This window comes from Helianthus annuus, chromosome 4 (assembly GCF_002127325.2).
Source record: "Helianthus annuus cultivar XRQ/B chromosome 4, HanXRQr2.0-SUNRISE, whole genome shotgun sequence".
NCBI classification, from domain to species: Eukaryota; Viridiplantae; Streptophyta; class Magnoliopsida; order Asterales; family Asteraceae; genus Helianthus; species Helianthus annuus.
Genome location: NC_035436.2, coordinates 111,649,426 through 111,721,514, shown reverse-complemented (window position 1 = coordinate 111,721,514; position 72,089 = coordinate 111,649,426). Strand labels below are relative to the sequence as shown.

The window sequence follows — 72,089 nt, the reverse complement described above, 5'->3', positions numbered from 1 at the left end:
AATCAAAAATGAAAACAAAGGAGAAAATGTTGTTAATGAGGTCAAAGAGAAAACCAGGGAAGAGATTCTTAGTGCGAAAACTTATCGAGAAAGAAACATTGCTTTGAACAGAATGGATGAGATGCAAGAAGAGTATGAGAGTGCTGTCAGCAACAAGAGATGGGATAAAAAGAGAGAGTGCTACTTCAACAGAGAAGGTGAACCAGTTGTTCCAAAGAAAGACATAATCTTTGAAGATGTTCTTCTCATAATTCCTTCATCAGTCGAATACTATATAAATGTGTTGAAAGATGACACATATGCAAAAAGACATGAAAAGGAAATCAGATATGCCATGACATCGTGTCTGAGAAAAAGGGATGAAGAGAGAATGAAGAAGAATGTAAGAAATGGTGAAAATTTGAAGAAAGTTGCTGAAGAGGTTAAAGGTGAAGCTGTTGAAGTTGAGGTTGTGAAGGAAATCAAAGTTGTGAAAGAGGAAGATTTGAAAGTTGTTGAGACAGAAAAGACTGAAGAAAAAGTTGAGGTGAATGAAGAAGTTGAGAAAGTTGTTACTGAAAAACAGCAAGTTGTAGAAGATGAGAAGAAAAGTGAAAGTTTGACTGAGGTAAAGATTGAGAATTTGAAGTCTGCTAGTGATGAAGGTGCTGGTGATGCTGGTGATGAGAAGAAGGAAGAGCTGAAGTAGACAGAGGCAGCTGAAAACACCGAAGTGCCAATCACTGAGGTAAATTCTGATTCCGAAATCTTAAAACCGATTGAACAGTGCAAGAAATGCATGGAAACATGCAGAGCTTGTACTGAAAAAGATGAGAAGTCCAGAACAAGAGATCGTGAATTCACAAAAATTGAAAACATTTTCAAAGAAAAATGCAAAGAAATGCTAGAAAAAGAAAAAAGTTTTAAAAGAAAATGATGAAAAACTCTCAGAAAAATATAAAAAATTAGAAAAAGAAAATGAGATGTTGAAAGAAAATGTTTTGAAAAAGACAGAAGAATGTGATCAAAAAGAAAATGTTTGTCAAGAAATGAAGAAAAAATATGACTTAATGAAATTGGCATATCACATTACAAAAGAGTCATATGAAAAAGTGAAAGATGAAATGAAATTTGCTCAATCAAGAATGAATTATCTTTCTGAAACAACTAAAGAGCTTAACGAATGTATGAAATAAAACAAGGTGTTGTTAATTCCTATATAGAGGATGTTGCTAAGTTAAAGCGACAGATTGCTGATTTAGAACAGGACAACAACAAGTTAAAAAGTTATCACGTGTCGTCATATGTGCTTGAAAGAATTTTCAATATAAAACCGGGAGATGGTGAGTCTGAGCAAAACAAGAAAGGCATTGGCTCAGAGTTTCATCAAGTTCCACCACCGGAAAAGTTTGCATTTTATGATGAAGAAAAGGTCGAAAAGGCTTTCAACCTGGTAGATCAATTGCTAGATAACATTGACATAACCTATTCCAAATCTGATGATTCTAGTGATTCAGAGGTGGTAGGTAAAGTCGTTGAAAGTGTGTTGAAAGAAGAGTCGGTTGATATAGGTAATTCTGAATCACAGGATGAAAATGAAGGTAATTTTCATGATGGATATCTGAAAAACACAAAATCCGAGAAAAATTTGAATGATGATTCAAAAGGATTGGTTTATACCATGATTGGATCAGACAAATTATTCTTAGATGTTGTATTCCCAATTCAGAATGTAATTTCAGACAAGATTGACAAAGTTTTCAAAATGGTTGAAATTGAAAAATCTGAAATTTCAAAGTTTGCTGGAAAAGGTCACAAAACTTTTTATAACAAACCTGGTTTCAAGAAGAAAAATATGAAGGCTGGGTTGGGTTATAAGAAGAAAGAGAATCGAAACAAAAATGAAACGCCAAATTATCAGGCAAAGATGAATTTTGTTTATGGAACAACTTCAGAAGAAGAGAAAGAACTAAAATTTAGATGACAGTCTAATGACGAGTTCTTAGCTCAAAAGAAAAAGCAACAACCACAGGTCAAAGATGTGTCCAAGAGAACATGTTTCAAATGTGATCAAATTGGACACTTTGCACGCAAGTGTCCAAATCTGAAACCTGTTGATGTTGACAAAAAGAAGTCTGAAAATGTTGAGAAACAGAAATCTGAGGATGTGAAACAAAGGTCAACCAGATTTGATTCGAAACAAACTTGGAGATACAATACAAACAAGTTTGCTTCAAATCAAGATTGGAAATCAAACCAGAACAGGTTCGATACAAGACAGACCTGAAACTCTCACACACCCAGATTCAGAACAACACAAAGTTGGAAAACATCAGTTGATATGACAAAACCCCAACAGTTTTGGAAACCAAATGTTGTTAAAAAAACAAAGTGTTCAAAAAGACTCACATTTTTACAAACGTGGTAATCCAAAAGGACAGACATGGAGTGTTAAGAAACCAATGACTTTGGTAAAAGATGAAAAAGTTGAAGACAAAATTGATAAGATTTTTGTGAATGATGACAAAGATTTTCTGAAGCTAAATGATGCATATTGTGTTGAAATGCCTAAGGTCCAACAGACCTGGGCTAAATTGTTCAAGTAATTGAATGCTTTGAATGTGCATGTGCTCAATAAAACCAAAGATTGTGATAATGGAAGTTGGAGCAGCCTGACACAACGAGAGGAGGAGGCTGCTGGACCCTGTGTTGGTTGAAACAGGGAGTTTGTTTGTTTTTCTGTATATAAATAAAAAATATTTCAAAAACCCTAAAAATTTGAAAAATTAAAAATCAAAAATATGTTTTTAGTGTGTTAAAAAGTTGAAAAACCAAAAAAAAAATATGTTTTGTTTTTAAATTTTGTCAAAAATAGAAAATTAAAAAAAAATATATATGTTGATTGAATATGCCGAAACCCTCACGACGGAACAAACATGATTACTTTCACAAGATTGAAAAACGGTTTTCAAACTGTAAAATATCAATGGGTTGTAAATCATGGGGGTACTTTATGTTATATTTTCTGCAAATCAGAGCACATTAAGTAGAAAATGGATGGCGAGTCAAAGCTATCAGTATTGGTTGTCAAAATTTTCTTTCAATGATTTTGCATTTTAGGGAGAGAAAAATTGTCAGAAAATCCAAAAAATTAGAAAATTTGAAAAAGCCAAAAACATGATAAAATTCAAAAATTTGAGTTTTGTGTAAAAAGAGGAAATGATAGTACATCAGTAGACAGTTAAAGTATGCTAAAGAAATGTAATGATTAAATAGCGTTAAACAGTCTCACTGATGATATGTCGATAGGTTTTTATACATTTAGTAAACTTTTTCGGGATATAAACCTAAATTCAAACTTGCTTATTTCGTGGGGAACACTACTTGGATATATAGGTAACCTCTGAAATCTCGTCTGAAAGGTCCCTCTTTCTGAGATACCAGGTCTTTATACTCGGTGATATCTGGGGTATTATCCCGGGACTTCTGATTTTGCGGAAGCAATAGCCTAGTCCCTGTATAATACTTTCTGCTTGCTTGAAATATAGCATCGCCCTCAGCATAAAAAATGATGAAACATTGAAAAATGTTAATCATGTGCTGTTGAAGAAAAGATTCTCTAAAGGGAACACACCTAAAGTCGAACCGTCATCTCTCTGCTGAACGGAAGTTCTGACCTGAGCTCTCACGGTTTCGCATCTAACCCTTACAGATATGATCTAGGTATACTCACCTGTAAGACTGAATATTGGGATCTGGATACGGGAGTATATTCAAGAGGTGGGACACATGAATGAGTTTAAGTTCTTAAAACACCTAATTTGTATCCTGAATCAGTTGAAGTTTGTGTGAAAATTTAAGTGGATCAGTATATCGACAATCTAAGTGAATTGTTTAATTCTTAATGTGTAACTAAGCTCAACGGTACTTGTGACTTGTCAAAAACTGATATGATCCTCTAACGCAAACTCAAACAAAAATATTGTCTGTAAATATGTTTGTAAATATTTCTTTACTGCTTTATATTTTCAGAAAAATTCAAAAAGATTTTTTATTTTACTTTATTTTCGACAACTGATGTCTGAAATGCCGAGTTTCAAAATCTAAGTAAGTTGATTGTGTTTCTGAAAATAAAACAAGTTCATTAATTTGAAACTTGAATTTTTATCAAAAATCAAAAACAGTTTGTGATATCTCCAAGGTCATTAGTTTGGACTTGGATGATTAACTGTGAGGGATTTGGATGCTTATATTGTTATAGAGCCAGTTTCCGATTCTGTTCGCTGAAACTGCCAAATCTGTAAAGATTGTTGATAGGGGAAGTGATTTAGTTTGATAGAGCCAGATTACGATTTCTGGAAGTCTAAAATGCTGTTACTTATAAATGTATGAGTGTTGCAGATATTGTACCAGACTACGATCCTGATAGCATACTCTAAGGGGGAATCTGAAGACGAGCTCAAAGCAAGGGGGAGCTTGTAACTGGAAAGCTAGGTGTCGATCCCTAAAGCTTGGAAGCTTGATGAAAGGGGGAGCCTGAAGAAGCTGAAGAAAAGATGAAGATTGATGGATGCTTACAATGAAGACTGATCAAGACTGAAGATGTGTCATGATAAAGACTCGACATTGAAGACTTCGTCAACATCCAAGGGGGAGTCTGTTAGTGCATTATGTCTATTGACTTCGTCTTGTATCGAGTCATGTAATAGGATAGGATAGGATAACCAGTGCTCAAGTTGCGAAAGTGTCTTGGTCAGTTTCAAGCGAAATCACTCATACTATATATAAGAGCATTGTCCGTTTCATTTGGAGCGGAATCAGAAGTTTGTATTCGGTAACGAAGTGCTGCCGAATTGTCTCCAGGTGTTGTAATCAATATTATATCAATATACGAGAAATTTAAATTGAATTGAGCATCCGTGTCATTGATTCCGCCTTTAATTCGGATAAACAACTCTTTTGATCGACTCAGTCAGGTCGTACAGCGATCCTACAAACTTAATATCATAACACGCGAAATCTCATTAACTTATTTATTTTATCATTTTTAAAGCATGCATACATAAAATAACTTATATGTATCAATTTTCATGCTCGACAAACAAGTTACGCATTTAACACGATTTTCACCGTTTCTACCGCGTTAAGCGCACAAGTGTACATGCATAGTCTAAATTTCCCGCTATCATGTCAACACTTAACATATTTTCATATACACATATCTAAATCACATAACACATTTTAACACATAAGGTTCACCCATATATAACCCATGCTAGTGTACATTGTAAAACGCGTATTTTAGTGATTCAGTAACATTTTCGGGCGTCGGAAGTCACGTGTGACTAACCAAACATCAAGTAAACTTAAAATTAGTTAAAATACTTATATTTAAACTAAAAATATTAGTTTACTTACTAATTTAAAACAGTTTTATAAAAATCCTTTGAAAAGTGAATTTTTCATTGTTTTACCGCATAGTTTTGCGTTAAACGTTACCATAACCATCCCAACTCGAAATGACTTGATATTTTAACACAATACATGTTATTTACTGATTAAAATGATGATTATAATCAGATTAGTGCAGTTTTTGTGTAAGTCACATAAATCATGCTATTTCACGTATTTTACAACTCTTAAAGCACCAAGTACAACATGCAAAGCTAGTAAACTTTATGACAAAGTTTTATACCATTTTAACACTTCAAATATTTATATTTTTAGTGTTTAGAATCTGATCAAAATTTATTTTTATCAAATCATATTCAAATCATTATTTCATGATCATATTTCAACATGCATGTTCAAGTAAATGCATCTAATGCATCCATAACATGTCTTAATCATTTTTGCATGAACTTGAATGCATCTAGACCTTCATTTAACTCATGTTTCAAATATTCAAACATTCCATACTTCACATCATCATCCTCTACTCATTTATTCATAAATGCAAGACATATGCTTATATCCTTACACATTTAAGACTTTAATCATCAAAAATTCACATGCATGCATACCTATACATACATACACGGCTCATATATACATACACACATATGATTCCAAAACTTCACTTTATCATGTTCATCTTTTAATCATATGAACTTTTATAAGTTACCTTTTGATCATGCATGCATTTCACTTTCAAGAATCAAATCATACAAGAATCAATCAACAAAATCAAAACTCAATCTCTAATCCACACACACACACACACACACACACACACACACACATATATATATATATATATATATATATATATATATATATATATATATATATATATATATATATATATATATATATATATATCCACGGCTACACATATATATACACATACATCCATTTTTATTTTCTTTGAAACCCATTTATTATTAGTTTCAAGTTTGTGATTAATTCCAAGTTCAAGAGAAACCTTCCCACATCACTATCATCACCAAGAATCAAGAACATGATTTTAAAAGTAAATTTATACCTTTCAAGATTTTGGTGGGGTTTGACAAGATTTTTGATGTTTGGAGCTTGTTTCACCTTGAAAACTCCTTTGGATCTTCAAAACACCTTGAAACCTTCTTGGAATGGCCTTAGATCTTAAAGAACAAGTTTGAAAATGAAGATGGAGGTGTGCAAGAGGGTGTTAGGCCGAGATTTTTAGAGAGAGAGAGAGTAAGATTGTTTGAAATTGGATTTCTTGAACTTTGAAAGATATTGGAAGATTTAGAGAGATTTGTTTATGAACATAATCATCATGCATGATCTCTCTAGCCAACAAGTGGAAGAGAGAGGAGAGAGAAAGAACTCTTGTGCCAACACTTGTCCCATCTCTCACACATATACCCGTATACACACATATATATATATATATACATATTATAGGCCAAAACTGGTATTTTATTGGATACCGGGTATTTTATCTAGCGTTTTAATCCCGTTTTATGATGTCTTAAATTATTTTTATCATTCTATAAAAATAAACTCGTCAAAATATTACTGAAATAATTATCAGTTGCCTCGACTAGTTGCGTTGACAGTATTTTGTCAGATACACGCAGTATCGCGCGGTACGCGCTCAAACTCGAAAAATAGAGCTTCTTAGCGTTTTAATTTATTTTTCCTTCCGGACATGATTGAAATTACCATTCTAATCATAACAGATTATTTTTAGGATTTTAACATTGATCAGGTGGTCACCGACGTTCGTTTCGCATTTTGTTCGTTACGCGATAAGCGTTTATCTTATTGTTGCCAACATAATTTTTATCAAAGTTTGGATTTATCAAGACATCACATATCACATATAAACATCAATATCAGTCAAATACAGCCTTTTATTAATTCATGACACGTGTTACATTTGTACGGTACAACTTAAATAGCCGGGTGTCACAGTCCCCCCTTGTTTAGGAAATTTCGTCCCCGAAATTCTACTCTACAGGTTTCGTTTTTGCACTAGGTGGAAATAGTAAGAACAATCTTTTTAATTATGGTCTTGTATTTTCTGCGAGAAACTTTGATTTTTACGAAGAATCCTCGTAGACCTTTATTAATTAATCCCATTTCCTAATTTCTTGTCTCAACGCTCTCTACCTTCTACAAGGTTCATTCGTTTACGAGTACTTAATCGGAAAAGGTAAGGTCAGTGTTCCACCATTTCAGGTTTGACATATGTGTAACCACATATATGTTGTCCTATACCTGAGGTAGCCTGAGTCTACACACGATTGATCCAACTCGAGATGAGCTCTCGAAAGTATCTAATCCCATGAGCTCGTTTTCTTCCCTTTTCGCATCTATTTCGAGTATCTACTCTCCACAAATTGTACAATCAACAGATCGCATATACCATTAGGAATCTGTAATCATCTTTCTGGTTATCAACATAACTGTTCTAACTAAATTTACAACTTCAATAGGTACTTCGATAAACTTCTTTTCATCGTTTAAGTAAACCTCATCAAAGAATGTGGTCAGTGTATCATCTATTATACACCTTTTCAGGCTGGACACATGAAAAACATCATGTATTCCACTCAATCCCTATGGTAGCTTGAGCCTATAAGCGACTGATCTAACTCAAGATGGGCTCTATAAAAGGACCTAATCAATGTGGCTCAGCTTTTCTCTCTCTGCTAAACCTAATAGCATCTTTCCAAGGTAACACCTTCAACAAAACACAATCTTCGACCTGAAACTGCAACAGTTTCCTTCGATTGTCCACGTAATTCTTTTGTCGGTTGATGGCGACTTTTAACCTTCCCTTGATCTAGGCAAACATTGTCGCTGGTTTCCTGAATAAGGTTGGGCCTGGTTAGTTTCCTTTTGCCAACTTCAACTCAATAATGTAGTGATCGACACTTCCTTCCATACAAGACTTCAAACGGAGCGGCCTTGATACAAGTGTGGTAACTATTGTTTTAAGAAAACTCAGCCAATGGCAAGTGAGTATCCCAATTTCCACCGAAATCGATCGCACACGCTCTCAACATATCCTCTAACGTCTGAATGGTTCTCTCACTCTTACCATCCGTTTGAGGATGATATTCAGTACTCATGTCCAAACGAGAACCCAACGACTCCTGAAGAGATCGCCAAAATCTGGAGTCAAACCGTCCATCTCTATCCGAGATAATTGACACCGGTACCCCATGACGGGCTACAATCTCGTTAAGGTATAACTGTGATATCTTCTTCGTGTTGTCTGTTTCCTTAAGCGCTAAGAAATAAGCAGACTTTGTTAATCGATCCATGATTACCCATATCATATCATGTCCACGCGACGTACGGAGTAACTTGGTGATAAAGTCCATCGTAAGATGTTCCCATTTCCACTTAGGAATCTCTGGTTGCTGCAGAAGCCCAGACGGCTTTTGATGTTCAGCCGTAACCTTTGAGCACGTCAGACATTTACTTACATACACCGCAATATCTCTCTTCATATTCGGCCACCAGTATAACTCCTTGATATCCCGATACATCTTGGTAGAACCTGGGTGAATGGAATATCTGGATTTATGAACTTCGTTCATAACCAGTTCACGTAGGTTACCTCTAAGCGGAACCCAAATCCAGCTCATGAAGTACATCACTTCATCCGCTTTTGGTATCAGTAAACCTCTCAAACCTTCTCTTCTTAGGTTCTCATCCTTCAAAGCTTCTCGTTGCGCATTGCGAATTTGATCGGTCAAACTCGTCTCTATGGTCAAGCCCAAAGCACGCATACGTAGAGGCTTCTCCCGCTCCTTCCTACTGAGCGCATCCGCAACAACATTTGCTTTTCCAGGGTGATAACGAATATCACATTCGTAGTCGTTGAGTAGCTCTACCCAACGTCGCTGTCGCATGTTGAGCTCTTTTTGATCAAAAATATGTTGGAGGCTCTTATGGTCTATGTATATCGTACACATCGTGCCATAAAAATAATGTCTCTAGATCTTTAAGGCAAACACAACAGCTCCTAACTTCATATCATGTGTCGTGTAATTCTTCTCGTGCACTTTCAATTGCCTGGATGCACAGGCTATCACTTTGTCCTTCTGCATAAGCACGCATCTGAGGCCCAAATGTGATGCATCACAATATACAATGAAATCGTCATTTCCCTCAGGATGGGAAAGAATAGATGCACTACACAACTTCTCTTTCAACAACTAAAAAGCTTCCTCCTGCTTTTTTGTCCAATCGAACTTCCTCTCCTTCTGGGTCAATAGCGTCAAAGGTTGCGCTAATCTGGAGAATTCTCTATGAATCTCCGATAATACCCAACAAGTCCTAAGAATTGTCGCACCTCCGATGGAGTCTTTGGTGCTTCCCAATTCTTGATCGCTTATATCTTCGATGGATCCAAATGTATACCTCTCTCATTTATGACGTGTCCGAGAAAATGAACTTCTCCAATCCAGAATTCACATTTAGAGAACTTGGCATACAGCTTCTCTTCCTTCAGCAGTTCCAAAATCAACTTCAGATGATGCTCATGATCTTCTTTGGTTTGTGAATAGATAAGTATGCTGTCGATGAATACTATCACGAATTATCCAAATAGGGTTTGCATACCCTGTTCATGAGATCCATGAACACAGCTGGTGCATTAGTTAAGCCAAAAGGCATGACTAAAAACTCGAAATGGACATGTCGTGTTCGAAAAGCAGTCTTCGGAACATCTTCGTCAGCAACCTTCAACTGATGATATCCTGAACGCAGGTCGATCTTCGAGTAGTAGCTGGATCCCTGTAGCTGGTCAAACAAATCGTCAATTCTCAGCAAAGGGTACCGATTCTTGATAGTCAACTTGTTCAGCTCTCTGTAATCAATGCACATCCTGAAGGATCCATCCTTCTTCTTCACAAACAAAACAGGTGCACCCCAAGGCGAAAAGCTTGGTCGAATGAAACCTTTGTCTAGTAGCTGTTGAAGCTGATTCGACAATTCTTTCATCTCTAACGGTGCCAATCTATAAGGAGATTTTGTAATTGGTGCAGCACCGGGTACCAGATCAATTCTAAACTCGATCTGTCTCTCAGGGGGCAATCCAGGTAAGTCTTCAGGGAAAACCTCTGGATAATCACGAACTATAGGAATCTCTTCGATCTTCCTACCTTCAGCCTTCGTATCCATTACGTTAACTAAGAACGCAGGATAACCCTTACGCAACATCTTAAGCATCTTCATAACACTAACAACACTCGACACTCGACTCGACTCGATCAGTCTTCGTGAATAACTATAGCTTCACCACCACCAGGACGAGGTATCCTCACTTACTTCTCCGAGCAAATAATCCCAGCTTTATTCTTGGATAGCCAATCCATCCCCACAACTACATCAAAACTACCCAGCTCCACTGGCAATAAGTCGATACTAAAACTATGATTGTCTAACTAAATACTATAACCAAGTACGACTTCACTAGTCTCTATCAATTTACCATTTGCTAGTTCTATCGTGTACTTTTTACTTAGCTTACTTGTTGGAGAACACAGAAATGATTCAAAGTTTTTCGAAACAAATCTCGCAAGATTGATTAAAGGTATACAATAACATATAGTACTTTTTCTTTCATATGTTAGAATTCAAATTTGTGAATTTTCCAATGACTTCTAACGAAGTATGTCGACATGAATCCCGTTTGTGTATTTCATCTCAATACACTCAGTACGTTCTTTCATTATTCTCTCATGATGTAATTACACATTTGATATCTCGTCTTTGACATTTAGTCAACGCAACAACTCTTAAGTTGTTTATGTCCAAGAATTTTCATGTACTATCCGTTTAAAACCATATTCTATTAAACAATGTATAATTGGCATTATAATTATTACCACAAAAAATCATTTATACGTCACAAACATTAATGATTTGTTTCTTTGTAAAATATTGCATGTGTTATCCGAAGATATTGAACACAAAACAATAAAATACATTGGAAATTAAATCATAAGTGCCGAATACATTTAAAATTTAAACTTAAGCATAGACGAAAAAGTACTATATGTTATTGTATACCTTTAATAAATCTTGCGAGATTTGTTTCGAAAAACTTTGAATCATTTCTGTGTTCTCCAACAAGTAAGCTAAGTAAAAAGTACATGATAGAACTAGCAAATGGTAAATTGATAGAGACTAGTGAAGTCGTACTTGGTTATAGTATTTACATGGCATGTCTTGATGTACTCCCTCAATAAGACTCAATGCACTTGTAAGTACAAGTTCTCCATTTCATCTTGAAACTTTAAACTTGGACAATTATGCTCAAAACAAAACCAAGTTGTTACAAAGACTACATTTAAATAGTAAACTTGAACAATTAAATTTGTTCACAACAACACCAAGTTATTTTTCACCAAATAACATCCACGAGTCTGTTATTTTGTTTACCATATGCTACTTCTAGCAAGAGTAGCGAACCATTTTAATTATCAATTTTATGCAAAACTTTGTTTTAAAAATCATTCAAAATAGTTTCTTAGTTTTGCAATATAAAATATTAATAATATCAATTAGGGTTATGAAAACATAAATCAAAGCTCAAAATATCAAATGGTTTTATATTGTCTAGTCTTACTACACATGTACTAAACGTTTTCTAACACGCATGTTAGAAAAAAATGTTATAACTAGCACATTATAGAATCGAACGTTTACATAAAACGTTTCCCAAAGATATAGTTTATAAATAAACCATTTCTCATCATTTTTAATGCATACATACGCAATTAAATGTTTACATAAAACATTTCCGTTCATTATGAACAATCTCTAACCTTGTATTCGTGATACACATTTTCTAACACACGTGTTAGAAAATTTAAGTCATTTTATATATACAAAACATGACAAATTGGATTTAGAAATCATAAATTAAAGTTGGTGATAAATCTCACACAACTACACTATCACTTTATGGGGATTTAATTCTTGAACCCAATCAAACATCAACTTCAATGTAGGACCTTTTATTTCTAAACCATACAAAGCATTAAAATCAATGCTACAACAAATTACATATATAAAATGTTTACATAAAACATTTCAAAGCATTTGTATTTTAACCATTTTTAACAATCATGTTAAAATGAAAGAAATTCTAATGTGTACATTAGAAATCTTAGCATTTCCACAAAATGTTAATCCGACTTGCTAAAAACACATATATGGTTCAAATAAATAAGTCATTTCTAATACACACGTTAGAAACTAAACAATTAAAAATTGCTTCCAAACTAACGCTTTTCATGAACGTTTCTAACACACATGTTAGAAGACAAATGATTACAAAAATCATTATAAGACTTATTTGTTCATACAATCCTTGGGTGGATGAAGAGTCTACTTTAAATAGAGACTTAATTAGAGATACAAAACTCTAATCAACATAAAACTCTTATTTAAAGACATAAAACACTCTACTTAAGAGAGTTTAAGGTTTACAAAAAAATATATGGTTTACACCAATAACTCCGATCTAACACACATGTTAGAGAATTTAATGTTTGCAAGAAACGTATGGTTTACACTAATAAACCCGATCTAACACAGAAGTTAGAAAAATTTACGATTCCTAAAATCGTTTCAAAACCAAATGTTTGAACCAAAACTATTTGTTTTATACCACGGTATAGGATTTAAGATTGTATCTCAATCTCAATAAATCCAAACACAACAAGTTGTATTATATACATATTTCCCAAAAAATATTTATAAGATCATAATCTTTAAAAATATTTTTTTTAATTATAAATCCTTTCGTAAACCCAAAATCCTTATAAATAAGGTTTTAAGATTGTAGTAACAATCTCACGAAATTTGTTTTAAGTTTGTAGGAATTAGGTTCACTTTTTATAAAATATAATTACAAAATATATAATAGCGAGACACTCGTTCTTCGTAGGAAATATAATAGTACAATACTGGTTGCAATAACTAAATAAAAAAATATAAAAAATAATTTTATATACCAGTCTTGATTCAAGCCGCATTTCTGGTGGGTCCTTCACGTGCACTTGATAGCATCTTAGACTCGAGTATTCATCATCTTGAGTCTTGAAAAATACTCCTTGACTGCAACAAAGAGCATACTAAAACGTTGACAATTTTGGTTGAGGCACGTGTTCAACACGTTTCCCTTAAAACAGATTTCGCGCCTTTACTAAAGACGACGCGACTGTTTCCCAGGGTACAACAGCCGAAACGGTATGTACTGCCGAAGATGGCTCACGCGCCCCTTAAAACAGATTTCGCGCCTTTACTAAAGACGACGCGACTGTTTCCCAGGGTACAACAGCCGAAACGGTATATACTGCCGAAGATGGCTCACGCGCCCGAGGTTACACTGGATAATTGTAGTGTTTGAACTTATAGAAAATAATGATATGAAGGTGATGAAATCGAATAGAGAAAATATATCTCTTTAAGTACCGAACACATGGTCTTCAAGCATTTCTTTTTTTCAAGAACTCTCCATACATTCATCTATTTTTCTTGTATCTTCTCTTGTATATTTCTAATCTCATCAAGTTAGGCACATAGCCTACTTTTAAATATCCAAGAGTTTTTTTTAAGAGTTAAGAGTTTCAATAATTATATACTTGAATTCTATTAAAACTCATCAAACATCATCAATAAAACTCTATTCAAGAGTTTTACCGTATCAAGAGTTAAGAGTCTCAATAATTATAGACTTAAACTCTAATCAAACTCATCATTAAAACTCTACTTAAGAGTTTTACCATACGAAGAGTTTAATTAGTAATTATAATTTCACTCAATTATAAATTAACTAAATATCCATTTACTAATTTTTCAACACAAGTAACCGAAACATAGTCGTACATGTTATGAAATGAGAGAGAAATATTCGGTTTATTGCCCCGCAACGCAGGCGGGGCAAAAAACTAGTTATTAACAAAGCACATTATTATTAAACAGAATATATAGACTTCCTGCTCATTCACATTGGAGTGTGTTTTCCGATTCATAGACAAACCACATAAAAGGAAAAAATATTCAATGATTTTTCAATAAAATTTGAAAATATCCAATATATGATTATATATTTAGTGTGAAGGATATTTTTAACAAACTAATAATGTGAAGATCTTTTGAACAAATAAATGTTGATTTCGTATATGTATGTTGTCTCTCTTTTTTCTTTCTTCATATATCATATCAATATTTCATTGGCTAGTGGTATTTTGGTGGTGGGATAAAGCTTATGACCATTAGGTCATGAGTTCGATTCCCATACAGGGGGGTTTTCCCAGATTTATTGGGTTTCCTTATGAATTGGTGTATAAGCATTATTGCCTAGTGGAGATGGATATGATCGGGTGAGATGATACTCCAGTGGTCCGTCAGTGATCCAAATTTGTCGTTAAAAAAAAATCTCATTGGCTAGCATACACACATGGCCAATAGGAACTTTATTGGACATACATATAATAGTAGCATTTGTTTTCTATTTTTTTTTATAACTAGTTTAATATTGTTTCTATTTAGATTTGAGGCAATTGTCATTTGATTGATGTTGTGAATTGATCAAGTGCGACAATCCTTGAGATACACAAACAAAATCAGGTTTTCGGTGGACTAACACAACGTGTTAATTATACTAGTCAACTCTAACATGACCTATATGATAAATGAATGAGTAAACTTAAGCACGGTTTGTTTAATAAATGGATCGACTTGTTTATGAAAAAGTTAGCTTTTAAATTTTGTGGAAGAAAACTTTTAAAATTCAAGGTCAAATCTTTTATTTTTATTTTTATTTTTCTTCTGTCTATTAACCTATAAAAATGAAACTAATTTTCACTTTTGATCTCCTTCATTGACTGACTCTTCACTTATAACAATTTTATTTGATTATTTGTAACTATTCATTATTCAATTATCTCCATTCAGTTCTTCTAATCTAGAGTTAAATATACATATGTAAGTTTGTTAATTGAGAAGAGAAAAGAAAAAGAAACAAAAATAATCGAAACTACACCTATTATAAAGAAGTTTTATTTGAGTTAGAGTAATTAATTGTTTTGATTGTTATCAAATCACCAGGTATATTACTCATATTCACAAATGAAAATAAAATGGGTCGACTCAAACAAAATGGATCGACTCAAACATGACACATTTTAATTGAGTATCATACAACACGAATATAAATATAAGTCATGTTAGACCATATGTAGTGATGAGTGAAACAAATGTTCTACCCTTGGACATGAAGCGACACATGTCGCCTATTCAACAAAGAGACTTGAAGTTAAAAAGGGTGTAATGAGGCTTGAACTCTTGCAGTGATTAGATATTATAATTGAATTAAATAAAAAAACCATCACAAAAATTCTATTGGTCATCAAAATTCAATCCGACGTTTTCTTTTACACGCCCTTCATTTTTTTTCTAAAAAAACGCCCATGGGGGCGGTGCTGTGGGCATGTTTGGGCTTTTTTTTGGCCCTCCACGCCATTTCCCCTAACCACTACAGGTGATCTTAGAGTTAAAGAATTCAACCCGCCAACCTAAAACTCACTAACACACACGATTAACACCCTTTTATATATGAGATACAAAAGTTGTCAAGAAAAATAATTAAATATTAGAAATTTAACAATATGAGGTCTATTTATTTTCCTGTAGAAACCATTTTATAAAAAAGTTTTCACTTCTATACTTAATATAACTAAACCATATTATGAAATAATAATAATTGGATATTCGCTCAGTTCTTTAGACTACCTCATTCACAACCTAACTCAACCCACCCTTTAATAAAAAAACTAATTTCTTTCTCTTCCACATATACAACCCAACCCCCAACTCAAATCAATTTTTGACACACATTCACAACCCAACCTAACATAATTTTTTATTAAATAAATGTAACAAATGGTTATTTTTTATTGTATTAAAAATAATAATATTAGAAACAGTTATTTTTTAAAAAATTAAAAGTTATTTAATTTTAATATAAAAATTAAAAAGTTAAACCGTCAATATATATCATATACTAGAATATATATTTTTTTTTTCGAACGAACTCCGTTTTAATAAAGTTTATATCGTAATGTTGACAATTTTTTTAAGAAATACGTTGTATTTAGTTTTTTATTAAGTTTATACATTATAAATTATTTGAGTTATTAAATTATTGGAGGGGAAATTAAGAGATAAAATGAAAGAGAAAATTGGAAGATGGAACCAATCCAATCTTAACAAGCGGAAAAACAACATAACAACCTCTTGCAACCTTACGTTGCTTGAGCGACCGAGTTGTGAAGGAAATTAAATTTTTTCTTTATTTTTAAAATAAACTCATGACCATCCTATCAAAAAGGTTATGGATGGGAATGGCCTTATAGAAAAGTAATCAAATTAGCAAATTTAGGATGTTAATATTTTATCTTCTTGACAATTTTTCATATTGAATATTACTACAATATAAGAATTATATATATATGATATTATGTGATCCTAACTTTCATTATTTTGTCGTTGGCCTATAAATTAAATATGATGACAATACTTCAAATTTGGCATATGAATTATGAGGTATAACTTTTATAAAAGAAAATATATTGTACAAGAGCAAACAACTTTATACCAAAACATATAAGTTTCAAAGTTTGATACTTTATACCAAAACATATAAGTTTGATAGTGTTTGTTTTTATTTCATGTAAAAGAAAATATATTGTACAAAGAGCAAACAAGTTTATACCAAAACATATAAGTTTTATAGTGTTTGTTTTTATTTCATGAAAATAATTATTTCGCGGGTGACTTGTACTTGTATAGCCAATCAGAAACAAATAAGTCATTAAACATGAGATATGATGCGATTTTTTTTTTTTTTGTATTTACACATATATCGTGTATTTACACATTTCTGTTGTAAAACAACAAGCCTAATAGCTAAACAACATGAGAAAGAGATGTAGGGAGGAAAATCTTTATATTATTTATAGTGTGTTTATACAATAAATACAATGGACTATATATAGGGTAAAGAAACTTGGAGAATAAGTTTATTCTATTTTAGGCGTTGATAACCACAATATCAATATATTTATAACACTCCCCCTTGGTTATCAACGTTATACGCTTGGAGATGCTGCCTCGTTAAAAACCTTGCTAGGAAAACCCAGTGGGACAAAACCTCAGCTAAGGGAAAAAGAGTGCAGTGCGTATTGTCTCCCCCTGATACGTCTGGATCGGGTATGTTGCCTCATTAAAAAAACCTTACTAAGAAAATCCAATGGGACAAAACTTAGTTAAGGGAAAAAGAGTGCAACTTAAATAAATCTCCCCCTCATTATAATACGTATCCTTTAAGTGACGTGTGTCCATCTTCCTTGAAAGTTGATCAAAGCTTTTGTAGCCAATGATTCGTCGCTTGATCCCTTAATCTCTTAATGTGCAATCCTTCATGTTGAGCAATGTTGTATAATCTTCTAACGAGACTTTAGGTCTCTCCTTTCAAAATATCATATGTCCATGACTGTGTTTTGTTACATTCCTGAAATATTTCTTTGAACTCGTTCCAATGTCTCTTCGCTTGACAAAAACTATATCATGACAATAAGCTCAAGTGAAAGATATTATAACCATACATAGCTAGCAAACATATTAATGCACATATGCATTTAACGATGGTACTTCTAGAATGAGAATCTCTAATTTGGTAGGAGATGATAATATGCATTTCTTATAACAAATGACTTAACAACCTTTAACATACCTTAAGGTTCAACTATGTTCATACTAAAATCTCCAAACATCATCTTCTAGATGTACTTGAGGGATTTATAAAATATAATATATACTCGAACTACAATTCAAGTAATAATTACATTGGGCCAATGTCATTAAAAAATTCCCTCTCTAAAAGCTCGACAGTTTCTCTCGATGATGCCTAAACATCATCATTGTAAACTGCGATTATAATGAAAAAATAGAATGTTGATAGAACATGGCTAATTTAATCACACTTATATCCCTCTTTATCTGAATATCTTGAGTTGTACAACACTCGTCTCGACTATTTAGTCCATACGTATTTTGTCAATTTCATATAATACGTTCTTGAGGTTTTGACATCATTAATGCTTCTAGCATTATCAATCCATGATGGAATTCTTTCCATCTTATCCAAATATGCAAGTGCTTTTACTCTTTAAAAGTTTTGCTACATAAATTTGCCCATTTAACACATAGATATACATATCATGTGCAAAAATGTCATGAATACTTGCTTTTATCTCCAAAATCCATATTGTACCATCCATGTACACTATTTATTGAGATATCACAATCACCGGGTACAAGTTTTCTATGTATGTTTCTTGGTACACAAGTATTACATCTTTAAGATGTTTCAATTAACCTTTTAAGCACTCAATTGCTTTAGAAACTCATCAGGAGTTCCAATTATATTCAACATTTAAAATAATCATAACCTATTCAAATCCGAATATGTATAAATGATCATATTGTTCTCGAGAACTTACTTTACATGACTTACATAATTTAATCCTTCAGGACTTTCATGTAAATTTTCAGTATCAAGTGATACATAACATTCATAAGACGAATATCAATTCTCTCTTTATATAACCAGACTAATAAAATATTGGAAAGTCAATACATCCACCACTAGAGAATACGTCTCCTCATAATCAAACATAGGTCTTTGCGAAAATTCTTATGCCACCAATTTTCCTTTGTATCACTCAATTTGATTTTCACATAATTCGCATAAAAGACCCGTTTATATCCAACATATTTTACAACTTCAGTTGTATGGATTGTTAATCCAAATACTTTCCATATCATTAGAGAATTCAACTGCCTTATTTGTGTCTTTCCATTTTGGCCAAACATTTCTGTGTTTACGTTCATAGGCAGATCTCAAATCTTGATCCTCATTATTTAATCATTTCAAGCGCTATATTATATACAAAGTACAACGACGTCGATTTTTATTTCGATTCCATACATATCTTAGACATGATACAACTTATTGAGATCTCTTTATTTTCAGGTACCTGTGGTTCTTCTGGAACCATCATGTCTAATGTCTCTTTAGGAGACCCTCTTACTATAACCTCGACTTGACCATCTTCATTACTTGCTCCAATTTTCAAGGAATTTTATTCTTGGAATCGACTAGTTTACCACGCTTCAAGCGTGCTATAGACTCATCACCAATACATGGTTGTACTTTAGGACACTAATCTTGATTGGAGCATTAGCAGTTGGTATATGTGACTTAGCCTGTCACAGTATTTAGGTCAGTGAGTATGTCTGGTAACTAATTGTTAATCTTTGTGCATGAATTATCCTTTAAAGTTTTGGTTCACATCATTTAATTTGAGGATCAATGATAATTCATGTGTGTCAATTCTTTCTCCAACTGCCTTTAATCTCTCCCTCATGTTGGGAATGTTGATCCATTAAAATGGATATCAATTTGAGCTGTAAATAAACCCATCTTTAATGGTTCACTATATTTAACCATAGATAGTTGTTCATACCCAACATGTATTTCCCTATCTCCTTTAAGATCCCATATGTGCGTTATGGTGGATCATTAAAAATATATATATCACACAACCAAAAACATTAGATGGGAAATATCTGGTTCCTGACCAAAAACCAATTGTCATAGGGAGGAAGTATTATAACTTGTTGGCTTGATGTGAAATAATGTTGTACATTTAAAATCACAAGTAGCTAAATACAAATATGAATGTTGCTCTTACGATCATTTGGCTTTGTAACCAATTGCAAATGTTTAGTGATTGTCTCAACAAAGCACTTCGTGTCTAAACATGTACATTAAGTGCAATACTTATTCCAATGATCATTAGTGACTCGGGAAATAAATATATGTAATCTGGAATATTGTGCTTGCTATCCCATTAGCTAGCTATAAGTCACACAAACTTCAAGTTGTGAATTTGATAACCATTTAGACGATGCATCGATTTAAAACACTAAGTGGTATCATGTTGGGATATTCATATCCTCTAACCATTTCCAGAATATTTAGGGAAACACACCCTACGTTATTTGCAAAATATATAACTTCATTTGAAAGCAAACATCAAACGTATAATTATCAAGAAGAATCTTCTAGTTCTTTAATAATTTCACATCATCATCGACTCGGTGTGGTCGAACCGGTCATGCCAATTAATATAAACTTCTGATTTATGATCGTATATGTATTACTTGCTCGCATGTAATACAAAACGTAAGATACAAGATAATGGTCGATCTTATCTTGCTCGTATGAACTTCCTTTGAGTTCAAGTGACCATCATTACAATTCTAAATAGTCGATCTCATTATTACAACTTTCTCAATTATATCCATGATAACTACCTTTACAATTCTCAATATGTAATCACATTCATTTCAGGAAATGTGATAGAATCTGAAAACGTTAGATTTTCATTCTTTGCTCAATCACACAAGTATAAAATCGCTTCAAACCTTTCATACTCTTTTATGATATTGCTACTTCATGAGCATATCTCACGTGTGACAACTAAAAAGAATTTATCAAGTTTTCCTCATAAATAATCTCCTCTTTACATGATATCAATTGAGAAAGAATTGTGTATCTGATTCATACAATGTTTCTTATGACCTTACGTGAATAGATAATGAGATTTATGGAATATGACACTTTGGGTGTCATATCTAAGCACATGTAGACTCTATTATGAGAGTGATAACAAAACAACTAACTTTGGTCTTTTAATTGCTTTATACTGTAATCTCTATATAAATATTCAAAAGCATCTTGAAGACGTATACAATTGCAATAGTGATGATACACAACAAGATTAAGTTATACAATTTCAAATATTATAAAAACCATCAAGTAAACAAATTATATTATAATGCTTTTAAAAATAATTACAATGGTCATTACTCTCTAATAAAACACATGGTTGGTCATTATCACTTACAATGAACTTTATATATATATAAGTTTATTTAAAACATATAGAACTATCAAGTCCATGTGATCTTTAATAACATATGATCGTAAAAAGCTATTAAATCAACTTCAATATTAAGCAATCAAAATAATAGTATATGTAGACGACATATAGATATCTCGTAAAGACCAATTTACAAATGCATACCAATAATGTAGTGTGTATACAAATGTATAGTATCAACACTAATACATGTACACAATAAACCATTTAATCACTACAAATATTAGGTTTATTAGCATCACAACATTCACACTACTTTTACTAAATTATATATTTATATTTGTCAAATATTACCACTTAATCACTTATATGCACAAGAAAACAATATTAAAGGATTATATTATCTAAAAAAATAAATCCTAATAATGTTCATAAATAATATATACACCTTCATTGTGAGATATTATTAGTAATATCAATATCAATCAATATTCTTCATATATGATAATATTCACATTGTACATGTAATAGCATATAGCATGAATTATATCTACACAGTAACACATAATTTATGGTAATGTTCATTTAATAGATATATGTGTGTGTTTGACATCCATGTTTTTCGAGAACAAAATATATGTGACTATCAATTAGCCAAAATTGATATAAATATATATATAAATTATGAAAATATGATAGCCGATAAGAATTATGTATATACCACAACTTAGTGCAATTAACTAATTTGTTTATACTTTTATAAATTCCTATAAAAGAATAGTTTATTATGCTCATAGAAATTTAACGTTTGAGTAAACCTTTTGAACCATTTTTTACTTACCTTGCTATCCAGGTTTCATAAACAATTTAATATGTATTTAAATAATCTATTTAATTTAATAAAACTTAAAAAAAATTATGGAACATATCCTTTTTTTTTCTTATAGGGTTTTCCTACTATTCTTTTGCTCACAGCTGCCAAAGTCTAAACGTTTTCAAGACCCAAGTACCCGATTCAGTTTATGCATTTAATTGGTAGTAAACTGATTTGTTTTTAAGACGTCATCTTCTTCGTTTTGATTTTCTTGATTATTAGTTTATAAAAGAAAACCTATAATTTAATTAGTAAAAATTAAGGAAATTAAACCGGGCTAGAGTAACAAATATTTGTGCTAAGCAGTTGATGGGCCGAAACCATGTGGATCAAAGGCGGTAATTTTCTAGCCTATCATCTTCTTTCTGAAAATTTATAGGGTCTTAAACTTTAAACAAATCCCATCTAAAATCACGTTTACGTTTCCGAATCCGTATGGATATTCAAATAACAAAAGTCAAGTTAGAAAAAAATACCTTAAATTCCGTATCCGAAGTCGTAGATTATTATTGTGGGACAAACGTCGAACCATATGAATGAAGTGTTGAAGTGTAGACGTTTGGCGACGTGTCAAGGTTAAAGCAACACGATGGCGACCGGAGACATCAACGATCTGGTCCGCTTGTAGTTTTCTGAACAAAATTTTACCGCCTTCTCTTCATGAGTGGACATGGTTTTTATGAGAGCACTCTCGTGCTGATAACGTGTTGTGAAACAACAAGCCTAATAGCTAAACAACATGAGAAAGAGATGTAGGGAGGAAAATCTTTATATTATTCATAGTGTGTTCATACAATAAATACAATGGACTATATATAGGGTAAAAAACTTGGAGAATAAGTCTATTCTATTTTAGGCGTTGATAACCACAATATCAATATATTTATAACAATTTCCTTATTATCTTGGTATAAAAGTAAGAAGCCGAATAGTGGTTCTATGCTAATGTGAGCATTGGGGCTTTGCTATTTGGAGCCGGTTTTTTTATTTTTATTTTATTATTTTTTTTTTTTGAGTTTAGTGCTTTGCTAATTTGTGCTTATTTCTTTTTTGAGTTTAAATTTTTAACGAACGGAACCGATCGATATCGGTACGGAAAAAAAACTCTTTTAACTTTTAAAATCTTTTTAACGAACTGAACACGTGCGGGTAACCTTTTGGACATATTTTTTAACATGTCCTTTTTGTTTGCTATAACGAGTGCACCGAACCAATCGAGTTCTTATCGCTTTCTTTTTCGTTTACATTTTTCACCTTATATTGTTTTACATTTTCTTATTATTTTGATGTTCAGAGCCGAGCTACGACGTCAATAACATAACACATTTAGATATCATTTTGCTTAATTTTATGAATTTATTCATCGGTTGTCATAATATGCGATACGTACCGAATTCCAATTGCGTCCCTGCATAACGTGCGGGTAACTACAATACTAGTTTGTCTATAAAATTAAACTATTTAGGGTTTAGACTTGTAAAAATCGACACACGATTAAAATTTCATACATCCCATTAGAGTTTCCACAATAAGGCTGGAGAGTATAATCTTCGGTGACTTGATCGGGGAGTGGGTGTCACCGATCGGTGACCACCCCCACCTGTTTGCGTTTGGTGTTTGAGTTGGAGAGAGGGTGGGGAATTCGGTGTGTAGTCACCGATTGTGTTGAGAGGAGAGGAGAGACCAATCAAGTGTTTCTTTTCCTTTTTTTTTAATTGAGGGGTGTTTGACCATACCTAGTGATTGAGTGTAAAATGAGGAGTAGAATGGAGAGTTGACATGACATTATATTATTGGGTAGGACTTCACTCAAACACCCTAGGGTGATTGACTATACCCTCCACCCTAAGGACACTTTTTTTGGTGTTTGTAAAGAGAGAACGTGATGTGGACGATAGAGAAGATGAGTTGGAGGAGAGAGAAGGTAGCTTTGTTTTTGGTGAAATACAAGAAAAAATGGAAGTTTTGAGTGTAGAAAGAGAAAAGAGAAATGAGAGGTGTGAGAGTAAAAACTTGTTTCTGTGTGAGGTAAGAGAGAGAAAGATGAGGATTGATTGGATAAGTACCAACTAGGCATCAGAAAAAAATGAAAAAAACATCACTTAGACCATATGTAGTGATTTTCAAGCCCCTCCTTTGGATATGAAGTGACACATGACATCAAGATAAAAAAGCAAAGATCAAGCCAAGAACAAAAAAACCAAAGATCACGCTCACGGAACGGTGTTATAACGTTTTGAGACGTGAAGTGGTAAAGATCACGACACTTCCCATTACTACTATACATGGCCTTACTGGGGATGCTTACAGCTTATATGCTCAAAATTACTTTGCTAAAAACACACGAGTTCATTAATGACTGAAATTCACAATAGTATATTTTTATATGTTTACAAAAAGACAATTCATCAAAAATGACTATTGTAGAAATCGCTTGTGATGAATGCAACCACAATGAAGGATACCTTTGTCTTTTAACCTATTTTTTTTTCAAACAATCTTATTTTTTCTTCTGAAAAAACTTGTGGCCATCAATTTACTCTCCAAGTCTTCATCATACCTTTGCTAGTGAAATGACAAAACTACCCTGAATCTTTGATACTCTCTCACTTCATGTTACCATCATCATATGTGATCTCGAAACCTAAAAATATCTTTCAATTTGGTCGTGTACTTCAATTCTTCACTCTCTCCATCCTTATCCCCTCACTTTGGTATTAACTTTCATTCAACTTTTTAATTAATTTGATTGAATTCGACATATATATATACACCATCATACCATACATCAAATTCATTTTTTGCATGTTGATCATGTAGAGAAAAATATGGAGTCAAAGCAACATGCACAAACTAACAAGTCATCCCCTTTGTTCCAACCGGGTCAAAGGGATATCCGTGGATCACTTGAAGTATTCAACCCGTCAACCCACCAAACCACCGCCCCGTTCCGGTCACAACCCACATGGCGGAACTGGGTGGAGTCACCACAAAACCACCCAGAACCACCACAGTCAACAGAGGTCAATGTGAGCCTCTCAGCTTCTCACTCTGGTAGACTTCCAGCTGCTGAGATCAAGTCATGGATGGCTCTTAAAGATCCAAACCCGTATGAGGCGCTTCCAGTGATGATGGCGCCTCAGTCGCCATCTTTTGCTCAGAGTTCCACAAGGACGGCGGTGCAGGTTGCTCCGCCGTCACCTGGCGGAATAGTGGGTAAGGCTGAGCAAAGAGCGGCGGAGTGGGGATTGGTTTTGAAAACCGACGAGGAGACTGGGAAGCCAAAGGGGGTTAAAGTTCGAACCTCCAGCGAGGATCCGAATGCTAAACCGGGTTCAAACAGGAGGGATTCGGGTAACTCGGTTCAGAGTTCTAGTGATATATCAGATGACGGATTGGGTAAGCGTTACTTAGTTATGACCATTAGAGGGGTGTTCTTTTGTCGCAAACTTGTCGAAAGTTTTGTCGCAAATAGGTGTTTGCTACACATTTCTGACGTATTTTTGCATAGCAAGCCTTCCAGTTTTCTAGAAGTGTTATGTTGAGAACGGCAAAAATCGCATAAAGGACTAATACAAGTACTTTATACGGTTTTAGTAGTTCTCATAAAAAACACATCATGTGATCATTAACATGGGAATTAATGAGAATTTATTGGTCTAAAAGAAGGTAGGAGTAAATTGTTCATGTCCTACAAGAACAATGTATTATGAAATACTTTTTTAGATAAAATGATTATATGTTAAATAATTTCTATTTATCTTTAAACTAATTTGTATTAGAATCAAATTATGTGATATATATGAATGAAAACAAAGATGCAGGAAAAGAAAGAGGATTCCCTAGAGTATCCGAGGACTTGAAGGATGCATTATCGACATTTAAACAAACGTTTGTGGTTTCTGATGCCACAAAACCAGACTATCCGATTTTGTATGCGAGCGCTGGCTTCTTCAAGATGACGGGTTATACTTCTAAGGAAGTAATCGGTCGAAACTGGTAACGGTTCTCAACCATTGTAATCATCTTAAATATGTTGGGTGATTTGATATGATTTGAGTTGGGTTGGGTTGGGTTGGGTTGGGTGCAGCCGGTTCTTACAGGGTGCAGACACGGACCCAGAAGATGTGGCTAAAATTAGGGAGGCGTTGCAAAAGGGTGCGACATATTGTGGTAGACTCCTCAACTACAAGAAAGATGGGTCCCCTTTTTGGAACCTTCTCACTGTTTCACCCATCAAAGATGAATCCGGCAACATCCTTAAATTCATTGGGTATGTTTTTCTTTTCATTTGACTGTCAGGGTTTGAAAATCTTAGCCAAAACAGTTGAACCTGATTGTTGGAGTTTGAAAAAATTTAATCAAAACTGTTCCAAAAGCTGGTTGTGGCTTTGTTTGTAAACGATCTGAGCTCGAGCCAAGATAAGTTGGTATGTTTGTTGGCTCTGTGTGGGTGGCTCGTTTGGCTTGTTTAAGTTTAAGCCTGAATTTTAATGGTTATAAATGATATGTAAATACCATTTATAAACAAGTCCACCTAATATAAATTTTAATATTACATGTTATGTATAATAATAAAAGAATTTTTTAATACTAGTTTTAGTTTATACGAGCTAGCTCAAATTCAAAATTTCAGTTCCCTAAGATAAGCATGTCGAGCCAAGTGCTTGGTTCGTTTAACTTCGAATCCTTAAACATGTTAAGCCAAGTGCTTGGCTCATTTAACTTCGAACCCTAGCCCGAGTTGAAGCTAGATAGCTCGGCTTGACTCGTTTACATCCTCAGGTTTGATGATCTTTTTAGAGATGTACCCCTCGAGGGTTGTCTATTTTAGAGGTTATATGTGGTTTCTAGCTTATATTGGTCCTTTGGTTTGATCATTTTGAATCAAAATATTACACACACCGTTCATAATTAGGTATATGATTGCGACGCATGCCCTATTCACATATTCAAAAATCGATATCTTTAACTAGCTCTATTGTCATGTCCAATCAAGTCTCTATCCCTTCATAACACGTATCATTTTGTCGTCTAAAAGATTTATATCTAAAACCACTAACATGCCTCTCTCGGGTTCTCTATCGACATCTAGCGCGGGGTGGTTGAAACGACATGCTATCTCCTCCCAGATCTGGCCAGTACTAATAATATCAGTAAATTCTTTTACATAATTCATTATTATTTTTGTTTTATTAGATAGGGGGATGAAGTAAGGACATGGTGGTCCTCTCTTTTATGGACCATTGGAACCACATTTGTGAGTGATGTTACTAGGTGATAGGGAGTGATGGGTGCATGGGCCAACCCATGGGTTTATTTTCCATGTGGTTCAATTTGGTGCACATATTTTCTAATTCAGTTACACAATAATGTTTTTGTGACAATTTGTTTTATCATATTCACTGTCCAAAATATACTTATTCCATTCACGTGACTTTCACGTGACTGTCACATGTTCGTTGATGTTATTGATCAATAAGTCCAAAAATCAAGCGTTAGACATGAAATTTTGGTTACTTTGCAGACTGATGGAAGTTTTGTAAAAAATAAAAATTAAATGAATGGTGTGTTGTGATTTTACCACAACTAACTGTTGTGTTTTTACCACAACAAACTTACTTGAAGCAAAAGCAACGACATTTGCTACAGAAAAACCGTTATAGTGACGGATTTTGAGACAGAATGACTAGTCGCTGACTTAGCGACACTTGTTTCCGTCACAAACCCGTAATGTATTTTAGTAAAAAAACTGTCGCAAATTAATTAGCGACAAAGGTATTTGTCTAGGACAAAAACCGTCGCAAAATGTTTTTGCGACGGGTATGATGGATGGGATAAGACGATGAAGGTCTGAAATTAAAATATCCGTATCCAAACTTGATTATACATTTGATCTGTGTTATTGAATAGCATGTTTAGTTATATTCAGTTTTTTTGTGGATGATATGCAGAATGCTGGTAGAGGTGAGCAAGCATACCGAAGGGGCGAAAGAGAAAATGATACGCCCTAACGGGTTGCCTGGATCCTTGATTCGATATGATGGTATTTTTGTTTATCTTTTGGCTAATGTTTCATAAATAAGTTAACAAATTTTAGCTAGATCTCATGAATTAAAACAGGTCGCGGACTGGGTTGGGTCGATCTGTATACAATTTTTTTCTTAATTTCATAGAATATTTGATGGAAATTTTGCAGCCAGGCAAAAAGATATGGCGACAAGTTCGGTTGTCGAGTTAGTGGAGGCAGTGAAACGACCTAGATCATTCAGCGAGTCAACCCAAAGCCACCCATTTGCGACAGCAGCAAAAACCAATAGCGACCAAGACCAATCCGACATTTTAAGTTTAGGTCGCAGAAAATCCGCGGAAACTACGTTACCTCGGCCACCACCCCCTCACCGACGGAATTCACATGCCGGTATCATACCAATGCAGCCAATCAACGAACTCCAAGAAAAGAAGCCAAAAAAATCAAAACGGCTATCGTTTGTCGGGTAGTTAAAAATATTTTGAATAGTGAAAGTTGATCATACCTAATGTGATGCTATATGCTAATGTACATGATTATGATATAGGATTAAGAAGAAAAACCGGAAAAGTAGTGAAGAATTTGATGACGGATTCGACGGAGATGTTAACATTCAGGATACCGACGGTGAGGCAGACGATGAAGATGATTTTGAGAATAAAAAGGATTGCTCAAGGCCAGAAAGTTTAGACGACAAAGTACGAAAGAAGGAAATGAGAAAGGGTATTGATTTAGCGACAACGCTTGAACGTATCGAGAAAAACTTTGTGATCACTGACCCACGACTTCCTGATAATCCCATTGTAAGTTATGCGCGGTCTTTGCTAGAAAATAATTCATCATTGCTATATAGACAAAAGATAATTGTTAATAACACTAGAACACAATGTGGTCGCTAACACTTCTGTCAATAAACCATCGCTACAAATTACACACATGTTAAGTAGCAATAGATATTCCGTTGCTAAAATCTGACATCATATTTTTATCGCAAAAATTCGCGACGAGACATTGTTTTGGCCTAAACCGTCGTAAACTAGTCTTTGCAACTCTTTTGGCCGTTACAAAATCAATTTGACTGTATGTAAGAAAACTCAACATTTTTTTTATCTTGATCACTAGATTTTTGCATCCGATAGCTTCTTAGAGTTGACAGAGTTTAGTCGTGAAGAGATCCTGGGAAGAAATTGCAGGTATGTGGAATGGCTTTAAACATGCTTTTAGTGACTACCGTATGATATTTAATCTGCCCAATATAATTGTGCTCTCAAATAATGTAAAAATACATACTTTAAGAGACAGCAAACTTTTAGTGACTAAATAGCAACAAAAGGAGCTACAATGATCACAACAAAATATATTACTACTGACTATTTAAGCAAGTAACCCTTCATTTATATTTATTTACTAAAGGTTTCTTCAAGGGCCTGAAACTGATCCATCAACCGTGAAGAAAATTCGAGATGCAATCGATAACCAAACCGAGGTTACCGTACAACTCATCAATTATACGAAAAGCGGTATACATACATTGACACATACATATACATTTAAAATATTAACCTTCAAATTTTGGTCACTAAATCTCGTTGTGACGATTAATCAGGCAAAAAGTTTTGGAACTTGTTTCATCTGCAACCTATGCGTGATCAAAAGGTACGCTTATGCACAAACTTATGTTATCAGATCCGTTGTACTACCCATCAGTGGATTTGAGTTAAAAGATTGATATAAAGATGTATGCAAATTTGTTCTGTAGGGAGAAGTACAATACTTCATTGGAGTGCAATTAGATGGAAGTCAGCATGTTGAGCCACTACACAACTGTATCCCTGAAACCACTGCTAAAGATGGTGCAATTCTGGTAATTATAATCTGATCAGGAACCTATCTTACATGCCTAGATGGCTAGATTTATAAGTTGTATCTATAGACACCTGTATTTCCAAGCATGTTGACTAGGCATGACAATGGGACGGGTATTGGTAATCCCAATACCATACCTGGTTGTAAAACCGTGCCCGTACCAAGCCCAATACCCGTCGGGTATACGGGTATTGGGTATATGCGTTGATTTGTTATAAACTACCCGTTTGGATTTCCAAATATATTTTTTACTCTTTAAGTTTTTATCTAAAAATTTTTTTACCCAAGGAAGTTATAAATAGTGAATTAGTAAATCATAATATCATCCAAAGACAAAGGAAAAAAAATGTTTACTGGTATGGTTTGCGTTAAGGTGTGTGCGTGCTTCTGATAATCGGGTTACCCGTTCCTCAGGGTAAAATTATTAAAACTAATCCCATACCCGTCACGGATTTTTCGGGTTTATCCATTGGGTTTGGGCTCATTTACCATCCTTAATGTTGATAGTTGTTAAAGTTTCGTGTTTTTGTCGATTTAAGGTGAAAGAGACCGCTGAAAACGTCGATGTAGCAGTACGAGAACTTCCGGATGCTAATATGGTAACTAGAAATATTCAATTTGCACTTATAAGCTTGTAAAACCAGAAAAATTGAAGCGTATAGATCAATTTGTTATGCTGAATTTACCTAAGCAAGAGTGAAATTTCTTGATTATACAGTCCCCGAATGATCTATGGGCGAAACACTCGAATAAAGTTCACCCAAAGCCTCATAGAAGGGAGACATCAGCATGGAAGGCTATTTTGAAGGTAACATAACCTTAAAATGTTTAGAATTTCTTAGAACTATATGTTAAACTGATATATCTAGTGATCTAATTTGCGGTTTTTGTAGATTACTGAGAGCGGAGAAGAGTTGGGGCTGAAGCATTTTAGGCCTGTAAAACCTCTTGGATCCGGCGATACGGGTAGTGTTCATTTGGTTGAGTTAAATGGAACAGGGGAATTTTTCGCGATGAAAGCGATGGACAAAAGTGTCATGATAAACCGTAACAAGGTAAGAACATTGAATTTGTTCTTTTTTGACAATAGTGAAATACTCCATGAAAGTTTCTTACCATGCCTACTCCGTTTTGGTCGCAAAAATATACTTTTGTGACCGAAAATGTTTTTATTTTTGTTTTACACAAAATAGGTGCATAGAGCATGTGCGGAAAGAGATATCTTGGATGTCTTAGACCATCCTTTTCTTCCAGCATTATACGCTTCATTTCAGGTTATTTGCGACGGTTTTCATAGTTTCATATTTCATAGATTGCAAACATTGTCAAGAAGTCAATTTTGCTTCTAGATATCTAATAAACTCGTAACAAATGAAAATCTTTACAGACACCAACTCATGTTTGTTTGATCACTGATTATTGCCCTGGTGGAGAACTTTTTATGCTTTTAGACAGACAACCGATGAAGGTCTTGAAGGAAGATGCAGTCAGGTAAAAAAAAAAAATTGAATCTGAACTTGATTGCGTGATTGGTCGCTAGACACTGTATGAAACTTCTTTGAAGCTACACTTAAGAAAAGAAATCTTAACTAGTGACCGAAATTATTATGTCACTAAGGCTGAAAATTGAAGTGGTAAATAAAGGTTGAAATCCGGTCAAGAAGTTTCTGTTGTCATTAGTAGTTTCTAAGGCCCTGTCATGATAGTGACCAAATACAAAATATTGTCACTAATTAGTAACAAAACTCGCGTGGTCACTAATTCTAATAGTGGTTGTCAATATCCACTAAAGTTTTGGTCGCTATGGAGACTGGAAATTTTGCGTTTAGTGGGCTAATTAGAATAGAGAATAACTTGTATGTTTATCCTTACTTCAGGTTCTATGCTGCGGAGGTGCTTGTGGCGTTAGAATACCTTCATTGTCAAGGTAGACCATAGTTTACAATCATTTACGTGTAAAATGTAACATTAATTGATCATTTAAGTGACTAAACATACAATTCTGAAAATATCTATCTGAACTGTTTCCTAAAGTACATATGTATGCCCGTCGTAGTGATGTGTAGTCGTTAATTGGCGGTGCAGGTATTATATACAGAGATCTAAAGCCAGAAAATGTATTGATACAAAGCACTGGACATGTAGCTTTGACAGATTTTGATCTTTCTTGCTTGACATCATGCAGCCCTCAGGTATCTCTATTCCCTCTTTAGTTTCAATTTGTAACACTGCTATAAAAGCCAAAACCTTGGCATTAGCGACCAAAATTTGCGAAGGACTTCGTAACTAGCGACTAAATTGAAATGGTCTTTAGCGACCAGAAAGCATACAGTCGCAAAGGCAATGTAATACCAATGTAGATTATTGTGTTCTAGTTAAGTTACCTATCCATTTTAAACTTTTTTTTTTTATCATTTTCTTGCTTTAGCTTCTAGTTCCTGAAATAAGTGATAAGAAGAAGAAAAAGAAGAACAAAAGAGGTCAACAACCTCCAATTTTCATGGCCGAACCGGTTCGAGCATCAAATTCTTTCGTGGGAACTGAAGAATACATCGCGCCGGTTCGTGTGGTTATCACTCACTTACATTTCCAGTTCAATATCGGATAGTTTTCAGATGTTTTTTTTAACTTTTCAGGAGATTATAAGTGGAGTTGGACATTCTAGTGCAGTAGATTGGTGGGCTTTTGGTAAAATTTCCACTTATGATATCTATTTTTTTGTTTAGGGGTATGATTTGTCTAGTTTTGTAAAACTTGAAAGATTCTGGTTGTGTTCTTAGGTATTCTTCTCTACGAAATGTTTTACGGGTACACACCATTTAGAGGAAAGACGAGGCAGAGAACGTTTGCTAATGTTCTTCATAAAGATCTCAAGTTTCCTAGTAGCATATCGGTACTGTTTTTTTTTTCTTATATGTTTTTCTTAGAGGTGGCAGTTTTGACCAATTTAAGTTTAGCGAGTCAAATGGTTAACTAAACTTTACGAAGTAATGAATGAAAACAGGCAATGACAGGCAATGCATCAAACCTCATAAATCGTTTTATAAAATAATAGCTTATAATCATAATACTACAGTTTTTTTTACTGATATTGAGCTATAAAGAGAACTTGAAAAATAAAAGACAAAGAAAGTCTCATGCCTTAGATAAATCCCATATTGTCCTGTCAAAATGAAAGATATTGGGTCATAACAAATGTCCGATCTCAAATACCACCAATGTATTTTCGGTCCATTGGTTGTGTGAATGAGTGAAGAACTCTAGAGATAATTGTGATTGGGTAAGAGTAATTCCTAGATGGGTGATCTTTTGGAAAGTCTCCACTTAAGCAACATGAAACAAAACTATGAGCTACTTAAGGAAAAAGCAAAAAATATTGGTTAGTATGAGGGACCGGATGCTGTGTTTACTGGTGGTCCATATTGATCGATATCAGAAAAGGTCATATGATAACAAAAGTAATCAAAAAGAATTTTGGATGTAATGCAGGTAAGCCTTCCAGCCAAACAATTGATCTATAGATTGTTGCATAGAGATCCAAAGAACCGGTTGGGATCACGCGAAGGTGCGAGTGAAGTGAAACGACACCAGTTCTTTCGGGGCATCAACTGGGCTTTAGTTCGGTCCCAGGTAAGCTTTTAGACAACATGGATCCCCAACACATGTTGATGATCCAATAGTTAAAAAATTGAGTTAATTAACATACATTTTATGTATATGATTTTTTCAGAACCCTCCTAAGCTGGAGACTCCTATATTTGGAGGAGATGATGAAGAGAAAGTTAAAGAGCATGACCTTGGACTTCAAGATTTGGTGGATAATGTTTTCTGAGATTTCTGGAAACATTTTGTGTGTATTAACTTTTGCTTAATTTAATTTCTGAATTTCACTCAAACAAGGGTTTAGATTGTTAATTTTATATTCTTGATATTTTTCGTTATTAATTCATAGCTTCAAGAAATAAATGAAATCTTTACTATCGATTAAAGGAGAATAACTGCTGAAATCATAATGCTTACGTGGCAATCATATAGGTTGTCCAACAATGCCAATATTATGTCATTATTACATCATTAATCTTATATTTTCAATTTTGTATTTAATATATTTATATTAATATTAATATTAATAATGGATGAAATTTAAAAGATTATGGGGACATGTATTTAGCATTTAATGCATGTCAGACACATTTCAATCTTCTCCATCTTCTCCCACACTGCAATCTTCTTTTCCAACCTTTCCAAATTTGAATCCTAATCAAACACATTTCAAATTTCAAACTTATCTTTCTCTCTCTATCTCTCTCTCTCTCTCTCACACACACACAAATTCCCTATGAACCAAGATCCAAATTTGCTCTCTAATTCTCTCTCTATTCACCCTTGAATCAATGAAAAAGAACATCATGGCTTCACAATAAACTCCATCTATTCGATCTGGGGTTCAGATTTCAGAACTTCACAATAAACTCCATCTTTTCCCCAAATCACCAACAATGCTATTCAGAAACCCTAAATCAAACTCTCTGGAAAACAACAACTAGCGTCAGAAAATGGGAGGCTTATTGTCATCAACCGTCGGACATCCGCCGCCCATAGTGCTGGTTCCCCCGCTCTTCGATTTCCCTCCGCTTGCTGCCCGCACCAAGTTTCTCTATATCTTCGTTCAAGATTCTTTTGTTTGAGGTTAAGTAGTATAAATCTGTATTTACATGTTCTTTTAGCGTCAGATACAGTTGAATAATCTTGTTATCTCCCTTGTAATCGAATATACTTCAAGCGAATAGTTACTCAGTACTGCTAATTTGATTTTGATTCAACTGATATCGCTACCAATTATGTATGGATTATAAAATTTACTACTAGATGAATGGTAGAGGTTCATTTGTTAAGTTGTTAGATCGGATTTACAGTTATAACTTTGTGATAGCTGAATTTAGTGATTTCGTGTTGTGTGTTTGTTTTCATTATTGAGATTGTTAAATGTTATAGATAGATCCCTTCATTTTGATTTTGTGCATAATTAGGTTTGCTAGTGAATTAAGATTGTGATGTTTATCTCACTGAAGAGATGAATGGCACAAAGATTGTATTATGGCTAGGGATTAGAAATTTAGAATAAGTTTAAGGGAATGTGGATATTTAGTGAATCCGATGGTATATTACTAACAACTTTACTATTGTTTTTTTTTCTACAGTTGTTTTGAAACATGAGTTAGATCGGTTGGATAACTGATGATTGATTACCACTTGACAGTTATGATTACCAATTGACAGTGATGATTCTATGGATATCAACGTCTTCTCATAGGTTTGCGTCTATTTCTCTTCTTCTTAGATGTGTTTAATTCAACAAGTTATCAATCGATCATACCCAGTAAAATCCCGCAAATAGCAAAGCTATTGGTAGGGTCTGGGGAGGGTGGGATGTAGGCACACCTTACCTCTACCCCTATGGATAGAGATAGGGGTGTTCAAAACCGGATATCCGTATATTCGGATATCCGAAATTTTCGGATACCAGATTTCACTATCCGAATCCGTATCTGAAATTTCGGATACGGATTCGGATAGTGAATCGGATATCCAAAAATCCAACTTTTTATTTAATTTTTATTTTTTTATTCTTTTTTTTCATATTCGGAAACGGATATTTTGGATAGTTTCGGATATCCGAATATAAGTTTTCGGATATTTTTCGCATATTTTGGATATTTTTCAGATATTTTCGGATACGAAAATTTTGAAAATCACTATCCGAATCCGAAAAATTCGGATATCCGGATTTCTCGGATATTTCGGTTTCGGATATCAGATATTTCGGATCGGATTTTCAGATACGGATACTTTTGAACACCACTAAGAGAGGTTGCTTCCAGTGAGACCCTCGGCTCCAAAACACCCAGGAAAGAAATAAATAGAACATGAGGTGTGTGTGTGTGTGTATGAAGCTACCAATATAACATGAGTGGTGAAAGAGTGCATGGTAAACAAGACAAATATAACACAAACAGCCTATACACATAGTTACATATTTACGACCATACACTACACCTAAAAACACAATGTACCCTCTCCTAGAAATCATTAACCTTAATCCTATGTCTCCACGAGCTCCTATCATGGACCATGTTCTCAGAGAGGTGCAATCTTTGCAAATCCTACCTAATCCGCTCATCCCAAGTAATTTTGGGTCTACCTCAACTCCTCCCCTCCACCTCGAGAGTTTCAACCACTCTAACTGGCTCTATCGTCTGCTATAACAACCCCCAAAAAACACCCTAAACGCTCTAAATATACCCGTATAACCTTAATTTTAACAAAATTCAAATAAAACAATGAAAATGGCTCGCTCGCGGGCCACGACCGAGCCCACCAGGTGGCTCACAGGGCGCGAGGTCCCCTTATCTGTCGAAACCCCCTTGGCCACGTGTCCTGATACGCGTCGAGACTATACAAGTGAGCTGCCAAAGCTAGGCCCTAGCCTAGGTCTCTCGCGGGCCACGAGAGAGAGGGAAAGATGGGTCGCGGGGCACGAGCCCCCTGTTTCTAGCCTATAAATAGAGGCGATCGGCCTCAGTTGTCACTCGCTCATTTTCATTTCTCTCTCAGACATATAGTGCTAAAATACTAGGGTATAATACCCCTAAAACACGAAGCTCTGCCTCGTTGTAAGTATTTTAACCCCCGATCACTAATTCGTTACCCTACCCGATTGATCTAGGGTTCCGTAACGCATGTCAAGGCTCTGCCTGACTCAGTTCTTTGGAGTTCTGTCTCGTGTTGTAAGGCTAATGGGATGTGGGTTATCTTACTAACACGTGTGCATTGTTTATTTTTAAATAGATAATAATCAGGAACACCAACAGGAAGCTATGGTATTACCTAAGTCTACAATGTGAGTCATTCTCCTTTTCCACCAAATTGTTTTACAAAACCTCAAATGTTTTCAGTTATACTTACAGTGGTTGAGTCTATGTATTCTACAATTGCTGCCGGTATGTGGGGTTTTGTATACATTACATGTAATCAGTTACTATTGGACGACGAGTTAGCCAATGAGTAAGATGACCACAGTCATGGAACTGTGAACATGACAAATACTGAATGAGTATATTGGTAGATATAAACATTGTAATCGCTCTCAATATTGTAAAGATATAAAAGCTTGTTTTGATTAAACTGGTATGCACTCGCCAGTATTTCTTGCTGATAAAATCTTTTAAAAACGCGTCTCAGGTAACTTAATGTGAAGCTAATAGAAGCCAGCAGGGGAGCACTGAAAGCTTAAAGAAGTGGCTATAAAAGTTACCTAAAAAAATTTATGTTTTTAATAATTAGGGTTTATCCCTATAATTGTATTGTGAATGAAACTTGGGTTTTATCCATTTATTTATTATAAAAATTTGGTGTTTTGAAACTCTGAAACTATTTCCTAACTACGGTCCTGATTTTTAAATTCTGCTGCCAAATCAATAAACATTGATACCACTTGACTGTTTCGCGGCTTCCGCTCCCGGGGTAGGGGTCGGGGGCTGCGACAGAAGGTGGTATCAGAGCCAAAGCGCGAGGTCCCCTTATCTGTCGAAACCCCCTTGTGCCACGTGTCCTGATACGCATCGAGACTATACAAGTGAGCTGCCAAAGCTAGGCCCTAGCCTAGGTCTCTCGCGGGCCACGAGAGAGAGGGAAAGATGGGTCGCGGGGCACGAGCCCCCTGTTTCCAGCCTATAAATGGAGGCGATCGGCCTTAGTTGTCACTCGCTCATTTTCTTTTCTCTCTCACCTACACCATCCAACCTAGATGCGGTGGGCAACGTCACTATCAATCTTCCATCCATCTGAACAAACGATCCTAGATACTTGAACTTAGTCACATGCGGAACCACTTGACCGTCAATGGTGATCTGAATCTCCTCATCGTTGTCTACTCCACTAAAGTCACAATATAAGTACTCAGTCTTAGATCGACTAATCTTTAAACCTCTGTCCTCTAAAGCTGTTCGCCACTCTTCTAACCTCGCATTCAGGCTTAATTTCCTATCAACAACTAACACAATATCATCTACAAAAAGCAGGCACCACGGGAGAGCCTCCTGAATTAACTTTGTCAACTCATCTAGGATAACTGCAAATAGAAAAGGGCTCAAAGCAGACCCTTGGTAAAGTCCTACCTCCACCGGGAAAAAATCAGTATCCCCTATAGGCGCTCGGACACTAGTCTGAGTCCTAACATACATATGCCTAATTAAGTTTATATACTTCCCAATCCTAACATACATATCCCTAATTAAGTCTATATACTTCCCAGAAACCCCTCTACTCTCCAAACTATCCCAAATCAGTCTACGTGGCACACTGTCATAGGCCTTTTCAAGATCAATGAACACCATGTGTAGGTCCCGTTTCTTCTCCCTATACTTCTCCATCAATCTCCTTAGGATATGTATTGCTTCCGTAGTCGATCGCCCTGGCATGAAACCAAATTGGTTTACCGTGACTTGAGTTTCTCTTCTGACTCTCGTCTCAATTATTCTCTCCCATAATTTCATAGTCTGTCCTAGTAACTTAATCCCTATGTAATTCCCACAACATTGGGAGTCCCCTTTGTTCTTATACACAGGTACTACTACACTATTCCTCCATTGATCTGGCATTTTCCCAGATTTGAAAATAAGATTGAATAAAATAGTTAGCCAATGTACTCCTTCTACTCCGAAGCATTTCCATACCTCAATCGGTATGTTATCTGGCCCAACTGCCTTAGCCATTCCCATCTTTCTAAGGGTTGTTCTCACCTCATCCTATGTGATAAGTTGACAGTAGCCGTTATTCCGTAGTCGCCTTTGAGTTGGTGAATCATCATTTTCTTGTTGATAAACCCTCCCGCCATTGAAAAGATTGTAGAAGTACGCTTGCTATCTCATCTTAATGTCATGTTCTTTGACCAAAACGCATCCGTCCTCTCCCTTTAAAAACTTCACTGCTCCTAAGTCTTGCCTTCTACGCTCTCTAGCTTTTGCAATCTTGAACATGTCATGCTCCCCCCCCCCCCTTTGTTTCCAATCGATCATACATCTGCTTGTAAGCTGCGTTCTTCGCCTTTGACACTGCCTTCTTCGCCTCTCACTTGGCCTCCTTATATCTCTCCCTTAAAACCACTTGCTCTTCCTCGACTGTACACCTCAAAAGATCCTTAAAGCACCCTTGTTTAATCCTTATTTTAGTATGCACATCCTCATTCCACCACCATGACTCCTTATGGCCACACCTCTTTCTTGTTATGACCCCTAGCATTTCCTTCGCTACATTAGTAATGGATTTTGCCACATCCTCCCACATTTGGTTTGCGTCCCCATCTACTCTAGGCGATGCCATTAAGAGGACCTTATTGTGAACGGATAATCGGAAAGCTTTGCAATATTGTTAGTATACTCGACGCCTTTTTTACCGTTTTAAACTTTTTGGGTGCAACATGTTTACATATACAAAAACACATACATACTTATATGCAATCATACGTACAAACAATCTAATACATGCTTACTAATATGTTATGCTTGATTCGTATATTCTGGGTTTGTTTGTTTTGTGATAAACTTGTCATTAACTTCGTACGAGCCTACCTTTAACATGTATATAGGAGTAATGCACCGCTTGTGAACGTTGGGTTAAGTTAAGGCATGCATTCATACTTGCATTTAGGGGTGTGAAAAAAACCGAATTAACCGAACCATAACCGAATTAACCGACAAAACCGAACCGAAAAAACTGAACCAACTAAAAAACCGGTGGGTCGGTTAGTGATTTTTTAGAAAACTGAAAGTAGCGGGTCGGTTACGGTTATCATTTCTTCCATACCCACCATAATCGAACCGAACCGACATGTACTAAATTTTTGTAGGATTTAGCACTTTTCACCATATTTTTAATATTTGATGTTTTTTACTGAAGATTTTTAGTACTTATGGGTTTTTCATATCATTTTGTGGTTTTGTTTGAATGTTTATTTGAATTTATGGAATGTATCATATCACTTTATTTGAATATTCGATAATAATTGGTATTAATATTATACATTATATGTATTCTGTAATACTATGTAATATACTAATATATACAAATATGCAATAACAATTTATTCCATGTTAAAAAAAAATAAGCTATTTTTAGCTAAGCTAAATATACGGTTAACCACCCATAACCTGTCACACCCTGGCTTTTGCGGAAGCGTGGGTTAATTTGGTGTGACTTCTTAATACCATAGCAACAATCATATTAATGCTATAGGAAAATAAAACACATGATGATCATCCATTCATTAAATTTAAAGTTACCACAACATCATTGTTTAAAATGTCGACACATAAAACAAGTTATAACCATGACATGATTAAAGTGTGTTCACATGACACAACAGAAGACTTAAATAAAAATGTGGTTTAGAGACATGTAACCCGTCCAGGAAAGGGTTACACCTCCTAAACCTGGATGACATCATTATTCACTATGCAGCTTGACACAATCGCACACTTCGCCAGATCCATTAATTTCTTGAAATACATGCAGTTTGAAAAATCAACAAAAGTTGAGCGAGTTCATGTAAAAGTGAGTATGTATAAACCTTCAAAGTATGAATCAAAGTCCCTGGTATGTAGCAATAAGGGAAAAGAGATCACCAATGGGTTGCAAAGCCACCGGTATGTGTGAAAAGGTGCAGGAAGACTCAAACCTAGCAAATTTGTTACCAGGCTTCGGCTGTAAGACACAGTCACCTCTATGAGCCGCCCCGACCTCATGGGTGTGGGCTCGCTACACCCAAATAGATCTATCACTCATGTCCCTCGGTCCTAACAACGAGGATTGATGGCCTTAAGTGTTGTACCCACCCTTCACATGATCTAGTAGTAAAAACCCTCCCTAAGCTAACCATACCATGTAAATAAATGTTTGTAATAATTGTGACATGTATTTCACCCCGGAAGTATAAAACTGAAAACAGTTAAAGAGAAAAGGGGGACATGAACTCACAGAAGTGCGTCTCCTGAATAGAATCGTCAATCCAAACTCGATCTGCTACGTGACGACCTACACGTAGTAATGTCTATTAGACGAACGGGTCGTGCCTTGGCTTAGGGTTTAATGTTCTGAGTCGCGTTAGTTTGACATTATTCCAAGTTTGTAACTACTTGTTAAAATAATAATAATTATTTTAACTTAAAGTTTGTTTTTAAGAAAATAGTTAGGCAACTATTTCGTATCCACACTTCTCAAGTATTGTATATGTGTATTTCCTTCCCAAGGATGGGGGTATTTATACATGTACACTTGTAATTCCGAAAAAATATATTTTAAGTCCCACTTAGAAAAATATATTTAAATTACTCGTCTAAAACACCTTAATTCAAAATACACATGTTTTTCCCAAAAATATTATATTTTACTTCATAAATTTTCCAAAATAATATTTTACCAAAAATGTGCGTGTAAGAGTATTTTCTGAAATATCACATAAGTTACGTTTTAGCATTTCGTATTGCAATAATAATTGCGTAACTTAAATATTTATTTCGTGAGAGTTTTGGTATTATTTTGGAGTCGTAATTTCATGGTATACATAAGTTATATTATTTTATCTTAAAAATAATATAACTAGTTCACAAAATAAACAAATAATCGCACAAGAGTCTTAGTATGAAATATATATATTCTAAATATATATTTATCAAATTTTACTTACGAAAATCAACCTCCAGCACTTGGTATTTTTGTAATAAAAATCATGGCGAAGTTTATTTTGAAAACAAGGTTAAAAATATATTCATAAACACTTGCTAGAAAAATATTTTCTAAGTGTTGGAATTTTAGAAAATTTCGCCAGAGTTTCCCTTAAAAACGGAGGTATCCATGCTATTAAGCATATCATTTTCTTTTCAAAATCAATCAACAACAATCCTTACATTACCAAGAGCAAAAAGATATGTGTTTTACACTATCCATGAACTTGATTCATTTCGAAAACGCGTAGTAACTTGGTAAGACTTTTAGTGGACTTAGTTACCTTTCGAAACGTATTTATTTCTTTAGAAATCATTCTCACAAAATGGTTTAGTGTTTACAACTTGTAAATAATTTTTACAAAAGTTTAAACTCTTGAACTCTTCTTGTAAATAAAACATTTTCATACTTGTCGTATCTCTAAAAATAGTGTAAGTGTTTGTAATCGTCATGGTTTTCCAAAAACCGCTTTTCTAGCTTGGTTTCTTACAAAAATCCTTTGTAAACTCTCGGATTTACAAACTCATCAACTTACTAGTTAATTTATATTTTGTGAAAAATCATTTTTATCAAGTTCATGTCTAACTAGGAGGTGGTTATTTTTCGTAACACATAACCTCTTTCTATTCTTGTTAGATCATACTTCTACATATCATTTAACAAGATTCACATGGTGATCAATACCACATAACCAAGAATCAATAATAAACCAACAACATACTCATGACAACATCAAACTAGTAGCATTTTTCACTTTCATGTAAACTTTTATGTTCATGATTCTTGTTTAACACCTTTTAGTGTTCTTGTTCTTTGGTGATTTAAACATAACCATCTTACTACAACTTTTAACCAAGAAACAAGATGAACAAGGGTGCACAAGGAACTTACTACTAGCTTATAGCTAGGGAAGATTCTCTAGTGAAAAGGTGGAGAAAATGATGGTGAAAAGCAAGTGAAAGAAGCTCCTTGAAGTTCCACAAGATACAAGCCTCCTTGAATCACCTCCAAGCACTTAGATGGAGCTTAAAAATGGAAGAGATGGTGGTGGAATGGTGGTGATGGGGGCGGTTGTGTGTGAGCCGAGAGAGGGAGAGAGAGGAGTGAGGAATGAGGGTGTGATAATGAGAAATAAGGTGGTGATTATGGTGCCATGCTTAAATAGATATGTTCACATATTTTGGTCACTTCCACAAGCCATAATCTATTAAAATAATAGATCATAATCTAGTAGAAGATAGGAAGCATGGTGAAGATGATTTTGTGGGTCCCTTGGGGACCGATTTCGGTTAGGGGGGGGGGGGTTGGTTGTAAACTTTTGTAACTAATAGGTAATGGATAGTTAGATTTCAAGTATTATGTTTATATATGTTAGCTATTTGGTTTCTAGTGGGTGTTAGGATGTTCGGGGATCACGACAAGCCAAGAAATAGTGAAACAATGTGTTTGGCAAAAATTTAGTGTTTCAGGTAATGTCTGGTTATTCGGTTGGATATCGTTCCGTTAAAGTGTTTAATTATTCCTTAAAGAGTCTTTTATATATATTTTTGTAACACTTTTAATCCCCGACACTTAGGAAAGTATACAGGACCATTCTGCCATATTTTTGCACTATACTAGTATTTTAAAATGCTGAATTTTATTAATGAGTGCAGAATTCTACATTTAAAGTGTGTTTTAGGCACTTCCCGACACTGTAACTAGCCCCTATTGACACAGTTTTATGATCCTCACTTCCTTACACTCCATACTAGTGTAGTACCTTATCCCTGGCTCATACTGGGCCTTAAAAACTTTGTCTGTCTATTGTTAGCATTGTCAGCATATTTCTGAATTATCCGTTCAGTGTGCTAACTATGCTTTGTGCATCAAGTATGTCACTAAAGTTTGTGTGTAATATACGGAGTGACAGTATGAAATATGATGCATATGTATGTATGATGCGGAAATCATAAAGCAGTTTAGGTTGTCAGTTGTAATTAAGCACAGTCATTAAGCACATAATTAAAATTAATTAATTGTACAGTACCTGTAATTGTGAGGGTTGTCACATAACCGACCCACTATAACCATCAAAACCAAATAACCATACCATCATAACCGATCGATTATGGTTATGGTTATCCAATAACCGACATCGCGGTTACGGTTATGGTTTTTGGTCAAAATCGACCCATGCACACCCCTATTTGTGTTAAACTTTGGTTTAACTTGTGTGTTCACATGCCGGTTTATATGTTAATCTTGATAACTAGGTTTGCCATGTGGATTGTTCAACTTCATGCTTATATGCTAGTACACCAAACTTGTATACTCGCCAATACTTTTGTATTGAACTATACTTTAAAACATGTTGCAGGTTTATGATGATGTTGACGATGCACGGAACTTAGTAGGATGCCTAGAAACGCATTATAAAATTTAAATACTTGTTGTAATGTAATTCATTTTGTTCGACTTGTTGTATTTTATTTCAAACAATGTAATTGATTCTTTTAGTAATGAAATGAAATTTATTCGTAAATACTTGTCACATTTTAGCGTTATGTGTAAGAGCAATCTATTTCGTCTCACTCCGATGTTTCTGCCATCGGTTGGGGTGTGACAGTTGAAGCCAAAGGTCTGATCAAGAAGACGAAACATATGTTTGGCCAAACAAATGTTTGGTTCTCAGCAACAGAGGATAGTCTAGACAGTGGTTTCCTAATGTAACAATAATTATTCTGCATCAGTATTTAGAATAGTTTAGAACAAATGATAGGATTTGCACATATGTTTGCAACATATGTGGAATGTTAGATGTCACTATCAGGGTGATGTCAGCCAATCACATACAACAGTGCTATAGTACATAGTATAAATAGATCACACCTGTTAGTGATCTATCTATCACACACATCACCTTTTCTTGTGTAAAAACATAATTATTAAGTGATCGGCTAGGGGGGTTTGTAGAGATAACTTTTGAATATTTTGAACCAATTGAAAAATAACTTGTCTTGTTTGTGATTAATTATCTTTCACTATTGCAATTTAATATTGTTTTTTATATTAATTGATTTATAATCACAAACCTTGTTAAAACTTAGAACTAACACTTCTCTTATCCATTTTTTGTATGATGAAAACTATATTATTACTATCACTAGTTGATTTTCCGACCCCGCGTTGCGGTGGGGATCCAATGTCTGCAAAACGCATGCCCACAACGGCAAACGGATACTGAATATCAAAACATAGATAAAAATGACGTAGTAACAATAGTTACTCCGTCTAAAAAACGATTTTAAATAATCTGATATATAACAGTAGGACCACACGTCCTACACGTTGGAAATTCGGTTGTTTTCAGTTAAGTTATGACGTTACTAACACTTTAAAATATGGATGAGCTTGGTACCGGTAATGGCACTGAAAGTACCGATCCCGAAAATAATCAAAATTAGGTACCGGCACCGAAAATGCTCGGTACTATACAGTATGGTATTTGAAGGTAAAAATAAGTAAATACAGGTATGGTGCTAGACCGGTGTCGAACCTAAAGTAACGATTCTGAAAACGCCAAAGGTGGGTACCAAATTGGTATCGAAAATGATTTGGTATAGTAAATTTGGTACCGATATGATACCGGTTTGATTACATGATTTGATACCATTTGCTCATCAATAATTTAAATATATAAGTTAATTTTACATGTTACAATCCATTCATTACAGAAAAAGACAAAAAAGAAAACAAAAGAAGTTGTGTATATAAAACCTCATTCAAATGAAATATAATTTACTTACCACGTGTATGAAAAACAATCTAAACGGTGCAATTACTTGCGTTGCTATGTGGCATGAGCTCGAGGGTGATGTTAGGAATGAGCTCGGTAACGAAAACCCCCAAAAGTTGGTAGCAATACCGAATATAGCTGGTACGGCACCAGTACTGGACCAGAATTTAAGGGTAAAAACCGGTACCGAAAATGTACCCGGTTTAGTAAATTTGGTACCGATACCGATGCCATTGGCTTATTCCTTTGTAGTGTTACTGTTCATTTGGTTTTGTTTTTAATGTATAGGTAATATGTGTATACTATGAATAAAACTTTTTCAAACATATATATCAATCACATAACTTAATTAAAAAAAATCCCTTTTAATTAAATAATCCCATTTAATAAAATTACCTTACGAATTCATAGTTTGTACACTATGATTCGACCCCAAAATCGCTTGAGCATGGGCTCCTGTTTATGATCTTTTCTGGCATCCGTTGGCATCGCTTGTAATGGTTGTTTAGACACCGTTAGCAGCCCCAAAACACTCCTACATAACTGCCAAAGATCTCGACTTGGGCCGTTACTCATAGTTCAACCCGTAATCAATCCCAAGACTGCACCTGATTGCACCTCGTTGTTGTCCATTTGCTGTACTGTTATTGTAATCGTCACCCCTATTATCTGATGTTATTTCACTACCATTTGTTGCCCCAAGGCACCTCACACGCAGCCACAAATAACCCGAGTTGTTGCCCCACATAACGGTGATAAGTAGACAAGTTGGTAGAAACTGGTATAGAAATTACTCAACTTCTCATCTTTACATGCTGAGTTACATGTAGAGGGTTTTAAAAAATGCATATTAGATTATTTATTTGGCAAGGATCCGTACAGTTTCTTTGAGCTTTTCAATTCAATTTAAATATTGACAATTATCTTCTACCTGGATATTGAAGGTTGATATATAGCAAGTTTTTTTTTTTCTCGATCGGTAAAAAAGAAATAAAAGATACATGGCGACACCGATACACCAAAAGGCATTGAGTCCTAAGACTATGGGATGTGGAGGGGTTTGGGTTGGGAGCATTGCTCGACACATTGTCACACCCCAACCGATGGCGGAATCATCGGGGCATGGCACTGAGCGAAACAGATTGTCCAGAAGTTTCCACAACAACTATTAATACTATTCAGTTAAATGATACGTCCCATACCGTATCCCAAATAATACAATAAATTATTACAGATAACAACCAGTCAAGTAATTATGTTCCGACAACTCAGATTTAAATAAAATAAAATAAATATTGGTTCTGCTTCTAAAGACCCCTAGATTGACTGCTACAGACAACTATTTGTTAGGGGCTCTAGACGCTTTATTCTAGCCTCGCTTCCCTAGCAAGAATGCATCTTAAACACCTGTCACATACATTAAAATAAAGTCAATACATAAAATGTAAAGGTGAGAATACAAGTTTGATAATAGCATATAGAGTTCGAAATTGTTTACGCATAACCAGCATCTACACAGAGGAAAACGAAGCATGTTAATTATCGACATGGATCTATCGATACCAATGACTGCGGCTTGACTGTCCGAGACAGTTCGCAATACATGATTACCACTGTAATCCATGCAAGTAATTGTCCTTAACAACCCTCGTGTGAACGGGTGCTGAGTCCAAACTATAGTACTACGTTGTTAAGGCAGGTAGACAACATTCCACATGTAAACACAATCAACAAGCATTCATTTAGTCACGTAATACATGCATATCGGTTTGCGTATAAAGTAATTGAGTAGTGTGTTCGATTGTGTTTTAGATAGGTAACGTATGTAACACCCAAAAGTGCTAAAGCAAAAAGGGTTCGAGTATACTCACAGCGATTGATTGGTGGATTGAAGGGAGCGCTTGGGAGTAGGATTAGCCTGAATAGTTCGATAGCATAATGATGAGTAACGCGTAAAATGGAAACAAGGGTAAGTGGGTCGAACAGCCTGGTCGATCGAACAGTTGGTTCGATCGAACGGGTTATTCGTTCGGCTGGACAGTCCGTTCGGATAGCTTATTCGATCGGCCGGTAGGATCCATCGGTTGGACTGTTCGAGTGGATTGTTTCTTCCTTTGAGTAGGATGTGTTTGTGTAGGATGGCTTGTCCTTTTGAAGTTTTCGTTGTAGTATTTGAGAACACTGAAGTGTCCTTACCTTTCAGGTCGATCGATCGAACGGTCTGTTCGATCGGCCGGACTAACCGATCGGTTGGGAACTTCAGAAATGGGTCCTCAGTGGAATGTCACCTGATCGGACAGCATGTTCGATCAGGTGGCACTCCAATACGTCGAACGAGTTGAAAATCGATTAAGTGTTGAAGCATAGTATCTCATGATTCGATGAGTAATGTTATCAAACAGCTCGTTCGATCGAACATTACTGCGTTCAATACTATACATCATGAAATTGTCAATGTGTGGGGCCATGTGCTAGCCGATCAGCTGACCTGGTCGATCGGCTGACATGTCCGATCGGTTGGGCTGTTCGTTCGAACAGCCTGTTCGATCGGTCATCATCCTGACCTGGTCGACCTGTTCGTCTAACACTTGGCTGTCCTGATTGTTTGACGTTATATCGAGGTATTTTCACAACGAGTTGAACCATGGCACCTTCGTTCTTACTTGTTTCCCCTGCTCGGACAGGAATCACCCAAGTCCGGCCAATGAACGGTTCGGAACGGAGTTTATAGTTTAACCCGAAATCGGTGAGCCTCGTAGATAGAATATGAATCTTGAATCACTTGACCATTAGAATGATTGGTGAGTTGGCTCAAGCTCCGTTTCTACCGGTTTGAAGACATTGAGTGTAAAAGAGTTGAAAGAAAGTTGGAAAATCCACCTTTCAATCCTTCACACTATGTAAATGTTCAGATCTGTGGTAGATCTTAGTGTTTTTATGTGGAAATCGGCTAGATCCAAGTGATTCTTGGTGGATTGGGGCCAAAACATGATGTTTTTGAAGAACACCATGATGACATCATCCTAGAATGCTTTGATTTTGATGATTTCACAGTTAGAAATCAAGATTTGAAAGATAGAAAGGTGTAGGAGCATGTATTGATCAAGAAAGTACAAGATTTAGGATGAAAACTTACCGAAATCGGAAGAAATCTGAGAAAAGGAGGGGAGCACGAGCTGGTCGGTCAGAGAGTTTCCAAAAGTGGAAAGAATGACAATGACAGGCCTATCTATAGGCTTCCGAAAGAGGAAAGGGCTGGCCGATCGGCCAGGCGTCCCGATCGGACAGCCTGCTCGATCGGACAGTCTGTCCGATCGGCTGGGCTGTTCGATCGGCTAAGAGCCTGATCGATCCACAGCCTGTTTCGAGTGTTCGGTGCGACGATTTCTGATATTTCGATTTCGATTGAAGACGTTACGAGTATGATAGAGTTTCCTATTCAAATTACTTTTAATCCCAACCACTATATCTACATACAAGCATCTACATCCCATATTCGATTTCGATTTCGATTTCGATTGAGTTCGATTGAGTTTCGAGTTTCGATTTGATTGATTCGATTGATCACCACACATAACATAAAGTAAACACGCACAGGTAACACATAAGGCACACACACACATATAATAACACCAAAGCTGCATAATTCGAGTCTCGGGTTCGTTTGATTATTCGATTAGCTTGATTATTGATTGATTAACTTTATCGCATTGTTACTTCCTACTTTTCACAGCCGTAAATCGTTTCGCGTCGATTAAACATTCGATTACCTCGATTCTTTGATAAACAACACTTACTCCACATAATACAAAACATAAAATAGACTATTTACAGTCAAAGAAGTCAAACTTGACTTGGACTTTGACTTTGACTTTGGCATTCGAAAACACGGGGTGTTACAGCCTCCCCTTGTTTAGGGAATTTCGACCCGAAATTAGGCTCGAAGCTGCACATCACCGTGGATGATATTACCAATTTCTCGCTTCAGATCTTCATTTAAACAACTGCGGGTACTTAGCCTTCATGTCGCTCTCGAGTTCCCAAGTAAACTCCGCGCCTCGTTTGCCTTCCCATCGGACTTTCACGATAGGGATGCGCGAGTGTCTGAGTTGCTTGGTTTGGCGATCCATGATTTCGACAGGCTTTTCCACGAAGTGTAGCGTTTTGTTGACCTGAAGGTCGTCGAGAGGTACAATCAGATCATGATCAGCTAGGCATTTTCGGAGGTTTGACACATGGAAAGTTGGGTGGACGTTATTAAGTTCCTCCGGTAGTTCGAGTCTGTAGGCGACTTTGCCGATTCTCTCCAGAATCTTAAAAGGTCCAACATATCGAGGCGCTAGTTTCCCTTTCTTGCTGAATCTGGCCACACCCTTCCAAGGTGATACCTTTAGGAGTACGTAGTCGCCAACGTCAAATTCAAGGGGCTTGCGTCTTCTATCGGCGTAACTTTTCTGTCTATCCCTGGCTTTCGACAAATTGTCTTGAATCTGGAGGATTTTGTCAGTCGTTTCTTGTAATAGCTCAGGACCGGTTAATTGCGAGTGACCGATCTCGTGCCATACAATAGGCGAACGACATCTTCTTCCATATAAGGCCTCGAATGGTGCCATTTGTATGCTGGCATGATAGTTGTTGTTGTACGAGAATTCGACTAATGGTAGGTATTTGTTCCAACTACCACCGAAGTCTATGACACACGCACGGAGCATGTCTTCAAGAGTACGGATCGTTCTTTCAGTCTGTCCGTCAGTTTGAGGATGAAATGCGGTACTTAAGTTAAGCGACGTACCAAGAGCTGCTTGAAACGTTTCCCACAATCTCGAAGTAAACCGAGCGTCACGGTCTGAAATGATGTCACGAGGCGTACCATGATTACAAATGATCTCGTTGGTGTAGATTCGGGCTAGTCGTTCTACCTTGTAGTCTTCCCGTATTGGCAAAAAGTGGGCTGATTTGGTCAGACGATCAACTATAACCCAAATGCTGTCGTGACCTGATGGCGTGGGCGGAAGTTTAGTTATGAAATCCATAGCTATACTCTCCCACTTCCATATTGGAATTGGAGGTTGTTCGAGTAAGCCAGAAGGTCGTTGATGTTCAGCCTTAACTCTCGCACAAGTTAGGTAACTTCCAACATAGAGAGCAATATCCCGTTTCATGCCCGGCCACCAGTACTTGTAACGAAGATCCTGGTACATTTTATCGGCACCGGGATGAATAGAATATCGGGATTTGTGGGCTTCATTCATTATAATTTTTCGCAAATCGGTCCGCTTAAGGATCCAAATTCGGTCTAGATAATAGAAAATCCCATCTGCTTTGCTTACAAGCTGAGCTCCATCGTGATAAATCCTCTCTTTCTTCAAAGTGCGTTCGTTAAAACAAGCATGCTGGGCTTCGCGGATGAGGGCTTCGAGATCATGTTGGGCTTGGGTATTGCGAATACTGAGCAAATAACTCCGTCTGCTGAGCGCGTCTGCAACAACATTTGCCTTGCCTGGGTGATAACGAATCTCACAGTCGTAATCGCTAAGAAGTTCTACCCATCGGCTTTGACGCATGTTAAGTTCTTTCTGATTAAAGATGTGTTGTAAACTCCTGTGATCGGTGAAGATCGTACATTTCGTACCATACAGGTAGTGTTGCCAAATCTTCAATGCAAAAACAACTGCGCCTAGCTCGAGGTCATGGGTTGTATAGTTCTTCTCGTGGATTTTGAGCTGACAAGATGCGTAAGCTATAACCTTGTCCCGTTGCATGAGAACACAGCCAAGACCAAGGTTGGAAGCATCACAATAGACAATGAAATTGTTGTTTCCGTCGGGCAACGTGAGAACAGGAGCATTGCAAAGCATATGCTTGAGGGTTTCGAAGGCAGACTCTTGTTCGGTTCCCCAAACAAAAGACTTGTCTTTATGAGTAAGGGCGGTAAGCGGCACAGCGATCTTAGAGAACCCTTCGATAAATCGTCGATAATAGCCCGCTAGTCCGAGAAAAGAACGAACTTCGGACGGGTTCTTAGGCGTAATCCAGCTCTTAACTGCTTCAATCTTCGCGGGATCGACATGAATACCTTGACTATTAACGATGTGACCCAGAAACTGAACCTCCTCCAGCCAGAATTCGCACTTGGAGAACTTGGCGTAGAGTTGATTCCCCTGGAGTAGCTCGAGAACCAAACGTAGATGTTGCGCGTGTTCGGCTTTCGACTTAGAATAGATCAAGACATCGTCGATGAACACGATACGAAACGGTCTAGAAATGGCTTACACACGCGGTTCATCAGATCCATGAAAACCGCGGGTGCGTTGGTTAAACAAAAAGGCATAACAACGAATTCATAATGGCCGTATCAAGTTTGAAAAGCGGTTTTGGGGATGTCTTCCTCTTGAATGCGCAATTGATGATAGCCTGAACGTAGATCGATCTTCGAGAAACATTTAGCACCTTACAGCTGATCAAATAAGTCATCGATTCGAGGCAAAGGGTATCGGTTCTTGATGGTCAGTTTATTCAACTCTGGATAATCGATGCACATCCTGAACGACCCATCCTTCTTTTTAACGAAGAGGACCGGCGCGCCCCGTGGAGAAGTGCTCGGGCGAATAAAGCCTTTTTCAAGTAACTCCTGGAGTTGGTTCGAGAGTTCCCGCATTTCGGATGGCGCAAGTCGGTAAGGAGCTTTGGCTACAGGATGGCTCTAGGAATGAGGTCGATACGAAAGTCGATAGTTGGCGGTAGTCTGGGAAGATCATCAGGGAACACCTGAGGAAATTCACGAACCACTGGAACGTCTTTGACTTCGGCCTTCTTTTTCTTTTCCTTTTCCGCTACTACAATGTTGGCTAAGAAAGCTCTGTATTCCTTGCGGAGATACCTGCTAGCTTGGATACATGACATGAGTTTGAGACCTTTCGAAGCTGTTTCACCGTACACAAACAATAAATCACCATTCGCGAGCGAGAATCGAATCATCTTATCAAAACACACAACTTCAGCATGGTTTTCGCGAAGAAAGTCCATGCCTACTATGATGTCGAAACTTCCGAGCTGCATCGGGATAAGGTCGATAGGGAAGATATGATTGTTGAGCTCGAGGGTACAATCACGGAGAGCAGAGTTAATAGCGACAGTTCTTCCAGTAGCTACTTCAACTTCGAATGACGAGGGGAGATAAGAGCGCTTACGACTAAGGAGCTTCTCGAATTCAAACGACACAAAGCAGTTATCGGCTCCAGTATCAAACAAAAATGATGCATAAATACCATTCACAAGGAAGGTACCATTAACCACGTTGTTGTCAGTCTGGGCTTGACGGGCGTTGATGTTGAAAGTTCTGGCACGGGCTGCTTGTTGCTGCTGCTGAGGCTGCTGTTGTTGCTGTTGGGGCTCTTGCTTCACCACCCTGTTTGGGCACATGTTTGCAAAATGGTTAGGATCACCACATGCAAAGCAGACTCGAGCATTGACCGCGGGTGCTTGAGCTGCGGGTTGGCCTTGAGGAGCTGGGAGTAGAGCTTGATGAGCGGCGGCTTGAACTAGGGCTTGACGAGGACCATAGCGATAGTTCGCAGTGAAATGACCGTAGAGATTGCAGTGAGCGCAAAGACGGCAGGCGATTCCCACCGGATGATGATATGAGCATGTCGGGCAGAGCGGGTGGGGACCTGTGTAAGCACGCTTTGCTGGCGGTGCATTGGTCACTGGAGCTGGTCGGTGATGAGACTGCTGCTGAGCCGGTACGGCTTGCAGTGGGGCAGCAGTCGTTGTGACAGCACAGTTCTTGTTGCTGGAGCTGCTGTTGTTGTGCTTCTTCTTGCGACGTGATGACTTGGATGGTTGAGCAACCAGAAACCAGACTTTACCCGCTTGTCATTGATCTCGGCGGCAAGCAAGTAGGTCTCCTCGATTGATGATGTCTTGGCGGCGTGAACAAAGTCGGCAACACAATCAGGTAGAGCTCGAATGTACTTCTTGATGGCCATGTCTGGCGTCTTGACTTGGTCGGGACAGATAATGCTAAGCTGCTTGAAGCGAGCAGTTAAAGCAGCGTTGTCTCCGTCCTTCTGCTTGATGTTCCAAAACTCGTCCTCCAGCTTTTGGCGTTCATGGGGAGGGCAGAATTCGTCCATCATGATGGCCTTAAGCTCTTCCTAAGTCAGCTCATAAGCTGCATCATTCCCGCGTTTGTTTCGTTCGGTCGTCCACCAGTCTAGAGCTCGGGACTGGAAAACGCCAGTTGCATTTAGGGTACGGAGATTTTCAGGAAAGCCGCTTTGGCGCAGAGTGACTTCAACTGAATCAAACCATTGAAACATGGCGGTAGGGCCATCTTCTCCGGTAAACTCTTTTGGTCTGCATGCTTTAAACTGTTTGAAGCTGAAAACGGTCTTGTTGGCATCTTTAGGAGCATCAGTTCGCAACTCTTCAGACGATTTGCTGACGTTTTCATATACCTCGCTCACAGTTTTTGCCACTTGCTTGGCGATGATAGCAGTGAGACACTTGTCTCTCTTCTCTTGGCGAGTTAGAGGGGTTCGGTGTCCAGATGACGACATGGTCTGCAACAGACATCGTCGTAGGTCTCAGACACAACAAATCGAATCTCACCTCACACGTCTACTACTTACTAAAGCTCAGGAACACGATAAGGCATGAATCACATAAACACATAGGCATAAAACCACAGATTCGCGTAATCACAGAAACACAGAAGCACATAGAGCAAAGAATCACATAAACACAGAAACACAGAAACATAGAAGCACATTCCTATTTAATCACAGAGGTAGTCAGAATACAGAAACCTATCATTCAAAACTCGCGTGTTGTTTGTATATATATCGGTCGCGATTAGCATTTTCGAGTAGCATCGTATGGTCGTATAGCGTGTCGAATAGTATAGCATAATCGTAGCACAATATTGTCTAAAATTGCAGCGACTTGTTAGCGTCTTGAGGTAGAATAGCAATATGAGTCGTGTGTGTCGATCGAAGTGATAGCAAAAATCAAAATTAAACACATAAACAGGCAAACACACTTAAAGCACATAAAATCGACGAATCATCAGAGTCTGCGGTTGCGGGCTCAGAATCAAAACACATAAAATCGGGGAATAGATTGTCTGCGGCTAATAGACATTGACTACCCAAAGCGATTCGACTATTCGCAGTAGACTTGTAGTCACTTTTCGACTTTCGGGATCGCGTTTCTGCCTCGGTTCTTGGGCATTCAACACGCACTCCCTAGGTCATACTCATGGGTTCAGGTCGTTGGAGTCCGTCGAGGCTTTGGTGAGATAAATAAAATCCGGAACAAGTTGTCAAGGTTAGGGTTTCGCCCCTGGCTTAGCAACTTCTTCCTTGTTTTAGTAAAATTGAGGAGATTATTCATCAAAATATGGATTTCACTCCTGATTTGGTATAATCCTCCTCGTTGGTTTTGAAAAATTAATGAGGATATCATTGATGAATTGATAAAATCAGCATTGATTAAACAATTTAGTCGAGAGTTTGCGGCTTCCACACCTAATCTTGACTAAATCGCTTGACTCTATTTGAGAATTCGAGTGCAGTGATAGAGAAGAATATTAGAATATGGCACATAAGCTTGGTTTGTTGGTTCTTAACTATAGTCTAGGTCTCTAAGACAGCGGCCCGGGCTAGGTCGTGTCTAGCCTAATTCCCTATAGTTATGGCTCTGATACCAATCTGTCACACCCCAACAGATGGCAGAATCATCGGGGCATGGCACTGAGCGAAACAGATTGTCCAGAAGTTTCCACAACAACTATTAATACTATTCATTTAAATACGTCCCATACCGTATCCCAAATAATACAATAAATTATTACAGATAACAACCAGTCAAGTAATTCTGTTCCGACAACTCAGATTTAAATAAAATAAAATAAATATTGTTTCTACTTCTAAAGACCCCTAGATTGACTGCTACAGACAACTATTTGTTGGGGGCTCTAGACGCTTTATTCTAGCCTCGCTTCCCTAGCAAGAATGCATCTTAAACACCTGTCACATACGTTAAAATAAAGTCAATACATAAAATGTAAAGGTGAGCATACAAGCTTGATAATAGCATATAGAGTTCGAAATTGTTTACGCATAACCAACATGTACACAGAGGAAAACGAAGCATGTTAATTATCGACATGGATCTATTGATACCAATGACTGCGGCTTGACTATCCGAGACAGTTCGCAATACATGATTACCATCGTAATCCATGCAAGTAATTGTCCTTAACAACCCCCGTGTGAACGGGTGCTGAGTCCAAACTATAGTACTACGTCGTTAAGGCAGGTAGACAGCATTCCACGTGTAAACACAATCAACAAGCATTCATTTAGTCACGTAATACATGCATATCGGTTAGCGTATAAAGTAATTGAGTAGTGTGTTCGATTGTGTTTTAGATAGGTAACGTATGTAACACCCAAAAGTGCTAAAGCAAAAAGGGTTCGAGTATAGTCACAGCGATTGATTGGTGGATTGAAAGGAGCGCTTGGGAGTAGGGTTAGCCTGAATAGTTCGATAGCATAATGACGAGTAACGCGTAAAATGGAAACAAGTGTAAGTGGGTCGAACAGCCTGGTCGATCGAACAGTTGGTTCGATCGAACGGGTTATTCGTTCGGCTGAACAGTCCGTTCGGAAAACCTATTCGATCGACACGTAGGCTCGATCGGTTGGACTGTTCGAGTGGATTGTTTCTTCCTTTGAGTAGGATGTGTTTGTGTATGATGGCTTGTCCTTTTGAAGTTTTCGTTGTAGTATTTGAGAACACTGAAGTGTCCTTACCTTTCAGGTCGATCGATCGAACTTTCTGTTCGATCAGCCAGCTTAACCGATCGGTTGGGAACTTCAGAAATGGGTCCTCAGTGGAATGTCACCTGATCGGACAGCATGTTCGATCGGGTGGCACTCCAATACGTCGAACGAGTTGAAAATCGATTAAGTGTTGAAGCATAGTATCTCATGATTCGATGAGTAATGTTATCAAACAGCTCGTTCGATCGAACATTACTTCGTTCAATACTATACTTCATGAAATTGTCAAAGTGTGGGGCCATGTGCTAGCCGATCGGCTGGCCTGGTCGATCGGCTGACATGTCCGGTCGGTTGGGCTGTTCGTTCGAACAGCCTGTTCGATCGGTCAGCATCCTGACCTGGTCGGCCTGTTCGTCTAACAATTGGCTGTCCTGATTGTTTGACGTTATATCGAGGTATTTTGACAACGAGTTGAACCATGGCACCTTCATTCTTACTTGTTTCCCCTGCTCGGATAGGAATCACCCAAGTCAGGCCGGTGAACGGTTCGGAACAGAGTTTATAGTTTAACCTGAAATCGGTGAACCTCGTAGATAGAATCCGAATCTTGAATCACTTGACCATTAAAATGATTGGTGAGTTGGCTCAAGCTCCGTTTCTACCGGTTTGAAGGCATTGAGTGTAAAAGAGTTGAAAGAAAGTTGGAAAATCCACCTTTCAATCCTTCACACTATGTAAATGTTCAGATCTGTGGTAGATCTTAGTGTTTTTATGTGGAAATCGGCTAGATCCAAGTGATTCTTGGTGGATTGGGGCCAAAACATGATGTTCTTGAAGAACACCATGATGACATCATCCTAGAATGCTTAGATATTGATGATTTCACGGTTAGAAATCAAGATTTGAAAGATAGAAAGGTGTAGGAGCATGTATTGATCAAGAAAGTACAAGATTTAGGATGAAAACTTACCGAAATCGAAAGAAATCTGAGAAAAGGAGGGGAGCACGAGCTGGTCGGTCAGAGAGTTTCCAAAAGTGGAAAGAATGACAATGACAGGCCTATTTATAGGCTTCCCAAAGAGGAAAGGGCTGGCCGATCGGTCAGGCATCCCGATCGGACAGCCTGCTCGATCGGACAGTCTGTCCGATCGGCTGGGCTGTTCTATCGGCTAAGAGGCTGATCGATCCACAGCCTGTTTCGAGTGTTCGGTGCGACGATTTCTGATATTTCGATTTCGATTGAAGACGTTACGAGTACGATAGAGTTTCCTATTCAAATTACTTTTAATCCCAACCACTATATCTATATACAAGCATCTACATCCCATATTCGATTTCGATTTCGATTGAGTTTCGAGTTTCAATTTGATTGATTCGATTGATCACCACACATAACATAAAGTAAACACGCACAGGTAACACATAAGGCACACACACACGTATAATAACACCAAAGCTGCATAATTCGAGTCTCGGGTTCGTTTGATTATTCGATTAGCTTGATTATTGATTGATTAACTTTATCCCATTGTTACTTCCTACTTTTCACAGCCGTAAATCATTTCGCGTCGATTAAACATGCAATTACCTCGATTCTTTGATAAACAACACTTACTCCACATAAAAGAAGTCAAACTTGATTTGGACTTTGACTTTGACTTTGGCATTCGAAAACACGGGGTGATACACACATGGCGAGGGTGGGATCCACAAGGTAATACTAAAAAACTAGGGATGTGGTGTGGCGTGGCTTAGCTTGGTGTGGCCAGCCATGTGGATTTTTTTTGGTTTAGCAACGGCTATCCCTAACGGCTAGATCGAATCAGCCAATCAAAACCAGGCATGTCACCCAGCCCCCCCCCCCACGTCAGGCTCACGACAAAGAGGTAACGCCATGCCCAACGCTTGCCCAGGGTGGAGCAGCCGGTGCCACACCCCACACCTCATAGTCTAACATCATAGCCTCCGCTAGAATTATTTATACACCTTTCGTAGCAAGAAGGTAAACTTAAATAAGGTCAAATGGAAGCGAGTTAAATGCTTGGTTGGTCCGTGTGGTTTGCAATATTGCAGACTTGCTCCTAGTGGTTTAATAATTTCAAAGTTGGTCCCAATAGTTGTAATTTTTGCACTCGGGTGGTCCTTATCACTAACACATGTTAAATATGTGTAAAATGACATAAATTCCCCTGAACAATTAAGAAAACTAAAAATATATAAATTATAATTAGTAATAAATTTAAGTGGGTCCCATTTCCTAGCCTACCCCTACCCCTCCCCCTCCCCCATCCCAACCCCCACCCTACCCCCACCCCACCCCCACCTCCACCTCCACCTTCTTCTTCAATTCTTCTGAAATCTTCATAGATCACCATAACCACCCATTTTCAATTGACAATAAAACCTCCTCCACCACCACCACCACCACCGTCTCACCTCCACCACCAGTAACCCACCGCAACTGTCGTCAACCCACCACAACCACCTCGACCACCTGTGGTGGGTGTTCGGTGCTATATTGTTGTGACTCTCTCTCTTCCAATGTGTATATAGATACTCATAATATGTATGTATATATATATATATATATATATATATATGTTGTGGACTTTTCCCTCTTAATAGAAATATTTAAAATCTATGAGTTGTTACAATTTGTTTAACCCTAATAGCCTGACGAATACCATCTTTTTGGCTTGTGGCGTTGTGATTGGTCATTCGGTGTTGATTGAGGATGTTAGTTGACGTTGATTTGGACCAGAGCAGTGGTGAGGGATGAGGGATGACCGGAGAGCGTTGATTTGGGTAGTGATGTGGGTTAGAAGGGGGGAAAAGGACAACTTGTGCACACACGTCTTCTTAAAAAATGTACACATAAGTTTTTTTTTGGGTAAAGGGTTACCACGGTGATTTTATATATTCACAACCAATACAAAACAAGTAGTGTAGAGAGCCTACACTAATTCAATCATGAGACATGCCTCATGAAAGTAACACCACGCAAAAAACGAAAACAAAATACAAGATAACCAAATCAACCACTAGTCTAATGAACTAGATAAAATCTAACTCGAATCACTAATCAGCCACCTTCGTTTCCATCATCACGAATATCCCATTCCTGCAACAGCCTTGCCACTCTATCAGTTCTCTTCAGCCGAACTCCCATGATTTTATACCGAACCGTATCCATTATTACTTGACACAAGTGCTCCGGTGGTCTCAACTGGTTCTTGAATAATCTAGCGTTTCTCTCTTGCCAGATAAAATAAGCAGTAGCCGCTACTAAAATCCTGCTGACATACATACCGGCCGATTTGGAGTTTACACTCAGCATAAGCCATTCCACCACATCTTCCCACTTCGGAGCAACATCGTCCATACCCACTTTTTGTCTAACAGTAATCCATATCTTCGACGAGTACTTGCACTCAAAAAATAAGTGATTGTGAGAATCATGATTTTCATAACATAGCAAGCAACACATCATATTCATATTCTTCCTTCGTGAGAGATCCCACTGTAGAATAATGTCTTGGGTTAACAATTTCTTCCTCATAATCAGCCACATGAGAAACGCATGCCTTGGGATACATTTAGCAAACCAGACTAACCTGCTCCAATCCACTTCCGCTTCACTATATCGAACCGTTTGCCACATATTCGAAGCAGAGACCTCCAACATCAGATTCCCATCCTTCCATTGGACTTTATCTCTTTTATTATGACCTATTTGGATCTGATCTAGTTGTATAAGGACCGGAAAAAGATCACGCCAAGCAGCAGGCCATGACCACTCCCCGTTATCATAAATGTCCGCAACCGAGTCCTCCAATCGAAATCCTGCATTTGTTATTATCCTAGGAGTAAGGAAATTACCCAGCGGCCCCACATCGGACCATGAATCATACTATGCTGAAGTCATTCTCCCGTCCCCAAGTTGAACCCTGAAATGATCCCTCATCAACGGCCGTAACTGAAGAAGCTTCCGCCAACTCCAAGAACAATTAGCAGGCATTTTACAGACCCAAAAACTCTTTCCTTTCAACCTGTAATCATGCACTCAGTCAACCCAAAGCGATTTACGTTTAGTGATAATACTCCAAATATGAGTTGCCATAAGAGCCTTATTGACATCACCAATCCGTCTAATACCCAGACCTCCTTCAAATTTAGGAAGACAAACAAATTTCCATGAAACCTTTGCCTTCCCTCTTTGGAACGAAACATCCTGAGTCCATAAAAAATTCCTCATTCTCACCTCCAAGTCATGAACCACCCGAGTTGGCAAAATAAAAACGGAAGCCCAGTAAATATGCATCGAAGAAAGAACTGACAATACTAACTGTAATCTCCCTGCGAACGAAAGAAGTTTATTTCTCCAACTCATAATACGCTTCTCCAATTTCTCCACTAGGATACTACAATCCTTGTAAAGAAGCTTCGACGATATTAAGGGGACACCCAAATATTTAACCGGTAACAAGCCCTCCACAAACGGCATCACACTCAGGATCGCATGCTTCACATTACTAGTAACATTGCAAAAGAAAACCGTGCTCTTCTGAATACTAGGAATCAAACCTGACATTTTAGTAAATTTAGACAGCGAAGACATAATGCACTTGGCTGATTGAATATCTCCTCTAGCAAAAATGAACAAGTCATCTGCAAAGCAAAGGTTAATAATTTGCTGACGTTCACATCTGTTTTGAAATCTGAATGAAGAATCAATTGACGTCTCACGTTTCAAAATAGCCGTCAGAATTTCCATAGCAAGAATGAAGAGGTATGGGGACAGCGGATCTCCTTGCCTTAACCCACGCTTACCTCTAAAATAACCATGCACATTACCATTAACACACACTGAAAACGAAGGAGTACCCACACAAATCATAATCCAATCCACCATCCGAATATTGAATCCAAACCCTAGCAAAATTTCCTTTAAGAACTTCCAATCGACAGTGTCATACGCTTTCTGGATATCCACTTTGAATGCACATCTAGGGGGCCCGAGTTTCTATGATAGTTGTGCATTAACTCTTGAGTAAGGAGGATGTTGTCCGATATTTTCCTACCTGGGACAAAAGCAGATTGATTCACACTAACAATCCCGTCTAGCGCCACTTTAATGCGATCAGCAATAAACTTACTAATGCATTTATATAGCACGTTACAACATGCAATAGGCTGGTAATCCGTAACACTAGCTGGCGTAGCCATCTTTGGGATGAGAACAATAAGAGTATGATTGAGCTGACGAAGCATTTTACCCGTAGAGAAAAAATCCATAATCGCCATCGACACGTCATGCCCAATAATCGGCCAAGCGTTTTTAAAAAAAGCTGAAGATTACCCATCAGGACCCAGAGCCTTATCTATACCAATCGAAAACATAGCCTTCTTCACCTCCTCTTCCGTAACTTGACGGATCATTTGGGTCTCAATTTCCGGCTGCAATTTATTAGAAAACAGATTTGGAGTAGGGGTTAGCGAGACATCATCATGACAGCCCAAGAACTTCTCGTAATGTTGAACAAGCGCCAATTGAACTGTGTCCCCTTCATAAACAATCCCATTCACATCTTTAATAACATCAATCCGACTCCTATGATTTCTGTTTTTTAGCGAGGAATGAAAGAATGCCGTGTTCATATCCCCCGCACACAACTAGTCCACTTTAGACTTCTGTTTGAGAAACCGCTCTTCATCCAGACAAGCTTCCTGATAAGCATTTGTAAACTTAGACTCTTCATTCCGAAGCGCCAAGTTTAACGGGTCCTCATCTATATCCCGTTGAATTAAATCGAGCTTAGCCCGAAGATCGGCAACCTTTTTATGGAGATTCCCTTGTTGATATAATAGCGCTCGCAAAGGAGACTTTAGCATACTAAGCTTCTTGACAACACGGAATTGATGAACTCCATCCACATTTGACTCCCAAATGTTTTGAACTATCTTTAGAAATTCAGGTTTAAAAACCAAAAAATTCGCAAACTTAAAAGATCTCCGCTTAATGACACCGACTTTCGGGATTTTTAGGATGCAAGGGCAGTGGTCGGACAGCCTATACGAATTAAAAACAGCCACCGAGCTCAGGTACTCCTCCACAAAAGCCGTATTTCCTAACACCCTATCAATTTTCCTTAATAACCCAATTCCTTCCTTAGGTTTTTGATTCCACGTAAAGTGGAAACCTGTCCTGTTGATGTCAAACACCTCAATGTCATCAATACATGCCTGAAACTCTCGCATACTGATTGAAATAGCCGACGTCCCAAACGAGTTGTCTTCAAGATTTAAAGCAGAGTTGAAATCCCCCATGATGACCCAAGGATTACTACCTACCAGCACCTTATGCATAGACAAATGTTGCCACAACTCTCTTCTAGAGACGTAGTAGTTAGCCGCATAAACAATGGAGCAAAAGAACATTTTCTTATCAATCTTAAAGAATATTTGGACATGCATAACCTGAGCCGTCTGATTGACCACCATAACATCAAAAATATCTGGATTCCATCCTATTATAATTCTCGTTCCCTTCGTACATTGGCCCCCATTGGACGTCCAGTCCCAATTACGAAACACAGACTTACAAACTTTCCCCAGATTAGCTACATCAACGTGAGACTCAAGAATAGCACAAAAATTTAAATTGTTATCCTTCACCACCTGCCGAACCTCCTTTTGTTTCAGGGGGCGGTTCAACCCCCTTATATTCCACGCCGCTAGACTAATCATCATGAACCTCTTGATCAGGAGTGCTTGCCCCTTTGTTGTTCTTCAGATTTTTTGACCCGCTTGTCATGAATTCATCCATTTCATTATACACCTCCTCTACCTCATCATCGTCTTGATCCTCATCATCCAAACCTGAACCCTTTTTTGTCTCTCCCGTATCGGCATCCACATCATTCAGAATATCAAAAGGATTAGAAGACTTTACAACTTTAGACGATGAAGCTCGATTATTATCACCCCTCGGTTTTGGAACCACCGGCCGGTACTCAAACTTAGGCTTTTGTTTGTTTACAGGGACTCCAACTCTTTTCGCTTCCTTCTTCCCATACACACCTATATAGCCGTCTTGAACCATAGTAGGGATTCTCTTAGCTGGCTTCTGCTTTTGGATATTCCGGTTGTAATCCTCCTGAACAGGTTTCCTCAATTTCATAGGCTGTTTTGGACACGTCTCCACGGAATGACCAAACACACAACATGTAGCACACCTATGCGGACTCCATTCGTACTCCACATACATTGTTTCTTTTATAAAACCTTCTCCCTCGGGCTCTGGGATTGCCATTGTAATCTCATCACGAAACTCCTTTTCAGCCGAGATTTCTATCAATGCCCTTGCATAACTACTTCTACCCCATGCATCCATGCACATCGACGTGGTGAACGAATCTAACATCTTCGGTTCCCCAATTGTTGTGGCAATTAAACTGAGACCATCTTCCGTGTAAGCGGCTAAAGGAACGTCATGAATTTTAACCCAAACTTGAATCGTCTTAACCTCTTTCTTTTCCAGTTTTGTCGTTGGGGTCCAACTATTAAGAAACAACGGTTGCGACCATATTATCCAAGGGCCATCCTTAATCACATTCAACATACCAGTTTCGTCCTTGAACTTGAAAAAGAAAAAACCATTTGCATTCATCATTGCCTTTTCCAATCCATATTTCTTAACATAGTAATCTACAACTGGAAACGCCACACGATCCCCTAAAAAATACCCATATAAGGTATTTGCTAGCTTATCTCGAACCACCCGAACCGACTCCCTAGGGAGGACAACATCACATCCTTCATGCACATCCGAGTTTGCAAAAGAACGAAAGTTTACCTTAGGGTTAGTGTTTGCAACCGATTCTGCATAAGACATCGGCTTAGATGAGCTACCCTGATCCGCAGAAAAAACCTGAACCCCTTGACTTCCAGCCGACTTATTTTCCATTCTATAGAATTCCGGTGGCAACTGGACCGGAACTGTAATCTTTTGAAGTTCATCTATGACATTAATTCTTTTTGGTTCCGATTGCACTACCCCTCTCCTAGGAAGCATCAGGTTCCCATCAATACTCACCACCCCGCTAACCAAACCCTTTAACGGCAATGGAGGTTTACCCCGATCATCTTTAGCATTATCCCCAGCCTTTGAACGTTCATCCATAATTAAGCAGACAACTCTCACGTAAAACTAGAACAGAAACAAGCATGCACAAGAAAACCAAACCCTAGAGCCGCAACAAAACGAAACAAAACAGAGAAAACCCTAATCCTATAAACCCTAGTTCGAAACCTGAACCCTTAATCGATAAAACCTGAGCATCAATCTAGCTAAATTAATCTCAGTTAACCGCAATCAATGACTACCAGTTTAATAAATCAGGGTTCCTGAATCAAATCTAAGGCAGCGATTATGAGAAAAACGAAATAAAAACCCTAGTTCTAGATCGATCCCTAGTGCTAACTAGTTCGTTACAGAGATTTGAAAGATCCAACCTCTAATCACAGACTGTTATACACAAGATCACGAAGAAAAACATAGGATTCATGATGAACAAGAAAATCGCCTATAGGAGAAAGAGCATAGGGTTTTCACTAGTGTAGATTTCTCTCTGCAAAATGTACACATAAGTTAACCAACTTTATAGGATACACCGATACATGTGCACAAAACACCTTTTATGCAAATAGCACAATACACATAAGCCTAAACTTGTTGCAAATTTATAGTTAAATAATATAATATAATATGATACAATGGTGGTTTACGAATCGGATTATCAGCTTTTAATTCATTGACGACTTGCCAACTCACTCCTCTGTTCTAGCGTTTCATCTCATCTCATCTTAAGACAAGTTTGCCAATCGAATTTTAGGGTTTTACATCCGTATTATTTTGTTTTCATTTAATGATTCCCATAAACCATTTTTCATATTTATGAATTGCCGATTGCAATCTTCTATTACTCGCTTTTATAGTTATATAGAAATATAGAGTTACAGACTTATAATCTTATTTGTTTTGTTTAAGTGTCATGATTGTTTTGTTTTTTATGTTAATTTATATTTGGATTTGTTTTTTTTTTTTTTAATTTAGGATTTAGAAACTCATAACAAATTTTTAAGAAGAAAATGAAATTTCATCTAGCCAGCCCACCCTAAAAAGAAATTATGGATTCGAAACTAAATACCCAATGCCTACAACAATTATCTTTATAATTTCCGGTTTCAATAATGTTTCAAACATAACAATTTATTTATAAATATAAAATCATAAATATAGGCCAATGAGCTAGTGGTAGAGTGGTAAGGAAGAGACCTTGTGTTCTAAGTGACCCAAGTTCAATTCCTACCCCTAGCATTTAGTTTATGCGGCACCTGGTGATGATGGGAGACTAGGCGAGCAGGCGGCGATCGCTAGTTCGATCCTTGAACTGAGCGGGTTTTACCTCACCGCACTGTCGTGCCTTCGGGCGAGTGTTCACGGGCTTCGGCCCTAGGTGAGGGTTTTCCTCGGTTCGGAAGGCGAGTGTATCCCGATGTGGTGAATTTCGCCAGTAGCCCATTTGGAGGATTCGTTGACCGTTCAAAAAAAAAAATCATAAATATAGTTTATTTTTCCTTATGCCTCTCACACGTGTAAATATAGAAACAACACATACCCTCATTTCGATACTTACTTCCCCATCCCCAATAATTAATACACACATCTACAAACCCCCCCCCCCCCCCCCCCCCCCCCACTTTCACTCACACTTTCTTCAACCTTCAAACAACAATCAAACATTCACAGTCCATCAATGACGTCATCCAGAAACCAAGTCTCCACCATGCTCAAACAAGGCTTCATCTCCGACTACTTCCTCTCCCCACCCCAACCCCAACTCGACCCGACCCGACCCACCACCCCTACCCGATCCACTACCCCATCACCCACTCTCTTCGAAATGATGGCCGAAGAACAAACCAGAGACACCCGACCCTCCACGGAGCTCCACACCCGGATCGGGAATGAGCGGGTTGAGGATCGGGTGGCTCGGGTTTTATCGGGGGCACCGTTTAGGAACCCAGGTGAATGGGGGTTGGGGTTTGGGGATGTGAAGCTGACGTGCACGGCACGTGATGGGTTTAGTGTGGTTATGGATGTTCATCGGGAAGTGTTGGTGGGGCGGAGTAAGTTTTTTAGGGAGAAGTTGGGGCGGAGAAGTGGGGCCCATCATAGTGTGGAGATATGTGAGTGTGATGACGTGGAGGTTTATTTGGAGACTTTGGTTTTGATGTATTGTGATGATTTGAAGAAGAAGTTGGTAGGTCAAAGTGTTGGGAAGATCTTGGGGTTGCTTAAGGTATGCATTTGTTTTTTTTATAAGTTTTGTTTGTGATTATGTTTCTGATCTGGGATTTGGGGTTTTTTAAATTGTTGTGGGATTATATAATTTGGGTGTGGAGTTTTATGATTTAGATGTAGTTACCAACTTACCATTAATAAAGGTGTTGATTTTTGAAGTAAATAAACAGAAATAGAAATGTGCATGCTAATATAGGGTTATGAACATGATTTATGTGGGCTAATAGTCAACCTGGTTGCCTAATTTTGATTATGTTTGTAGGTGTGTGATGCTTTGAGTTTAGTGATATGGTAGAATGTAGATCACCTCGTTTAGACATGTTTTAGGCTTGTTTAGTGCTAGTTTAGGTTGTTTTAGGATGATTCCAGGCTTGTTTAGGTTGATTCCAGGTTTATTTAGGGGTTCAGACGATTTTTGGCCGGAAACTTTGCCTAATAGTCCGAAATAGCTCTTTTCATGGCGCAACACTTCATCTGCGCCGGGCTGTGCCTAGGCATGCGTTTGACAACATAGGTTGGGAGAACATATTTTGATGCTTGCTAGTCTAGCCGGTGCCACCACAGTCTGCCATTCACCATACTACCGATGCTTCTCCTTTCACTCCGTCTCTTTGCACCATCACCTCTGCCACCGTCATCTTTGATCCCCATCAGAATCCCAACTCGTCTTGAGCCATGGAAACCATTACCTTCCCTTTTTGCATTTCTACACTTAAACCGAAAATTCAACATAAGTTATTCCCTATGTATTCTTATTTTCCTCTTTGCTTTTTTAAAAGGCAAATTGGATTTAAATAATCTCAACTTGTCTGTTTGGCCGATAATAATCCCAACTCAGTTATTTGCCGATAATAATCTGAACTGGTACACTTTTGGCCGATAATAGTCTATCATTAAAAATAGCTTAACGGAGTTAAGTTTTTTCCGAACTACAAACCGATGTTTCAGGGATTTTGATCAAAACGAGGATACGAGTCGATTTATGTAAAACTTACCTCGAAACGGTGCTCCAATCGGCTTGATTTTTGTTATTGGAAGTTTAAACACCCAAATTGAAGCACCATTTTCTTCGTTTAGGGCAATATTTCGAGGTAAATTTTACATCAATCAACTCGTATCCTCGTTCTAATCAAAAGTCCTAAAACATCGGTTTGTAATTCGGAAAAACACTTAACTCCGTTAAGCTATTTTTAACGCAGACTATTATCGGCCAAAAGTGGACCAGTTCGGATTATTATCGGCAAATAACTGAGTTGGGATTATTATCGACCAAATTGAGAAAGTTGGGATTATTTAAATCCAATTTTCCTTATAAAAACAACAGCTAACTCACACACCCACTAATCTACTCCTAAATTTACACCATTTGTCCACCATGGCCCTAAAACCCTCAACCTCATGGGTACCACTACATGCCCTTTGGTTGTTATTTTCCTAGTGTAGCTGGATGTTACGGAGTCATGGCTTTGGTTTAACCAACTGGTGGGACCAAATCAAAATGAAAACGACTATTCACAGCAGTTTCACAAACAAGTTATCTTTTCTTGTTTGTAGCTCTTTCAATTCGCTTCTTGGGCTAATGCATTCAATCCTGGAAGTGAATTTGGTACAAACATTGACAATGAACAAATGACAACGGCCGAGGATCAATTGCTCTCATGTATGGTGCTATATCCTGCCTCTGAATTTCATCATGACGAGTGTTTTTTTTTTTTTTTTTTTTTTTTATTAGGGCCTTGTTAGACTGGATTCAAACTGCCAGGACCTTCATTAAAAATATAGGAGTTAATAACAACACACAAATGCTTCATGAAGCTGTTGATCATGGTTTGATCTTTGCTAACAGAAAGTGAAAGCCCATATGCCTCATCAGCTAATTCAATATCTAGGAGTCAACAACAAATCAATGTTTCTAAAAATCTGGTTGTGCTTCCGGATCTACTTGATGCACAGTTTGGAAACCTTTTGCCCCACTAATTCAAAATGCAATATAGAAGAATCAACAAGTCTATGCCTATTATCATTACATCCAGTGGCGAAGCTTGAAAATGATTTGGTGGGCTTTTAATTTGGGCTATATAATATTTGGGCTAATTAAATATTTTATTTGGGCTATATAAATAAAAAAAATTAAAACCAGGGGGTCGAAAACGTATATACCTAAATTTTTTTTATGAAACCGGGGATTCAAAAACGTATATACCTACAAAATTCTATACGAAATGTACATACATAACACTACTAACCGAAAAGTTCGGGGGGTCGGGCGCCCCTCCCCGCCCCTTGAATCCTGCGCCCCTGTTTACATCAGTTATCCCCAAGTTTAAAAGGCCAGACTGTGGTAGAGTGTGTGTGTGTGTGGGTAAGGAGATGCATAATATGGTCATTTCACATCAACTTAACAATCATTTTCTTTTTGTTAGTGTTATGGACCAAACAATCACATTGTGGCAAACAACTGGGCCATTCTATAGTCTCTTAAAAGTAAGGACCAAATCAATAATATGACGTACGACCAGGACCATCTGTGTACCTGCCTTTGAAGTCTAGTCGAATTTATCTCACTTGGTGCCCAATTGTACAATTACATATGAAATAGATGTACTACCATTAACAAAAGTATTAACTTACAAAACAATAATTTTAAATTCTAAGAATGATTCATTTGACCCCGAAAGCCAGCCAACCTGTTACATAATCTCTTTTTATCTTTGCAGGTATGTGATGCATTGAAATTTGACGATGGGATATCATCATGTCTAGAATATTTAGAAGCAGTTCCGTGGTCAGAAGAAGAAGAAGAGAGAGTAATATCAAATCTCAATGAACTTCATCTTCACAACACTAACGAAGTTTTACAACGATTGCCATTAGAGCCATCAACATCTTCAAAAATCGACAACATTTTCTCAAAATTAGTCACAGGAGTTGTACACGCTAAAGACGAAAAAGCCCGTAAAGAAATGAAAACCCTAATCTCCCGATTACTCAAAGAAGACAACCAATCCGGTTCGGATCATAGTTATTCCCATAGTAAACTCGATGTCTCAAAAGAAACACTCTACACCATATGTCACAAATGTCTTACATCACTTATACTTTGCTTATCTGAAGCAACATCTCATGATGAAAACCGAGGAATCATGAGTGAAATCGGTCGAGTAGCCGATAATTTAGAATGGGTTGTTGATATCATGATCGAAAAACAAATTAGCGAACAGTTTGTTCAATTATGGTCGGAACAAAACGAGCTTGCGATTCTTCATTCAAAGGTTCCAGTAATGTACAGACATAAAATAAGCCGGATTACCGCACAGTTATGTATTGCAATCGGTAGAGGAAACATTTTAGTACCGAAAGAGACCCGTTGCGGTTTACTGTCCACATGGCTTGAAGCATTGTACGATGATTTCGGATGGATGAAAAGGGATTCAAGAACGGTTCACCGGAGACTAATTGAAGAGGGGTTGAGTCAGATTATTCTTACATTGCCGTTATCGAATCAAGAAGCTTTTTTGATGAGTTGGTTTAGTCGTTTTCTTGAAAAAGGCGATGATTGCCCGAATATACAACGAGCGTTTGAGATATGGTGGAGAAGGGCATTTGTAAGGCAGCCGGTGACTGAGCCGCAGTTGCAGATAACTGTGTGTGATTACCCGACTTGATTATGGCTTTGTAAGTTTTGCGTTAGTTTTTGAAGGTCTTAAGAAACAATATTGTGCATATGAAGAGGTTTGTTGTTGTTTTACATCATATTTGTAATTGTGTTATTTGGTATTTTTGATTTTAGTACAAGTTTATTTGGAGATCATAGTCTCCTTTTTTTTTCAAGTGTATTAACTAATAATCTAGGTAAATTACGCTTTTCGTCATTTATGTTTGTATCAAATTACAATAGATGTCCTTTAACTTCAATAATTGCAGTTACAATCTTTTATTTGTAAAACTCATTACACGCTATGTCCTTTAGCACTAATCCGGTAAAAATTTTTAGTTAAGTTTGATCATATAAGGGTATTTTAGTCCTTTTACCTAATAATTTAAATTTAAAGTATTTAATAAAAAAGAGACTATCAACTTTAAAACTTATAAAAAAAATAGGCAAAATTGCACTTTTCGTCATTTATGTTTCAGGGTTTCTACAGGCGCTGTCCTTTATGTTTAAAAATTACACTCCATGTCCTTTATGTTTGCAACCTATAACAGGCGGTGTCCTTTCTTGTCAACCCAGTTAACTTTTTATGTTAAAACCCTTCTTTGTAAAACTCCTTAACAACAGGGACCATATGTGTAGTTTTTAAAGTTACACATGCCCACCCTTCCTCTCTGCAATGAAGCTTCGGGAAACTGCAACCGTCAACGGCGATCACGAAACCGTCACCAGAAAACTCAATCCTTCAAAGGCAAATGGTCACTGATTACTCTCCGACGTCTCTGATTTCCCGCCGAATTCATCGTCTTCTTAAACTACTTCGATGCTGCTTTCAACACCTTCTTCCACCCCTATTTCAAATCATCAATACCCACCAAAAAATTCATCGTTGATCATCAGAAGTAACATAATAATTAAAAATATCAAAGAACCAGGCGATTCCGTAACGTCCACATGGGTTCTCCTTTAGATCAAAGTAAAACAGCTTATGCTCCACCTGTAATGTCTTCGTCCCCTGCCGCCCTTAGATTCGAACATATGGTCCCTGTTTTTAATAATAAATTGAATCGTCGTATTAAGTTATAATAATAAACTATAATAATAAACTGAATCACCTCTTTTGTTATAAGTAAAAATTACACATATGGTCCCTGTTTTTAGTCAGATCGGATAACAAAAAACTCAAATACATCAATTAAACCCCTAATTCCACCAACAGTTCCGTTAATTCCAGATCAAGGCTACAAAATCATACAGATGCAAATCGATTGCATAAAAGATAGAGAATTATCATGCAATTAGCAAATAAGGTGATGATCTACCTTACAAAATAGTGAGATCTGATGAGAGAAAAGAGAAATTAAAGATCTGAAGCTGGAATTATCTGAGAAAAGGTTGTTGGAGAGGGATCAATGGATCGATTGGATGAGAAAAGGGGTGTGTGAAGTGAAATAATAAAAGTGCAAGTTTGCCTAATGATAATGAATATATCCTCCGGTGGGTTA

General features: G+C 37.1%; 4 protein-coding genes and 1 long non-coding RNA gene across 8 annotated transcripts in view; 4 read left to right on the top strand and 1 right to left on the bottom strand.

Annotated features, from left to right (window-relative positions):
- Positions 1-688, top strand: part of LOC110933191 — a 2,006-nt gene extending 1,318 nt beyond the window's left edge. The window contains exons 2-3 of the mRNA XM_022176425.1: positions 1-197; positions 264-688. The exon at positions 1-197 is cut by the window's left edge and continues 1 nt beyond it. Coding sequence (XP_022032117.1) covers positions 1-197; positions 264-688 — 622 coding nt within the window. The remainder of the gene's footprint in view (positions 198-263) is intronic.
- A 24,209-nt stretch (positions 689-24,897) lies between these two features.
- LOC110936106 (phototropin-1) lies at positions 24,898-34,199 on the top strand. Of its 3 annotated transcripts, XM_035989061.1 has the most exons (23): positions 24,898-25,034; positions 25,141-25,719; positions 26,139-26,319; positions 26,411-26,593; positions 28,275-28,366; positions 28,520-28,817; positions 28,899-29,154; positions 29,474-29,544; positions 29,765-29,871; positions 29,958-30,007; positions 30,111-30,215; positions 30,757-30,816; positions 30,936-31,025; positions 31,111-31,272; positions 31,411-31,491; positions 31,605-31,708; positions 32,095-32,144; positions 32,303-32,409; positions 32,646-32,777; positions 32,854-32,905; positions 32,998-33,110; positions 33,707-33,847; positions 33,948-34,199. In XM_035989061.1, exons 2-23 carry the CDS (start codon positions 25,149-25,151, stop codon positions 34,047-34,049), a joined length of 3,108 nt encoding a protein of 1,035 aa, XP_035844954.1. In that variant the 5' UTR covers positions 24,898-25,034; positions 25,141-25,148; the 3' UTR covers positions 34,050-34,199. The 3 variants fall into 3 exon arrangements, with proteins under 3 accessions (XP_035844954.1, XP_022034132.1, XP_022034133.1); XM_022178440.2 differs by having other exon boundaries at positions 24,967-25,719; XM_022178441.2 differs by having other exon boundaries at positions 24,980-25,719; positions 26,145-26,319.
- Positions 34,200-34,472: 273 nt separating this feature from the next.
- Positions 34,473-44,432, top strand: LOC110936107. Of its 2 annotated transcripts, none has more exons than XR_002589727.1 (3): positions 34,473-34,906; positions 35,419-35,531; positions 44,358-44,432. It is a non-coding gene; the product is annotated as an uncharacterized LOC110936107 (long non-coding RNA). The 2 variants fall into 2 exon arrangements; XR_002589726.1 differs by lacking the exon at positions 44,358-44,432 and adding an exon at positions 37,067-37,135.
- Positions 44,433-61,921: 17,489 nt separating this feature from the next.
- Positions 61,922-63,004, bottom strand: LOC110933190. Its single transcript, XM_022176424.1, has 2 exons — positions 62,271-63,004; positions 61,922-62,186 (listed from the first exon to the last, which is right to left on the bottom strand). The coding sequence occupies exons 1-2, from the start codon at positions 63,002-63,004 to the stop codon at positions 61,922-61,924; spliced, it is 999 nt and encodes a 332-aa protein (XP_022032116.1).
- Positions 63,005-66,320: 3,316 nt separating this feature from the next.
- LOC110936105 (BTB/POZ domain-containing protein At5g60050) lies at positions 66,321-70,760 on the top strand. Its single transcript, XM_022178439.2, has 2 exons — positions 66,321-66,930; positions 69,650-70,760. Exons 1-2 carry the CDS (start codon positions 66,385-66,387, stop codon positions 70,595-70,597), a joined length of 1,494 nt encoding a protein of 497 aa, XP_022034131.1. The 5' UTR covers positions 66,321-66,384; the 3' UTR covers positions 70,598-70,760.
- Positions 70,761-72,089: the final 1,329 nt, after the last annotated feature.

Excerpts from the sequence above, each read along its gene's own strand:
- LOC110936106 (XM_035989061.1), top strand. The coding sequence starts at position 25,149 with ATGGAGTCAAAGCAACATGCACAAACTAACAAGTCATCCCCTTTGTTC. Across the intron at positions 29,872-29,957 it reads CATCAATTATACGAAAAGCG|GCAAAAAGTTTTGGAACTTG; the intron begins GTATACATACAT and ends ACGATTAATCAG. Across the intron at positions 31,273-31,410 it reads TCATGATAAACCGTAACAAG|GTGCATAGAGCATGTGCGGA; the intron begins GTAAGAACATTG and ends TACACAAAATAG.
- LOC110936105 (XM_022178439.2), top strand. The coding sequence starts at position 66,385 with ATGACGTCATCCAGAAACCAAGTCTCCACCATGCTCAAACAAGGCTTC. Across the intron at positions 66,931-69,649 it reads AGATCTTGGGGTTGCTTAAG|GTATGTGATGCATTGAAATT; the intron begins GTATGCATTTGT and ends TTATCTTTGCAG.
- LOC110933190 (XM_022176424.1), bottom strand. The coding sequence starts at position 63,004 with ATGTTCTTTTGCTCCATTGTTTATGCGGCTAACTACTACGTCTCTAGA. Across the intron at positions 62,187-62,270 it reads GCTTGTCTGGATGAAGAGCG|AAATCATAGGAGTCGGATTG; the intron begins GTTTCTCAAACA and ends GCTAAAAAACAG.